Source organism: Phaseolus vulgaris, chromosome 11, assembly GCF_000499845.2.
Source record: "Phaseolus vulgaris cultivar G19833 chromosome 11, P. vulgaris v2.0, whole genome shotgun sequence".
Classification (NCBI taxonomy): Eukaryota; Viridiplantae; Streptophyta; class Magnoliopsida; order Fabales; family Fabaceae; genus Phaseolus; species Phaseolus vulgaris.
In genome coordinates, this window is record NC_023749.2 from 35,036,555 (window position 1) to 35,108,643 (window position 72,089).

Sequence of the window (72,089 nt, forward strand, 5' to 3'; positions counted from 1 at the left end):
AAGAACTCAACACCCTCCTTTCCCACAATATGTCTCAAGTATCGTGCTTTCGTCCCCCCTCCCAACCCTCTTATATTGAGGTTGACTATAATCACGGTCCCACTTTTTTCTTACCCGCCTTGGACTTTTTGTTAACTTCATTGTCCCTTACCTCCAAACGGTCCAGTTCTCCGACCACACCCTCCTCATCCCCTGAGCATTGCATTCCCAAGTTTTGGCCCAAATCCCAGATTCTAACAGATTCAACAGCTTGCTATTCTAACTTAATCTGACTATTACATTGATTGATATCATTAGTCGATTTCGCAAAAGAGCAGCGACTTAACCTGGATGAAGAACTTACCCCATGGAGGGACCCAATACTGCCATTGGTTCTCCATTTTGGCTGGGCAATTCGCTCACCGTGATCCCGCGAGGTTTTTCTCACCATCAGTCTACGAAATTCCAGCGAGGTTTTGCTTGCCGCTTCTATGTGGGTTAAAACCTTACTCCCATTAATTGTCCCCACTACGCACCTGTCCCGTCGTCGGTTTGTGCTTACACTGGGTTGGGGGTCAAAACTTCCTGACGATGAGTCATGTCCCTCGCTGTATTCTCCATTCACAAATACTTAAAAGGAGATTGCATTACAATACAGTTAAGCATAAACACATAATTACGCATATGTAGCTTATTTACACCCACTCCGCCTAACCTACTTTTAGAGAAATTCACTTTTATAGCAATGAATGACCTTCAACAAGAGAATGCACATGCAAGGCAGAGGGTGGATGCAGCCTAAAGGGCAAAAGAAGTATTTCTAAGGAAGTGGAGGAATCTTGACTATGTGTGGAAGAAGCATTAAATGCATATGAGCCTCCAATATAAGAATAAAGAGATGTAATTGTGGAGGTTAGCCTAGAAATTGTGACATAAATAATAATTTCTTTTTAATTTATTGAATTCCTTGTATAATGAAGATCTTGAATCTTGAAAGAATATTTATATTAATTAACAATGTTCTTGAGTAAAAAAAATAAAAACAAATAATGTTACCTTTATTAAAGAATTTATTTGTACATTTTAACAGATCATCAATGTTCATTAACTTCAACTCATTCAAGTCATTTTTTTTTGCTTTGACAAGATTTGTTTCAACTGTAATTATGCTCAAGAGGTTCATAAGTTTGAAAAAAAAGGATTCCAAGAGATGATTATTAGTTATGAATGATCTTTTTACAAAATGTATAATGTGGATAATGTATAATTTGTGGGGAAAAAAAAACTTTGTTGGTTGAGGATTGGTGGATTAAGGTTGATTGTACACATTTTTTAATTACTCTATTTATGGTGTTCCCAGAAAAATAGATATGAATATTGTTTCTCTTCACTTGATATATGAAATGTGGAATTTAATAATTGAAAATGCGAGAAGTGTCATATACAACATAAGAAAAGACATTCCATCCTTTTATGAGATAGTAAACTCAACATTAACTGATCATTGGACCAATAGTAGTGCATCTCTTCATTATCTCATTCTTTAAATCCAATGCAATATAATATATTTTTAAATTAATTTATGATTATATTTTATTGTGAATTTTTTTGTTTATAATAAACTTATAATATTAATTAATTTATATGTACATATTTTTAATGTTATATATATTATAGTTGGGAATAGATAAGTGAAGACTCACAAAGACCTCCTGTTATATAAAAAAAAGGAACTTAGTTATGAAATGAAGAAATTTTTTAGTAGGTACTTTGATGGATGTAAGAAAACAAGTAAACGCAGAGTCTGCAAACTTTTCAGATGGAAGGGGAGATTTTGTCGATGTTGACTTTTTAAGGAATAGTGGTAAGATAGATGCAAAATTATGGTGAATTGTTCATTGAAATTATGCACCAACACTTCATAAGATAGTTCTTAAGTTAATTGGATAACTACCTTCTTCTTGTGAAAGAAATTGAAGTACATACTATTTATGAATTCTTTAAAATGAAATAAGATTATACCTCAAGGATATTTTATTTGTCCATATCAATTTTCATCTTCGGTCTTTGCAAAGTATAATGAAGAAAAAAACTAAACTATGAGATATTACAAAAACCAATGACGTCAATGAGATTTTTTGTGTTTAGGGTTTAGCCTAATCTTTGTTGTACTCTTATTCATATCGGTGTTGGTGCTTTACATGTCATATCTACCAGCTCTATGGTTACCTAGTGACTCAAACCTTTGATAGTCCACTATTTCCTCTTCCTCTCCAGGAACAACATCGCTGCCAATAAATTATTCACCCCTCAATCATATTTTTATTTAATCTTATCTCCTCAATTACTTTGATGTTATATACCATGTTTTTTTTTTATCATTAAAGATATTAATTGAACCCTGCACAAAAGTAAAAGTAGTTGTACATAATATTATTTAATTTTGTAGCACCTACATCCCAACACTCCTAGCATATGCCTTTTGTGCCTACTTATCTACTCAAAATGACTTTCATAGTTGCTTCTTTAATGGATATTTGAGTCTTTCCCTTATTACTATAAAGTACAATATGTAATTATCTTGAAATTTGAAATTACGTAGATACACTTACATTTGATACAAATCTTGTTCCCTGAAACATACATGTTCTTACATGATGACATAATCTTTTACTTTTGGTGCTCTCGATCTTTAGTTTTTCATCCTCAATCCTAAGTATCAATCTTGGGTCCTCAATCTTCGTACGGTACTTATAATTATAATTGTACTTTAACACTCTAATTATAATTGTACTTTAACACTCAAGTCTAATATAAAGAATATAAAGTGGAAGGTTAAAGATTCATTATCTTCTACCACCTTAGAATAACATTAGGCCCTACCCATATAGGATGACTAGAATAGCCTCAGGTATCTTCTTAACGTTTTAGGATTTATTTATTGTGCAATACTAGCTAATCACATGATTAGATTCTAACCTTGATTAAGTGTTAAATTGAGATGGTGTCGAGTTGACGATTTTAGGATCTCGAATACTCGGACAATGCCCTAGGCTCGAGTGCAGACAACGAGTCTTTGAAAGAAAAATCTACTTCTTTGTGTTGTCGACATGTAGTCAGCCCCGTGTGATATAATGGCCCCACAAGCCCGAGTAGGTATAGTCTGTGAAAGGTCTAGAACATTTTACATTATTAGGGGGGATATGAATAGTCTAGCGATTAAGATCGTTAGTGATGAAACGATCTAATGGTTGAGAACGGTTGTGATGTTTCAATGTCCTTCCTTTTGTGTCTATAAATTCCATGGTTTGTGGGTTCAATGCTTTACCCTATCTGTTTCCCTTTTTTCCATAGTATATCAATTGAAGATACTTTTGAGAGGTAAACCATGTCTTCCTTCTCCTTTGACATTAGTCTCTTTTCGGTTGAGTCGACGGGTGTTGGCAGGGGTGCTAAACTATTTTATGGATTTATCGAGTTCAAATTCTATTGACTTCAGAAACACAAGCAAGTCGTCTTGGGTTAGTCATGGGTTAGGCGTTAGGTTAAATGTGGGGAGATAGAATCTTCGCGAGCGAATCCAGTATTTGTGGCCAAGGTCGAGGAGACGGGTGAGAACCATGCCCGTGTAGCAAACTAGCAATGGATGGATGGTTATGTCCGCGAGTACTTCTCTAAGTACCAGTGGTCATCCATGCTTTAGTCATTTGCTACCAATGTGAATATAGTAGACGATAATGTGATGGACGGTATCATTTCCTTGCATAATTGTAGGACTTATGATATTTTTTTTCATAGAGAAGAGGTTTTTCCGAGGATTTTTTTTTTCCATCTTTAATAACAGATGTACATGTTCGATTTCCATTCGATGATTTTACAACGTGGGTGTTATGATTTTTAAACGTTGTGCCAACTCAATTATATCTGAATAGTTAAGCATCATCGCAAGTATTATTCTCGTCGTTGAGTCTCAGGCCCACCCTAAGTTTTCCTACACTTTTATAGTACTAGGCCTAAAGACCGTAAGGTGATTGTCTCTTATCACCTAGTCATGGACGTGCCTTTTGAGCCATTTCACCTCTTCATATAAAAATTTCATGGGAGGGTTTTTTATGGTCGTTGTTACGTTGAAAATAGAAGGAAGCACAACACAAGAAGACAAAGCTAAGGAAAGAACTAACTAAGATAAGGATAAAACTATAATATTATTCTATGTCCTTTTTCCAACCATGAAGGTCTATAAGAGGCAGTTATACTCATGTAACAAAAAACATAAAACATAACAAAAACATATTCTTCCTACACTAAAATGACAACTCATTGTTTTTAGATATAATCTCTAAATCTGATGGGTTTTACTCTGCTTCTAATGGGCCTAGGTTGTCTATCAATTGCCTCTTCCTCGAAGAAAACCTTGTCCTCAAGGTTGAGACTTGGAATTGCCAAAGTTGTTGGGATCTCTTGGGCCGTGAGAGGGAATGGGGGTTGTGTGGTATAATGGGTTGGATGAGTTACAATTTGCTGATTTGGGTTGGGGTTTGAGGTATTAGTTGGAATCACTCTTTTGGATTGGAATGAAGTGGAAATGTTGGGCTTTGGTGTAGTGGGCTTGGTACCATGCGAGTCTAGGACTGTTGGGTCAGCGAAAGAGTTATGTGTGTGGCTTACAACTGGCTGGGAATTTGAAAGAGCATGGTGCGAAGAGTGGTTTACAGCAGGAGCGTCATTAGAAGTTGGAGTGTCATGTGTTGCTGCTGGATGGGACGTTGAAAGGAGTGGTTTTGGTGCGTGGGTTACAACTGGTTGTGAGCTTTGGGAAGTGTAGGGTCACGTGCAAAAGAGGGTGGTGACAGCTTAAGTGGAGCGTGGACCGTAGATGGTTGCCACGTGTCTGCAGATGCAGCTTTTATGGGTGCTTTAGTTGGGTTTGTGTTTAATGAGTTAGGAGGAATGTTGGAAGTCTCAGAAAGTGAAGTATAGTTTGGGAAGAGAGTTGGGAGGTCGTGGGTTGGTACTGGTGGGTTCGATGGTTCGAGAGGGAATTGGAAATGCGACGGTGGAGTTGGGTCGTGATAAGGTTTTAGAAGGGAGAAGTGGAAGACTGGATGGATACGTGATGGCGGGGGAAGGAAAAGTTCATATGCAACTTCACCGATGCGGCGTTTAATGGGATAGGGACCAAAGAATCTTTGTCCAAGCTTATTATGAGTCTTGGACGAGAGTGATGTTTGGCGGTAAGCTTGCCGTCGGAGAAGTACCCAGTCGTTTTCCCTGAAATTGTAATCAAGTATTGATCTGTTTGTTGATTCTGTTGATCAAGAGTGATCAAGGACTTTGAAGAATCCAAATCCAAGTGTTTGATGCAAGGCTGAAGTTGCTGTTGTATTTGGGGTGGGATCTGGGTAGTTTAAAAGTGTAATCCACTCTTTGTTGAATCTAAAGCTAATGTGTTTTAAAACCTTTTTGAATTTAAGCGTTTTTCAAACTAAGTGAAAAACAACCTGTTGTTTTGTCGAAACAACCGATTGTTTTACTCTTAGGTGTTTTTGAAAAGGTTGAAAACTGTTTTGGTTGGTCGACTTGTTGTCAAACCAAACCAATCGGTTGTTTCGTGGTTTCAACCGATTGTTTCTTTGAAAATCCTAACAAAATTTTGTTTTGGTGGTTGAATGTGCTTTAAATGATTTCCAACTGAATACGCTCCTTCATTAAATGCTTTGACCAATCTTTGAAAAGTATAAAAGGTTTGTTTATGTTTTAAAACAAACAAGTGAAACAGATTTGAGTTTTTCAGTTGTGAGAAAGATTGCTTTCAAGTTTTGAACATTCACATCAAGCTTTGGGTTTTCTCAAGAAAGAGTGGAATAAGATTGCATCTGTATTGATTTCAGATTGTTCTGTAAACAAGTGTAATTCTTTCTGAATCTTCTGTATTTTCTGGTGTTGTTGCCAATGAGTGTTGTGTGTTCTTGAGGTGGTCAAGATCAATACTCTTGGTGTGTGTTGTGCCAAAGTGAGTGTGTTTCTTGAAGGGTTCAAGGTCACTACTTTTGTGGTTTGTGAGTAATCTGTTTTGATTGCTTAGTGGATTACCCAGTGACTTCTGGGGACTGGATGTAGCTCTTAGTTTAAGAGTGAACCAGTATAAATTGTTGTGTATTTCTTTCTTTTCTTAAACTCTTTTAAATTCAGTTGTTATTGCTTTACTAGTATAAACAACTGATTGTTTTTCTGGTGTTTTGTTGTTTTGTGCTTAAATTCTTGGCTAACTGAAATTTTGATCTGGATTCACTCTAAGGATTTGGTTCAAGCTGAAAATTTTTTCAAAAACCCTCTTAAACAATTCACCCCCCTCACGTTTAAGGCCATATATTCTAACAGATTCTGCCATTCTTTGTTGTGTTGTTTTTAGCGTGGCTTTTAACTGGTGCAGCATTCGCGCACGATCCTGTAGTGTGGTATCTAGTGTTGGTTCTACGGCAATTCCTGGAACGTAATCGGGAATGGAAGGAGGCGATCGTCCATATAGATCCTGGAAGGGTGTAGTTTTGATGGCCGAGTGGTATGAGGAGTTGTACCAAAACTCCGCAAGGTGGAGATAGCGATACCATGTTCGGGGATTTTCGCTGGTAAAGCACCTAAGGTAAGCTTCTAAACATCGATTTATAACTTCGGTTTGACCGTCAGTTTGGGGGTGATACGTTGTACTGAACTTTAATTTTGTGCCTTGCAGATGAAACAACTCCTTCTAAAAACGGCTTTGGAACACTGGATCACGGTCTGAAATGAAGGATTTAGGGACTCCATGTAACCTGCAAATTTCAATAGAAAAACGGTTAGCTAAATGGGTGGCTGTGAAGGAGGTGGGAAGGGCGATGAAGTGGGCTGATTTGGAGAGCCTGTCACAAACAAACCAGATGATCGTGTGCCCAAAAGATGAAGGTAGGTGCGTGATGAAATTTGTAGTTAGTTCTTCCCACAACTAGGTTGGTATGGGTATGGGTTGGCGTAGATCAAAAGGTTTCTGATGTAATGATTTGTTTTGCTGGCAGGGCAGGCATTCCTTGATATACCTTTTGGTGTTGCGGTACATACCAGGCCAGAAAAAGAAGGCCGCGAGCCTGGCCATGGTGGCCTTGATGCCTGAGTGGCCGACGGTGGGAGAGGCATGGAACTCATGGAGTATGGCTGAACGGATTTTCTTGATGGAAGGAACGTACAATCATTGACCATGGTATAGAAGGTCGTGGTGAAAACTGTAATTGGTGTCAGGTAATGAAATTAATCTGTGAACCTCTTCTTCTCCCCTTTTCATCTTGTAATAATCTTGTAATTCCTTGAACATGTTCGGAATCAGCGAAAATATGGCAAAGAGAAGAGATTGGGGTGTTCGGGACAAGAAATCTGTAGCTTGATTTTGGCGGCCTGGGTGGTATCAGAATTGTATCCAAGCAACTTGGTAGCCCACTTTTGTTGTTCCGGTTGTTAGAATATATGGCCTTAAACAAGAGGGGGAGGGGGGTGAATTGTTTATAAGAGGTTGAAAACTTTTTCAGGTTTAATGAAATTATGTGTATAAATCCAGAACAGGAATCAAGTTAGCCAAAAACACAAACAATTACACAACAATACATAGAAAAACAATGGGTTGTTTATTCGAAACAATCGGTTGTTTATATCAGTTGAAATTTAAATCAGCTTAAAACAAAATTTAAAGGAGTTCAGAGAAAGTGAGAATCACACAAACAGTTTATACTGGTTCACTCTTAAACCAATAGCTACATCCAGTTCCCAGAAACCACTGGGTAATCCACTAAGCAATCAAACTAGATTACAAAACATACAACACCAAAGTAGTGACCTTGAACCCTTCAAGAAACACACTATCTTTGGCAAACCACCCCAAGAGTATTGATCTTGAACACCTCAAGAACACACAATACTCCTTGGCAACACAACACCAGAAATACAGAAGGTTTAGAAAGGATTACACTTGATCACAGTACAAACTGAAAAGAATCACTTGAAAATCCAAAGCTTGATGTGAATCTTGAAAACTTAAGATCAAATCTGTCAAATGAATTTCTCAAAACTGTTTCTTACCCATTTGAAAACATAAACAAACTATTTATATTTTCCAAAGATTGGTGAAAGCATTTAATGAAGGAGCGTATTCAGTTAGAAATCATTTAAAACAGATTCACCAAACAAAACTGAATTCTGTTAGGATTTTCAAGAAACAATCGGTTAAAATCACAAAACAACTGATTGTTTTGGTTTGATAGTTAAGTCAACCAAATCAAACAGCTTTCAACCTTTTTCAAAACTCCTAAGAGTAAAACAACTGGTTGATTTGACAAAACAACATGTTGTTTTTCACTTAGTTGGAAAAACACTTAATTTCAAAAGTGTTTTAGTTCACATTAGTTTTAGATTCAACAAAGGAGTGAATCACACTTTAATCTACCCAGATCCCATCCAAACACATCAACAACACCAACTTTTCATCAAACACCTTGGATTTGGATTCTTCAAAGCACTTGATCACTCTTGATCAACACCGGTGTATGGCTTGCATTGGTGAGTAACCCCTTTAAACTTTGTTGGTCTGTTATTACTGTGAAATGTGTACCTATGAGATAATGACGCCACTTTTTGATTGCTTTTGTTATAGCTAGCATTTCCTTGACATATACTGTGCTAGCTTGAATTTTTGGGCAAAGTTTCTTGTTGAAGAAAGCAATTTGGTGACCTTCTTGGGAAAGCACAACTCCAATTGCTATGTTGGAAGCGTCGGTCTCTACCACGAATGGTATGGCGAAATTTGGAAGACTCAACACCGGAGCTGTAGTTAGGATATTTTTCAATTTTGTAAAGGCTTCCTCTACATTTGTATTCCGTGTAAATGTTGATGATTTGAGTAACTCTGTGAGTGGCGAGGCAAGAGTGGCATAACCGCGGATGAACTTCTGATAAAATCCCGTAGTACCCAGAAACGCACATAGGGTAGTAAAGGATGTAGGTTTAGGCAAAAGTATGATAACCTTGATTTTATCCGGATCTGGAGCCACTGTGCCATCTTCCAAAAGATGGCCAAGGTATGAGACTCTGCTTGTGGCAAACACACATTTTGATTCCTTAACAAAGAATTTATGAGTGACTAATAATTGAATGATCAATGTGAGGTGGTGAATGTGTTCTTGCATGAAGTTACTGTAAATGAAAATGTCATAAAAAAAAACTAGGACAATGTGTCGTAGATGGGGCCTGAGTAAATCATTCATAGCTGCCTGGAAGGTAGATGGTGCATTAGCAAGGCCGAAAGGCATCACTAAGAACTCGTAATGGCCATCAAATGTTCTAAAAGTGGTCTTGTGGCAATCTGTAGGATTAACTCGAATCTGGTGGTAACCTGAACGTAGGTCAAGTTTGGTGTAGACCTTGGCAGTTGTCAATTCATCCAACAATTCATCAATAGTTGGGATAGGAAAACGGTCTTCAACAGTAATGGCATTTAGTCCTCTATAATTCACACAAAAACGCCAAGTGCCATCTTTCTTTTTTATGAGGATAACCGGGATGAAAAAGGGCTTGTGCCGGGGCGGATAATGTCTTCGTTGAGCATTTCGTGAATGAGGGAGGTCATGGTGTGCTTGTGAGCATGTGGGTAGCGGTAGGGTTTAATGTTAACTGGGGCAGAGTGTGGAATAAGGGGAATGTGATGATTGTGGGGCCTGTGTGGAGGTAGTCCATGGGGAGAAGAGAAAACTAAACTCTATGTTTGTAAAAGATGGGATATAACTGGGGGGTGGATAATCTGTGAGGGATGGATGGTGATCGCAGTGGGTCAATAGTGAAGAGATGTAGAGAAGAAATGGCATCTATGTGTAACATGTGGCAAAGATGAGTGAAGGAAGCTTGACTGCGTAGCAGATTTGTGGTGCTGTGTAGTGTAATGGGTAGCCCATTGTGGGTAAAAGATAGTTGCGGCTTAGAAAAATCAGCCATTAAGGGGCCCAAAGAACGCAACCAGTCCATTCCCAAGACAACATCAGCCCCTTCGATAGGTAAGAGGTAAAAGGAAATGGGAAAAATGTAGGTATGTATAGAAAAGGGGACATCTGGGCAAAAAGTGGAACACTGAATTTTGTTGCCATTAAACCATAACCGATAAAGGTGTGATAGGAACGATGCAAAGTTGAAGGTGAAGGGCGAAACGGGGTTGAATAATGTTATGGGAACTTCCGGTATCTATGAGAATGGTAATAGGAAGATGGGTAATATAGCCATCAAAGGTAAAAGTGTGGGTTGAGGGAGCTCCACATAAGGCTTGTAAGGAAAGGTGAATGTGTGTAGGTGTATCTGTGGGTTGGTCATTGAAGGTGGTAGGATAGTCTTCCATGGTGTTTTCTTCAGGAAAATCGTCACTTAGTAAAAGAAGAAAACGATGTGTGGTGCACTTATGCCCTGGAATTTTTTTTTCATCACGGTTATAACACAAACCAGCGATTTTACGCTCCTGAAGTTGGGTTGATGTGACTTTTTTGATAGGTATGGAAGGGGTTGCATGGGTTGTTGTAGTGGGAGACGGAGAGGAACGTGGTGAGGGTAATAAATGATTGGATGGTTGGGGTAAGGTATGGGAAAAATGGAAAGACCGTTTAGAATCCTGGATTTTAGATTCTAAAAGCTTGGTTAGGCCCATGGCCTGGGTGATGGAAATGGGTTGCAAAACTGCTATTTCTCTTTGAATTTCCGGGAGTAGGCCAGATATAAAATAGTTAAGTATCATCTCCGGATGTAAGCCCATTACTCTGTTGCGAATTTTCTCAAACAATTTTTTATATTTTGCAGCTGTGGAGGTTTAGCACAGCTTAAACAACTTGGCCTGATGATTTTCATATGTTGAAGGCCCAAAGCGAAGTTCTAGGGCGCGACTAAAAGAAATCCAGTCAGTAAGTTGATGATTTTGGTACATCCATTTAAACCAACTGAGTGCATCACCTCTCATGTAGAAGGCAATCATATTCCAAGGAATATTATAAAATTGAAAAAATTGGTCAGCTTGGAATAACCAATCTAAAGGGTCAGTGCCATCAAAGAAAGATAGTTGTATTTTTTGTGGTCGTATAGGAGAAAAAGAAGGGGGGGGGGGATGGTTGTAGTTGTCGTAGTAGCGTAGGTTGTGTGGTTGCTGGTCCCAATCGGTTGTGGAATAGAAGAAGTGGCATCCATGGAAAATTGGTGGAAAGGGGAAGTAGGGTTCGTATGGGGTGGGAGTGTGGTGGTTTGTGAGGACAAGGGGGGGAAAACTGGTGAGGGTATTAGTGAGGATATCCTGTTTGGATTCTCAGACAGATTGTCGGGACTCCAGATCTCTTTGGAGAGCGAATTGGTTTGCTTGTGTGGTGTGTAGTTCATCTTGAAGGTTGGATAGTTTGTTAAGGATGGCTTGGAGGGCTTCCTCCATATCCTTGGTTGATTTGGGAGGCATGTAGGGAGCTTAATGAAAGCACCAAAATGTTACATTGAAAATAGAAGAAAGCATAACACAAGGAGAAAAGCTAAGGAAAGAACTAATTAAGATAAGGATAAAACTATAATATTATTTTCTGCCTTTTTTCCAACCATGAAGGCCATTATAAGAGACAAATGTACCTCATGTAACATAAAGCATAACAGAAATATATTATTCCTACACTAAAATGACAGCTCATTGTTTCTAGATGTAATCTCTAAATCTGATGGATTTTACTCTACTTCTAATAGGCTTAGGCTGTCTATATTAGTCGTAGTCAAGAAGGATGGTCGCTCATACTTCTATGGTGACACTCCCCAAATCCCTATTGGACTAATAATTTGGCACGATACAATGTGGCCTAGGTTGTTGATGACCGAGGAGGATTTGGAAATTATGTCCGCGTTAAACCATCTCAACATAAATCCTACTCGACAACTCCTCAAGGCATATTTTTTCCCTCACCGACTTCTCGATGTCGATGGTATGCTTCTCTTTGTCTCGGTATTTGTTTAAGTTTGATGTTTGTTTACTTGTGTTTTGTGCATATACAATGGTGTCCGCAATTCTGCAAGGTGGCAAGAACTATTTTAAGGAGCTGAGATTGAGGTGACAGGCCGAGGCGGCTAAGAAAGAGAAGGGCAAGTAGGCTGCCTAGTTCTACAAAAAAAATTTTGATGAGAGAAATTTTGATGTTGAGAAGAACTTGTACTAAGGAAACCACATTTCAGTGGAAGAGAATTCGGTTGCCAAGGAGTTACCATTAGCAACACCTAATCTGAATCGGATCTATCATCATCTTGTGCCAAATGTGCTTCATCATCTTTCTTGCCTTTTATGCTAACATTATTTCCCTATCAATACTCATAACAATAGTGTTTGAATTTATCTGTAACACTGCACCCTCCTTTAATTAGAGTTCTTTCTACCTTTCCCTCTAAACTAATTTCCCCTCTAGAAACAAAATTTTCTTTCTGCTTATTACCATTACCATCATAAGAATGATTTTGAGAAGTAAAACCATTTGAATATCTACTTCTAGCTCGACATCTACCTCCTTTTAATCTTCCTTAAATGTAGTCTTTGGTTCTTTTGTAACATTCTTGGAAAGTTCTTCAAACCCAATTTTCACAACCTCATCAACTTCTTGAAAACCAAGAATAGCATCCATTTTAATACATCAATCATCATAATGTAAGAATATTATGTGGCACCTCACGATTATTTATCTTATTAATTGATCAATTACCATAATTATCCTATTATATTATTGGTAATTACTTGATGGACGTAATTACTATTACCATAAATAATTAGGGTTTCCCCTTGGGTGTATTATCAATAGAGATTACCATACAACTAAAGAGACACTCTCATATTCTAACATCACACGGTTGAAACTCATTCCCTAAAGGGATTTTCGAGCCTCTCATCTCTTTATCTCTCTGCTCACATAATTCCATTCTAAGCGATACACCCTAAAGGGGAACCCGATCAAGATCATGTCTTCGTCCCTCAGCCATGCGATCACGGGTTTACCAAGCATTATCTAATCATTATTCTCGTTTCATTATATGATTGAGGAATCCTAATCCAACATGTGGTATCAGAGCGTTTATGTTGCTTAATCGATTCTTCTTTCGTTTTCCCTAAATTTGGAAGAAACGAGGATTTTGATTCAACCTATTGATTTTCAATGTTTTTATTTTGGTATATTATTGAACCACTTATTTTCGAAAATCTACCTTGATATCATAAAATAAATTTTAATTTTTTCGAGATCCATAATTATTTTAATATGAATGTTATGTGTTCTTCATAATTTTCGTGAGTATTCCCTTATTTCGAATGGAATTAATTTTGATTCTATGTTCATCATCATTATTTGTTGTTCATATGAATTTTCGAAAATTAGGAATAAAGAATTTTCGGAAATTAATTATTCCCTTAATTAGGAAATTTCGAAAATAATAATTTTCTTTAATTCAAATTTTCGAAATACAATTGATTCCCTTAATTAGGAATGAATTTGATTTGATTGTGTTTTCCTAAAAAAATAAATAAAAATTGATATCTTAGTCTCCAAGTTTTTCCTTATTTAGGATAGTATATTCTTGCCATATTAATTTTCGGGTATTATTATTATTATTACTATTTTCGAAAATAGCAGTCATGTCAAACTTGGAAACATATCAATCTAATTAAAATTTTGAAGACCAAATCTAAAATCAAATCCTTAATATTCCGCTACTCACCTTATCGGGTTTACGAGTAACATATTTACGCGTTTCCTTTTATTTATCGAATTAAATATGGTAAATCTCATGATACCGTAATTATGTTTAAAAAAAATATATACTTATTTTGTTAAACTCTTAAAAAATATATATATTAAGTTTGACAAAATTAAAATTAAAATTTTTGCTTAAACTTAATAACAGAAGTCTCCCTTCTGTCCACCGATGATGGGTTATGTCTTGTTATTTGAGTCTAATTAAGCACTTTCACTTACTTGTGAGTACACTTAATTATTAAATATTCACATGACATTTGCCTAAAAACACAATTATTTCTATTCTGTCCAACGATGTTTGATGCACTTGTGTTTTGCAAACTTAATATGTGCATAAGCTTAAATGTTCACTTATGTCCAAATATGATGTGTCACATTCTTATTGCACATACCTTACTTATAATTGTTCATTATGCTTAAATAATTGGTAATTAACCAAAGTGAAAGCTGATTGTTTACATAGAACCTAATCTAGTCTGTTATTTTGATGTTATAATAGATTTTATCACAACTTCATTATCATAATGGTTCTTATTTATGCCTGCTTTAGATCTAAGTTTCCCTATGTTACTCTAACTTTTTCCTTAGCCTAAGTATCTTAATTCGTCATCTAACCAACCCCTAATATGGGAATTGAGACCTTGACTGGTGAAAACCAGTGAAGGTTTCCAAGTCCACTTCATTATGACTTCTCTTCCTTCTGCGTTTGAAGCCTTCAAAGTTAACTATAATACTCAGAAGGCCAAATGGTTCATGAGTGAGTTGATTGCTATGACTGTTTAAGAAGAAGAGCACCTGAAGCTGGAGAAACCAGATGTTGCTTACCTCGTGGCTGCTGAATCGAAGAAGCGGAAGGGCAAATTCCATAAAAAAAAAGGAATCTAATAAGGTCCCTAAAACTGATGCAAGTGCACCCTCCAGCTCTAACAAATCCACTAGCAAGTCCTACTGCAAGTTCTGCCGCAAGGTAGGACATAAGCAGTCTGAGTGCTCAAGCTTTAAGGAGTGGCTGACTAAGAAAGGTAATCATCTAAATATGATAATTGAGTCCTTTAATTTAAATGTTCCAACTAATACTTGGTGGTTTGACTCTGGTTCTATGGTTCATGTGACCAATTCAATCCAGGGATTCCTTACAATCTGAAAGTTGGAAAGAAACCAAAGAACACTTAAGATGCGGAATGGACAAGAATTATTTGTCGAAGATGTGGGAACCTTAGAATTACTTATGAAAACTGGAAAATGTATTAAACTTTATGATACTTTATATATTCTCGAGATTACTCGGAATCTTGTATCAGGACCAAAGTTAGACATTGATGGTTTTTATGTTTCCCATGGTCATGGCAAACTTACTATTTCTTTAAATTCTCAATTGTTTGGTACTAGTTTTCTGGATAACAGTCTCTATAAGTTAGAACTAGATGATAGCTTCTCCAAATCTTTGTTATCATATAATATTAATGAGAACTTAACAAAGACCAAGAGAAAACGAGACTTAGAAACTTCATCCATGTTGTGGCATCAACGTTTAGGCCACATTTCACGAGATCACTTATCTCGACTTGTGAAGGATGAAGTCTTACCATCTCTCGATTTCACTGATTTTGGAACATGTGTCAAATGCCTCAAAGGCAAAATGACATCCACGACTAAGAAAGGTGCCACTAGGAGTTCAAAATTATTAGAACTTATTCATACTGACATTAGTGGCCCTTACAACATCGTTGGAATAACAAGACATAATTCATTTATCACTTTTATAGATGATTATTCTCGTTACATGTACTTGTATCTCATTAAGGAAAAATCTGAATCACTTACAACTTTTAAAGATTATAAAACTGAAGTTGAAAAACAACTTGATCTTCAAATAAAAGTTGTGCAATCAGATAGAGGAGGTGAATACTATGGTAGACATACTGATTTGGGACAAGCCCCTGGTCCATTTTATGAGTTTTGTAAAAGCTAGGGGATTGTGAACCAATACACCATGCCCGATACTCCTCAACAAAACGGTGTTGCTGAAAGGAGAAACAAGACCCTAATGAACATGGTGCGTAGTATGTTAGCCAACTCCAATTTGCCCTTATTCCTCTGGACCGAGGCATTAAAAGCAGCAGTTCATATACTCAATAGAGTTCCTTCCAAATCTGTCCCTAAAACTCCTTATGAACTTTGGACTGGAAGGAAACCGAGTCTTAAATATATGAAAGTATGGGGCTGCTTTGTGGAAGCTAAAGTTTATAACCCTTTCTTAAAGAAGCTTGACATGAAAACAATAACTTGTCACTTCATCGGGTATCCCGATCACTCAAAGGGTTATAGATTTTATTGTCTTTCCCACGTCACCCGCATTGTAGAAACCAAGCATGCTCATTTCCTAGAGGATTTCAAGATCAGTGGGAGCAGTGACAATCCTTACCTGGATTTACTAGAAGTAGAAGAGGCGAGGGGGAGATCTACATCGACTACTAATTTGCCTCTGATCACTCCTCTTGTACCCACTCCGCGCGTCACTGCACCACCTACTCCACGCTCAAAACCTGATGCTACTCTGAATCCATCCGAGAATGAAAGCACCCTGAACGACAAACATCAGTACAATGCAGAACCCGCTAATCAGCTCAGGAGGTCATCTAGAACTAAAACTGCTACTAATTTTGATGATTATGTAACCTACCTGACTGAAGCAGAAATGGATGCCGAAAGGTATACTGATCCTACCTCTTACAATGAAGCCATTACTAGTGATCAGTCTTCTGAATGGAATAATGCCATGCTCGATGGGCTTGACTCCATGAAGAAAAATAATGTTTGGGATCTAGTAGAATTACCCGACGGAGTAAAACCCGTAGGATCTAAATGGGTGTTCAAAACCAAGCTAGATTAGAATGGAAACATTGAACGCTTCAAAACAAGATTGGTTGCAAAAGGGTTCACTCAGAAAGAGGGAATTGATTATCAAGAGACCTTTTCACCTGTCTCTCGAAAAGATTCCTTAAGGATCGTAATGGCCCTCGTAGCTCACTTTGATCTAGAGCTACATCAGATGGACGTCAAGACCGCTTTCATTAACGATGACTTGTATGAAGACGTGTACATACAACAACCAGAAGGTTTTAAACCTGAAGGTCAAGAACACCTAGTCTGCAAGCTAAAGAAATCCATTTACGGGCTGAAGCAAACCTCACGGCAGTAGTACATAAAGTTTGATGAAGTTATGAAGAAACAAGGTTTCCTTAAGAATCAAGTGGATCAATGCACCTACCTCAAGATGAGTGGGAGCAACTTTACTATACTTGTCCTTTACGTAGATGACATTCTATTGACAAGTAATAGTATAGACATGTTGCATGAGTCAAAGTGCATACTTTTGCATAATTTTTACATGAAGGATCTCGGAGAGGCCGCTTATGTTATTGGCATCGAAATATACCGAGATAGAGCTAAGGGGATTTTGGGATTATCCCAAAGGGCCTACCTTGACCGTGTCCTCACTCGTTATAACATGCAACATTGCTCTCCTTCTGTGGCTCCAGTAATTAAGGGAGATGTTTTCGGTTCTTTTCAATGTCCGAAAACAGAGGCTGAAAAAGAGCAAATGGCGATGATACCTTATGCATCTGTAGTTGGAAGCATTATGTATGCTCAAGTCTGTACTCGTCCGGATATCGCGTACATTGCTGGAATGCTAGGCCGGTATCAATCTAATCCTGGTCTAGATCACTGGAAAGAAGCTAAGAAAGTACTTCGATATCTACAAGGCACAAAAGACTATAAGTTGACCTATAGGAGAAGTGACAATTTAGAAGTGGTGGGTTATTCTGACTCTGATTTTGCAAAATGCAAAGATGACAAGAAATCCACTTTTGGGTATATCTTTATGTTAGCAAGCGGGCCTATCTCATGGAAGAGTCATAAGCAGCAATTAACAACAACCTCAACAATGATGGCAGAATATGTTGCAGTGTACAATGCAACTTGTCATGGAATGTTGTTGCGAAATCTTATCGCTGGACTCAAAGTCATTAACTCCATTTCCAGGCCATTGAAGCTTTATTGTGATAACTCAGCTGTCGTTAGTTTTTCGAACAATAACAGTTCGAGTGGCGCTGGATTATATCTTGATACAAAGTACTTGTTCGTACGTGAGCGAGTTGAGGAAAATAAGCTTTGTGTTGAGTATATTAGAAATATGCTTGCGGATCCGATGACTAAAGGTCTCCCACCTAAAGTATTCGAAGAACATGTTTCGAAGATGGGATTATCTAAAGACCTTATTTTGCATTATTTGTACTTACTTATGTTTAATAAAATTTCCTCATTTACCTTGATTTGTGTGTCCTTAAATATGTTTATGCATGCCTAAATATACATAGACACTAACTGTACAAATCAAAGTCTAAAGGGCTTACTTATCAATTGATCCTAAAATTTACTTAAGTTTTAAATTTGTATTGTAGTATGATTAATGGGGGTCTTGAGTTGAATATTGATTCAAAGACTGTATTTCTCTGCTACAATTACAGTTTAGGACTAAAATGAGTATTAAAATCTGGCCAGACTTATCTAATGCTCATAATAAATAATTCTTTGGCCAATCACGATTATTTATCTTATTAATTGATCAATTACCATAATTATCCTATTATATTATTGGTAATTACTTGATGGACGTAATTACTATTACCATAAATAATGATTGAGGAATCTTAATCCAACACATAACTCTTCCCATCAAATATAGAAAGATTTCAAAATATTATACCCACAACAATCATGGAAACATACCCATAATAATGCTTCATACTTCCATAATAGTGCTCTCGCCCTCACACACCTTTAGAGTCCCTTTACAACACAAGTTTTGAATATCAATTTGTTAAGACTTAAGAGAACACACAACATTCAAAGAAATTGAGAAACAAAAGAACTTTCTCATAACGCTGAATGAATACAAAGATAAAAGTATTTATAGGAATGAAAATAAAAAATAATAATTGTAACTTTCTATAATTGAAACCTAAATTTGATTTATGGTAGAATAAATATCTCCATTATTAATTCAATTTATTCTCTAAGAAGACATCAATTGAAGGAGCGAGAGACTTTAATAAAAACATGTACTAAAAGGAATTGTTACCATGTAGTTTATAAAAATAATCAATATAATTATCATTAATATAAAAAGTTCATATTTTTTTTTATCTTATCTGAATCTATATTTTGATTGATATAAATATCTATCTTAAACTTATAGAAAATGTAAAATAATTTATATAAAAAAAATATTTTCTCTAAAGTAGTAGAAATAGAATAATCCAAATGGTAATATATTTTTCAAAAATATAATAATATTATTTAAAGAAATTATATTTATATATTAAATATGATTCTATTAATTAAATGGATACAAAAATCTACATCTATTTAAAAAATGTTATCATATTTTTTATTTTGAATTATTTAAAAATCAATGTAATTTTAGTTGGAATGTCATACTTTTTATACTAATAATAACATGGTATATGTTTGGATTCACATGTATTTTCAAGTGAAAAAAAATGAATTTCTTATAAACTTAAGTTAGTTTATATATAAATTTATAAATAAAATTTTAAAAAGTTAAATAATGAAGTTAATAAATATTTTATATATAAACTAATTTTAGTTTATAAACCTTTTGCGGATACTGAAAAAAATCTCTGAAAAAAATCTCTAATAGTTAAATCAATTTTGAGTGTAGTTTAGTGTAACTAATGATTATAAATGTGTACATTACATGATGTGAGTCAAACTCATAAGAACAAGTTGAATCTTTTTATTTTTGAATATATATTAGTGCGAATTTTTTAGTTACACTCCAAGAAAAACATGAAATAGAAACCAATTTTAGACAAAAAAATAATTAGTTATTATGATAACTAAATTAGAGACGATTTTAGACACTAAAAAAAATTGGTTTCTAAATTAGTTTATATCATTGTTAAGTAGTTTCTAAATTAGTATTTAATTAGCAACTAAGGTTTTAACTACCAATTATTTAGATTCTAAATTTGGTAACAAAAACATTGGTTGTTGATCCTGCCTGTTGACTGGAACGCTGGAAACTGCCTCGTCAAAGGATCGACGTGCGCACCGCTTCTCACCTCCGTTCCTCTTCGGGATCTATCTCAAGAACCTGCAAAGAAACAGCACGGCGCCGCTGCGGCCGATCGCACTCCAATGCTCAAGTCAGAGTGACGGTATCACCAAAAACTAAGAGAACTGGAACCGTGCAAATCCTCTCTCACAGCTAACTCTATCACTCGCAAGCGTAAAGTGTATGAACTGAACGTGCGTACCTCAGAAAGTTTGTTAAGAACTCTTATATACCTGGTGGCTTTCTCTCTCCTGGCAGTTACAGACTCGGACACGTGGCTCGCATCCAACTGTACACGTGCCATCATCTGGAGGCTCCCTGACTTGGCGCTGCTTCTACTCTCATTTTGGCTAAGTTACTTATGCATGGTACTGCCCAGTGCATAGCTAACTTAGGAGTGCGATCTCTACTGGAACTGGCGAGTTAGGGGCCTTCATACACCTTCCCTGTGGTCTCGCCGGCCGCCTTCATAATCTGCTTCTCCTTCATCTTCGGCGATGTGCTTGCTCTGGCGATCTCCAATGACTAGGTCGCCTGGGTCTACATCTGGCGACTTCATCTTTAACCTGGCGATCGCCTATTCTGGTAAACTGGAAATCGGAACACGCCAACTTAACAACTGGCGACTACACGTGCCCCCCGACTTCCTTCCCTTATGCCAACCTGGCGCCTTGTCAACACGCCTACACTGTAGCAGGATGCCATGCCATCACACCCGACCACCAGGGCGGTACAGTTGCTAATTAGATAATAATTTAGAAACCATTTAACAGAAACTAATTTAGAAACCAAAACTTTTTTTAGTCTCTAAAATATCTATAATTTAGTCATTATATCAACTAATTATTTTTTGTCTTTAAAATTGGTTTCTATTTCATAATTTTCTTAGTCTTAATTCTATAATATTTTATCTAATTTGTCTCTAATTCTCCTTTTAATCTTGTGTTTAATTGAGATTTATTAGTGATCGAAGTTCAAATGTTACAAAAATGATTATCCATTATAATAGAAAGAATTTTTTATTTTTTTTTGTTATTTAACGACATACAAACATTAAGTTGTGATTTTGAAGCTTTGTTTAGGTACTGAAGAGTGAGTTTTAGCTTTATTGAAAAGAAGAAGGAAGAAGAAAAGGTTGGCAAAGACTTGAAAAATGGAGATCGTAGTCCCCACCCACCTGCCACCACAAAAGGGACAAGTCTGTATACCTTCTACTTTTATTGTATTAATTTATCATAGATTCCTTATAAATGTTCTAGTCTCCCTTGTTCTTCACCTATTGTTGTTGGATAGGTTATGTTGGTGATCTGTGACACCTGTTACCACCATATTCTGTTTTATTTTATTTATTTAATATAACGTACCATTCCTTCTAACACTCACAACCCAACTTGCATGCAACCGACATAATAGACTCCTGTTTAACTAATCTTCATCTTTACAATATTATATAAAAGTTTAGTTAAGTTTCAATTTCTTAATAAATTTAAATGTTCTTAACCGAATTTTTATTATTAAATTTTACAAAGTACTAATAATTTATTTTAATAAAGAAATATAAACAATTTTTTTAATTCTGAGTATACTATAGATAATTTTATATTGTTATATTTCTCTCATTTATAGAAATAAGGTTTAACAGTTTTTGTATTATTATGATAAATTTATAAATTTTATTACAGTATTTTTAATTGTTAGCGAGCCATGTTCTTAGCCACCTTTGGTTCTCCACCTTCCATCTCCACCTGTCACCTGCAACTTTCCTTATTAACACCACGCCACACTTTCTCTCTCCATTCTCTCTTTCGCTCTCTCTCTTCATTGCTTCCTTTTTCTCCGCAACACTTCCCTCCTTATTCAACCAATCCCCTCCTTTGCCACGCCACCGCTGATTACCACGCGATGGCGCCGCGTCTCTGGGCCTGCTTCGGCGGCAAGGGCTCCCGCGGCGGCGAAGCCATCGCGGAGCGCCGAGTCACCACGGCGGACTTCGGTTCGGAATCGAGTCGCGGCGGCGGGGGCCAGGGGGCAGTGGTGGTGGAGATGTTCTCGTCGCAGGGGTGCGCGACGTCGCCGGAGGCGGAACTGGTGCTGTCGCGGCTAGGAAGGGGGGACTTCGAGCTGGAGGTGCCGGTGGTGGTGCTGACCTTCCACGTGGACTATTGGGACTACGTGGGCTGGAAGGACCCCTTTGGGTCGAGCCAGTGGACCGTTCGCCAGAAGGCCTATGTTGAGGCCCTTGGGCTTGACACCATCTTCACTCCCCAGGTTGTGATCCAGGGCAAGTCCCAATGTGTTGGAAATGACGAGAATGCCCTTATTGAAACCATCACCAATGCTCCTAGATTCCCTGCTCCTACCTTCCGGGTTAGATATTTTTTGTTTTCAATTATCATTTTGCGTTTGCTTGCCTTTCTGGTGTTTGCTTCATTTCCTCCTTCTGTCAAATCCACAAAAATTTTGTTTTCTTCCATTTCTATTTCTTACAAAACTTTATTTAACTTTGTAAAGTAAATTGATTCAAACAATTTTCATTTTAAAAGCTTATTTGTGGAATAAAGATAGGTTGAAATCTATAATAAGATTCTCTGATATATATATATATACACACATATGATTTTTATTTACAATGTCATATGAATGTAAAATTTTGTATATAGAATTATGTAGGGAGTTTTAAGAAAAATATGATTCAATTTGATTTGTCTTTTTATATTATGCATACTGAATTCTAAGATTTGGTTTTGATTTATTGGAAAAGAATATATGAAGTTAAAATAAAAAGTAACTCTTTCCTGTTAAGACTAGGAGAAACTTATTTATAACTACTTATAAGAGAAGAAAAAATAACTTAGAAAAAATTGAAAATCAATTTATTCATGAACCTTTACAATGAAGTTTTTTATACAATTTTCTTTACATTTTTATTTTTAACATATTCGTAGTTTTAGTTTATGGAAAAATATTTTTTTTTTCTTTTTTTATCATACAAGGTTTTTGGAGAAATCTTTCCAAATTCTTTAAATTTGTTTATATATTTATCTTTTATCAAAAAAATTGTCTTCTGATAAAGAGAAGTTGATTTTAATATTTGAGATAATTTCAATATATTAATCCTTTTTATGTTAAAATTACTTTGAGTGATTATTTAATCTTAATGTAATGTGATTCGTAGATTTTGTAAAGAATAAAATTTTAAAGGCGTTATTCTCAAGTGTTTTTTTTTAATATTTGTTTCATTAATTGTAGTTTTACACATTCGCGTATCTTTTGTTACGTGAATTATTGAAGTAAAAATGATGTCTTTGGTTGGAAAATGTCTTCAAAACACCTAATGAACTTAGCTAAGTTTTGTAAGTTTTAATTTCAGCAATACCTGTCATATATTGAGAGTAACTAATCCATAAATCAGTAGACACGAGTAATTAAAAAGTTTGGAGTATTTATGACCAAATTTGTATTAACTAATTGTCTCTCAGTCAGTGTGTTAAAATCTAAAAAAAATATTTTTGGAAGAATGTGATTACTCATAATTGAATATTTTTTAACTGAAGCTAAGGAAGGGAAAAAAACTGTTATATATTTGGGACAATCAATTGTTTTTCTAATGTAGGTGTCTATGCTTTACACCTTTATCTAGTTTTTGTTTTGGTGAGACCATTATTACAGGCAAAAAAACATTTAGATTTTTTTGTTGTTGTAAGTAATTGATTTAATGTATACAACCCCTAATTATATCTTATTTTCACTTCAAAATATCAGTTCCAAACACATTTATTTGTTAAACCTCAATTCTGCCAATTTCAATTCCGTTAAATCCACTCTGGATGCACACACCAAATCTATGCAATTAGGTACCAGAAGTTATTAAACTGATATTAAATTTTGCATTTTTTTCTTAAAAAAAGGAACATATTTTCCAAGGAAAATGAGAAATGAACATATCTTAAAAGCCACAACATCACTTCTGACAAAAAGGTAAACTACAAAACTCTTCAAGATAGATCCAAAACCGAAGTTGTCATGTTCTTTTCAATACCATCATCCCACCTAACGCCAAGTGGGAGGTCACTTGCTCACCTAACGCAAATTAAGATGTTATCATGTTCTTTTCATCACCTTCATATTTAGTAGGTGTTGGATCAAAGGCATCCTTTGAAACTATCAGAGTCACTAACTATTTCACACGCAACTAAAAATCACTCAGCAACAACAATGTGAAATTCTAGCCTCTAAGATGCACACATTTGTTTTTTTCTAGCCATGGCATTGAGTGATGAGGGATGTCACACATGCCAACCAGTCAAGTAAAAGTCATGTCTGATTGTCAATTATGAAAAGTTATAGTTTATGGTCATGCACTTGTGGTGTAAAACTATTTTACACTATCATTGCATGGTCTTTTTTCTCAAAAATATTATTTGTGTGCATGCATGTATATGTATGCAAGAAGTTTTGTTTATCTGTTTTCATTGTTTTGAAGCAAAACTGTCTTTCTATCAGGCAACTTTCACCAAGCCTGCACCAGATTCATTGCAAGTGTCTCTAACAGGAGCATTGAGGACTAAGGTGGATAGCAGTGGCGCCAATGTCATGGTAGCATTATATGAAAGTGGTTTGGTCACTGACTGTCCAAGAGGGGAGAACAAAGGACGTGTTCTATCCAACGACTATGTTGTCAGAAAACTCGAAAAACTCTGCACTGTCAAAGACATCTCTGCCAAGAAAACAGTATCTGGAACAGTTAATTTTCCCTTGTGGCAAGGATTCAACAGCAGCAAATGTGGTTTGGCTGTCTTTGTTCAGAACAGCTCTCACCAGATTTTTGGTTCACAAAGTTTTCAACTGCCGGAAGATATATGATTTTTTATTTTAGTTTTATTTGTGATGCATGCTGTTATCACATTCCAATTACATTGGTGTTTGTTAGGCTATGTGTACAGATTGTGTTATGATTTAGGACAATGTTGTTTTCTTTTTCTTTTATCACAAATTTTTGCTATGTAATTTGGCCTTCCTTACTATTGACTAGATGAAGAGAGAAGTTTAAATTTGGGGCTTGAACAATTCTATTGATTGGATTTTGAAACTTGCACTATCATCGAATCCCTTCTCTTGTATTTAAGTGTTGTTAAGTTTTATCTTGTCCTCGTAGCAACTTTTCGTAGTGATTCTTTTCTACCTCTTCCATCCACATATTCGGTTTTTTTTTTCTCATATACATCTTTCTTGGCAGTTTTGCTTGGCAGTTTCTCAAGATAAATAGGAGTATTACCATTCACAATACATTGTAGAATGCTAAATTTTTTTATACATAGTTGAATTAACCCTAATATTCCTTTTTATTTGATAGTTGTCATTTTTGCTGTCAAAATAAAATAATTCTAGCGGATACTTGTTTAACACTAGATAGATAAAAACATAGAAGTGGTTAGATGACTCCAAGTCATCTCCTAACGAATCCAATAGTAAAATCATTAAATCAATGTTTATAATTGTTTTGTTCAGGCTACGAATTGGAAACCTGTCGAATACTTACTTTCTCTCTTTACTCTCCTTACCTTACTTTTTCTCTCTCTTCACCTTAGGAAAAAGTTATCCATCTCAGTCCTCCTCCTTTTCTTTTTATCCTCTTGCTTTGGCGACCTATTCTCGTCTTACCCCCACGTCCCCTTATCTTTTGCCTGTCTTATTCTCCTCTATTCCACGATTAGTCTCACCCCTAATGCCCCTTTTTGTCGGGGAAGAGGGGGATGTACCGTTTTGCTCGGACACATTAGCATGACACGTTAGATTAAATGTTCTCTTTGACTGTCTTTTTCCCCTAACTTACAGTTCAATCAGCTGACTGACTGGTTTAACCTACCCGGACATCACACAGTCCCCTAGCCTCTAGTCGAGTCGAGCTAGGCAAAGAGGCTATTGCACGTCTGACGGGTTGACCTGTATCAAGACGAGTTGCATGCTCCCAGCATGATCTTTTCTTATACAACTCAGGTTCCCAAGTCACCAAGCAATAAATGCTTTGGCAGACATGTCCCGCGAGGGTTGGTTCATTCGAAAAATCGTTTCTGCTTCTCAAATGGGGCATAATCCTTCCGAAAAAACATTTATTTTGCTTAGGACCGCTCGTTTGTGTTCTCAGTGCTTCACACGTGTCGATCACTTGATGACTTCTGATTTGATCGTTTCGACTTCCCTTCGAAGTTTTATCAAACTTCATTATTTTCCTTTCACTCACACTTATGTTGCCTCACTTCCCTCTCACTCACACTTTCATTGCCTCGCTTGCGCCACTCTGGGTTTTAGGTACCGTTTCACTCTTTTATCCACCATGAATCCCTTTCTAGCCACCATTTCTTAGGTACGTTCTCACCGTTGTCGCCTTTATATATCCCTGTTTAACAATGGTGGTTCTATTGTTTTTCTATGCCTGTTTTCACTGAATAAATTTCTTTCCTAGGTAGCTTGTTTTAGCTTGCTTGTTCTTTCTTTGAATATGGATTATGCTGATGCCTATCCCTAGGCAGAGAAAGATTTGCTTGAGGAAACCTCTATTTATATTTCTCATGAGAAGATTAGGAACCTCCGTAAGTCGTGTTGTCTAAGTAAAATTGACGAGAATTTGGTTAGGGTCATCGCTTGTGGGCCCGATGAGCCAATTTGTAAGGATGAGTCTTGTGACTCTTCCGGACCGTTCTGCTTGTTTTACGATACCGTGTTTATAAAGTTACGTCTTTTCCTTCCTTTAACTATTTTTGAGAAAGAGATTTAACCGAGCTAAACATCTCTTCGGCCTAACTGCACCCGAACAGTTGGACTTTTATCCGAGCTTTTGTCATTCTTTGCTCCCAGTTGGAATATTTCTGACTTTAAACATCTTTTTTTGTTTTTTCAAATTCAAAAGCTCCAACAAAAAGTCGTGGTCTTCCCTCAATAGTTGTGGGAGAAGAAGTTTGCTTTCCTTATTTCAATCTTCGTACAAGAATCTCAAAGAACACTTTGTAAATCTCCGACCTTCACCTAAAAGTCCAACTATCTTGGATTCCTTATATTGGTCTCACAAATCCCATTTTCAAAGTGCTCACCATCTTAACCAACTCGATCCGATGGAGCGAGGTTTTGTGAGTTTTTGGAAAATATACAAGTTATTTTCAACACCTCCACCATCTTGAAGCGGGAATACCCACCCCCAAATGCTAAAATCTTACATCGGTATATTTTAAACCTTCCACAAAATTTTATTACACTTCTTCCTTGCGTATTGTTTTAACAGTTCTTCTTTTTCTTGTAGATAAAATGTTGTCCTCTTTCATGAAGGCTGAGTTAACCGACCGGGTGAAACGCATGCACGCTGCTAAAGTCGCCTTAGTGGTTAACCCCGCCAATCTTGGGGTTGTCCTGGTCCTCTCTCAACATTCATGCTCAAACGGTCAGGGTCCCGAGGTGGAAATTATCGAGGTCGCTCAGCCGAGTGTTGCTGATCGTGAGAAGGGGAAAGCTAGTTTCTGGGATGCGGGTTTCGATATGTCGACCTACAATAAGACTCAATACCTATTAGAGGAAGATGTCTCGAGGTTAAAAAATTCAAAGGTGAGTTTTCTTTGCAAGGATGTCGAAAGCTTGCTTGGCCGAGCCACTGCTTTGGTGTGCTTGGCTAACGTCAAGGCTAAGGAAGACGCACTAGAAGAAGAAAGAAGACTTCGCCAGTTGGCCGACCTTCAGAAGGAAGTCGAACGATTGTAGGCGAAAGTTGTCGAAATGGATCGCCTCCGTTCCGAGGTGGAGCAACTAAGCCTGGAGAATTCGGAATTGAAACTCGAGTACACCATATGAAGGAAGAAAACAAAGAGAGTAGAAAGAAACTAAGTCAACAAGAGAGTAACATCGAGCTCTTGAAAGATGATGTGGCCAACTCGTTTATAGCCGGTTTCGAAGCAGCTTTAGAGTAGGTGGCTATCGTCCACCCTACCACAAATTTATCTTTGATAGACTCGTGTAAGACTATGGTGGATGGAAAATTAACATGAACATTTTGAGAATTGCTTATGCTGCTTTTCCTAAGGTCTTTGATTTATATTTATCTTTTCTGAAAAACACTATATGTTTCGTGTATGTCCTGACTAAACTATTTCTTTATAGCTATCCATCTATGATTGTTCTCTACGAGGTCGTAAGTGATTTGAAGACATCTTCTGAATGTGAAAAAACCTTTCCTCTTGCCTCCGCGAATCAATCATGAATATATCTTATTCGTAGTAAAAATGAAACAACGAATGTTTTTGTTCGTAGGAGCGTATTCACCGAATGACTAACTTGATTAGAGCATTTTAAAAAACTTTCCCTTCTACCCTTTGAATCAATCATGAATGTACATACCTGAGCAACTTCATTCACAGTAAACTTGGGTGACGAGTGTTTAGTTGAAACATCGAATCACCAGTTTGGTCTGATCATGGGGTTCGACGAATGGTTTTTACTTGTCAAAACCGTTGAAACGTTGAATCACCAGTTCATTCCAGTTCATTCCGATCATGGAGTCCGACGAATGGTTTTTACTTGTCGAAATCGTAGAAACATTGAATCACCAAAAACAGCTTTAAAAGAAAAGGAGTGCGACCTCGTTAAAAACTCCTATTCAGGGAAAAAAGAGTATCACCTACCTGTTTATTCCTCAAAGCAAACTGAAAATTGGTCCGTACACAACATACTACTAAACTAGTAAACTACACACAAACAAAAACAAGTGTCAAGCAAGAAAAAACATAATTCAACCGAAATAGAATTTAAGGCATGTTGCGTTTCATGTTCGAGGAATTGGTTTAGGGTTTAGGGTCCTCCATCCAAAGTCTCTAGTCGGTATACTTCATTGCCAAGTGCTTGTACTATTCGGTACGAGCCCGTCCACTTAGGGAGGGGCCTTTCTTAAGACCAAGTCGGCTACTTTGAAATGTCGGGGGTTGACCTTAGACTTGTAGCTTTTCTCTACTCTCCTTTTTAGTGCCTAAGAGTTTATTTGCGCATTGTCTCAGATTTTGTCTAACAAATCCAAGTTTACCTATTTTTCTTCATTGAACTCTTTGGCCAAGAAATTGAGTACGCTATGTGATTTCTCCAGTATCTCCACTAGAATCATTGCGTTCGTTCCATATACAAGACTAAAAAGAGTTTCTCCTGTCGTTGATTGAGAGGTGGTGTGATATGACCATAAGATTCTTGAAATTTCGTCGAGCCACCCTCCTTTAGCCTTCTCTAGTCTTTTTTAACCCGCATAGCAACACTCTATTAGCCGACTCAGCTTGTCCATTGGTTTATGGATTTTCAACGGACGTAAAGATTTGTTTGATTCCTAATTTGACGTATAACTCCTTCAATTTCCTGCTGGCGAACTGGGTCCCATTATCTGATATGATTTGCTTGGGAGTGCTGAAATGGCACACCATGTTCTTCCAAACAAAACTACGAACCTTTTGGGCTGATATGACTGCGACAAGTTCCGCTTCAATCCACTTTGTGAAGTACTCTATGCTGAAGATCAGATAATTTACACTACTAGAGGGAACGACCCGGGGAGAGAATCCGCAAAGACTTGTCCTTTCAATGGTCCACGTGTTTCATAGGAAATATCGAACTCCGATAATTCATAGCCCACTTGACCATGCGCCCTGCCACGTCCGACTTTTGAAGTACTTGCTTGATGGGGAGATCGATCATGACTATGATAGTGAAGCTTTGAAAGCAATGTTGTAATCGTCGTGCAGTGAAGACAACAACTAAGGAGGCCTTTTCTATGCTTTGATATCTCAACTCAATCCCGTACAACACCCTTGCTAACGAAGTATATGGGTTGCTAACCTTTTCCGTCATCTTAGACTAGTATCGAGGTTATAGCTTGGTCTGTGATGGAGAAGTATAGCCGGAGCGACGTCTTTCCTGAAGGTTTTCTTAACACTAGGGGGTTAGCCAAGTATTCCTTGAGCTTGGAGAAGGATTTTCACACTCGGTGGTCCAGGCGAACTTGCTATTTTTCTGGAGGCACTGGAAAATGGGTACCCTCGTTTGCCACTGACCGAAAGGAAACATGATAAGGTCACAATCCTTCCAATCCGTCGTTGTACCTCTTTCATGTTGGTCGGGCTCCTCATGTTAATTATTGTTGCGCACTTGTCGGGTTGGCTTCAATGCCTCTTTCAGTTAACAAGAAACCCAGGAATTTTATTGCCATACTCCAAAGACACACTTTTCGGGATTTAACTTCAACTTGTGTTTCCCAATTGTCTCAAATAGCTCTTCCAGATCGCCGAGGTGAATCTCGGGTTGTTCTAAGGTCACCACCATGTCGTCCACGTAAGCTTGTACATTTCATCCCAACATGGGATTCAGTATCCTGTCCATAAGTTGCTAGTATGTAGCTTCTACATTCTTTAACCGGAACATCATGACTTTATAACAATAATTATCGGTGTCTGTCATAAACGTAGTTTTCTTCTCGTCCCTCGGGTGCATGCTGATCCGATTGTACCCTGAAAAAGCATCCATAAAGCTTAACAGTCTGCACCTCAATGCACTATCTACCAGGGAATCAATACTCGACAATGGGTACCAGTCTTTCAAACAGGAGTTATTAAGGTCGGTGAAATCCACACACATCCTCCACTTTCTGCTCAAATTTTTCACCATCACCACATTTGCCAACCACTCGGGGTATTAAATTTTCCTTATGTGGTCGGCCTTCAACAGTTTCCGGGTCTCCTCTTTAATGGCTTGTTGTTTCTCTTCATTGTGTCTACGACGTTATTGTGTAACTGGCTTTGCACCGATTTCAAGGTTAAGGTGATGACACAGGAAGTCGGGGTTGATGCCGGGCATATCGGCTGCTGACCATGCGAAAGCACCCAAATTCTTCTGCAAAACTTCTTTCAATTTGTCTTTTATTTCTTCATGCAAAGTGACTCCCACTTTGAAAGTCTTTCCGTTTATCTAGATTACTTTTATATCTCCCATCGGTTCGGGGCGTCTTTCGTAATTAGCTTCCGTTCTAGGTCCCTTGTACAAGTTTTGATTGCATACATCCCGCGCCGACATTTGAGGTTGTTCTCATAGCATTTTCGGGCCATTTACGAACCATCGCCCGAGAGATGGCCAGAGTGGAAGTATGTCCCATACGTGGCTAAAAGCAGTTCAGTAAAAGAACTCTCCAACAGATATGAGCAAGATGAGCCCAAGTTCGACATGACGTTGAAATCACTCTTGAATAAAGAAAACGTGGTGAAAAGGCTTCAATTTCCGCAAAAGACTGATCGGATATTGGGGGCAAAAAGGGAAGCGTGGTGTGAATTTCATCAAGCCCGTGGCCATGACATAAAGAGGTGCCTAACCCTAAAGTTTAAGCTCACCAAGTTAGTCAAGGAAGGTTTTTTGGGGAAGTATCTCTGAGGCTTAGACGTCAATCGAAAGGGCAATGGTCAGCTAGAAGAGCACGATCATGAAACTCCGGTGCTTGGGGATCTCAACACTATAGCTGGCGGTTTCTCCAGCGGAGGGACCTCTTCATCGGCTCGAAAGCAGTATTCGAGGTCCGTATTATCCCTACATACTCAATTGTTTTTTGGTATTAATACTTGTATTGGTAAATTTCATCGTTCTCTTCCTGTTAGTTGGAAGTTTCCTTCTCTAGGATGGGTTAAAATTAACACTAATGAGACTGCTAGGGGATATCCTAGTCTTACTACTTGTGGAGGTATTTTTCGTGGGAGTATGGGAGAGTTTATTGGTTCTTTCTCTGTGTTTCTTGAAGTTCAGACTACTATGGTTGTAGAGTTTATGGAGTTATACATGTTTTGGAGGAAACTCAAAAGACGAGACTTAATAATGTATGGCTTGAATGTGATTATGCCTTGGTTTGTGTTGCGTTTACTGTTAGGACTAATGTTCCGTGGATGCTTCGTAATCGATGGAATACTTGTCTTAATTACTACGGGAAAATTAGGTTTAGGGTTACTCATATTTTTCGTGAAGGGAATGCATGTGCTGATAAGTTGGCTAATTTAGTTTTTATTCATAGAGAATCATTTCATTGGTATAATAGGCTTCCATCTAATTATTTCTTAGAATTCTTTATAAATAAGTATAATCTACCTATGTATCATTTTTTTAACATATGGGTTTTGGTCTAGTTCCCCCATATTCTTTTGTGTGTATTTTCTTTCTTTTTTCTCTTTTAATAATACTTTTTCATGTGATGGTAGATGATTGTTGTTACTTGAGGTGTCTGATGACTTTTTACGGCAAGTGCACCGCTTTGTCAGAAGTAATAATTGTCCCTAAGGACGGATATCGATCCCACAAGGAACAGTGAATTATTAAGTACAATAATCGCTAAATATAGAACAAAACAATTAAAAGTGTATTGAAAGTGGTTGTGTTGGCAATGATCAATAAGAAAACAGACAAAGAATTAGTTGTTTCAATTGGAAAAATAGGGATTAGGTTTCATCTCTCTCACTCTCATGTATTTTGATTAGCATGTCAATATTAAGTTCTTTGATTGAAATTGATGCCCGTATAAAAATCATCTATATCGATTCCTCGCATATAAAATCCTTAAGAATGTCCCCTAACTATCGATCCCTCGCATAATTATAAGAACAACTTAGAACGAAGCTCAGACGTTTAATAGCAATTAACATTTCAAGTCTATTCCTAGCACTCAAATATATTAAGTATTGTTGTTTAGGTCCGAACCCTAAAAATACCTCCCGGTCAGATTTAAGATTCTCAATTTGTCACGGAAAATTAAAAGTAAAACAATAATACCAATAATCAATCAGGAACTGAATATTAATATATAAAATATCACCTCAATACATAAGAGTTTGAGCAGATTACTCCCAATCCCAAAGGGTAGAATTAGCCACGCATACTTCTATCACCTTCCATTCTCCCAATTGGGTTACAATTCACTCTATGGTGTTTTCCTCTCAATCTGGCACACTAAGGTTGAGCCTCTAGCCCTCTATTTATCCTAGTTTTCTAGGGTTAGATTGTTTCCTATGTCGCGCTAATGGGCTAAATGATAAAACATAAAAAAGGCTCAATCTTTCTTTGCATCTTTTTCCATTCTGGGACCTTCTATCTTTATCTTTTTAGCTCAAATCATTCATCTTTAATCCAAATCTCCAATCTTCCTTAGAAATCTGCAATTAACACCAAATTTGGGAATAAAATACTTTTATTCAAATAAAGATCATAAAAAATGTAAAAAGGTATAAATTCATAAATTAGGGATTATTTTATATGTAAATTAGCAATAAATCCTCATAAGTGCCTATATTTTAATATGAAATATTACTGAAATTAGACACTTATCACTCTCCCCAACTTAAAATCTTGCTTGTCCTCAAGCAAAGTAAATGAATATATTTGAATTTAAATATCAAACAGCTTAATTCACTAAACAACAAATCAAATTAGAAACTTATGATGCTTCCAATTTCAAATATAAAAAATTATAGACACAATCAATTTCCAGGATAAAATCAAAACAAATAAATGAAAATTCATCAAGGAATATCTTCTCATATGCTCACGGGTAAGTGTTTCTCTCTATTTTCACTGAATCATAACAAATCACAGTTGCTTTTCATTTCATCTTCAAATCACAAACATATTAGAAACATGAATCTTAAGGTCTTTTACAGGGTTGTAATGAGGCTGGGCTTCCAAAAAATATTGGTTTTTCTTAGATAACAAAATGCACATCTTAAAGAAGAAGAACATACCTACAATTCAATTATAGAGAACATATATGTTATCTAATTACCACTTTCTTCCAATGTCACCTTTTTCCTCATTTTCTTTCTTTTCATGAAATTTTTTTCTATCTTTCTTTTTTTTTTATTTCTTTTTCTTCTTCTGTTTTTGTTTTTTTTTTCAATAATAGGAAAAGATTCTTCCTCTTTTCAACTTTTTGAACTTTCAAAATCAGAACCAACCATTCCCTTTTCTATATGTATTGCATCTATGTTCTCCTTCCTTAGACATGCTAAAGGGTAGAAAATTATATCAATAAAGGTTAAGGTGCAATATTAACAAAAAATTTCTTAGCCCAAAGGGGATATAAAAAAATTGGAATTCTAATATAAAGGTTGGCTTTTTGGCCCTGGCTCCTAATTAACACAAACAAATGCCTCAATCATCTTCATGATCTTTTATGATGCAACAAAAATAAAAATTAAGCAACCACAACTGTCAATTCATTAGTAAAACTCTCAAAACTGTTTAAGGTTCACACGCTCACTTGGTTTAAATGGTCTCATTCCCTTTTGTCTTGTCATTATTTGTCCTAATCAATCATCCTGTTAAATTTTCATGTATCATAATTTTAACTACATTTGAATAGGGATTCAATCATATTTTCTTTTCTAACCTGTGTCTAATTCATCTCACTGTTTAATATCTAAACACAAATTCTTTTTTCCACAATTCGAAATTAATATTCTAGTTCTTTTTTATTTGAGAAAAATAAACTAGAAAGCAAACAAATTAAAACTGAAAATTTATTCAAGAAAGATAATTCAAAACCTAAAACTAACAAACTAACAAAAACAACAAATTTATTCAAAACACAAAATAAGCAATTAAAACAAACTAAAAAAATAAACAAATAAAAAAAACAAAATAACCGAAAAATAAAATAAAATAAATAAAAACTAAACAGAAAATAAAATTTAAATAATTGAAAAGAAAAGAGAATTAGAGAGATAGAACCATATTTTTTCTCAATCCTCTCTTCTTAAAAAGTCATCCAGCTTTTTGTTAAAAATTTTATCTATAGTCTTGCTTCATTTGCTGGATCTGCCCCCTTGACTAATAGAACCTGTCCTCAGGTCAAAATACATAACCTGCAAAATGATTAGGAGGCATACAGGATTTTTTTTTTATTATTATTATTATTTACTTTTTTTTTTATATATATATATATATATATAAAATCAGCAAAGGTAATAAAACAACATAAAACTAAAATGTGGACTGGGTTGCCTCCCAGTAAGTGCTCTTTTAACGTCATATAGCTTGACGCCTATGTCTTTATGGGTCATCTAAAAGGATTACCATAGTGAGTGTTTCCTGTTCATTACCCAAGTAAGGCTTTACCCTCTGACCATTTACAACCCAACTTCTGTGTGATTTTGGTTCTTCTAACTCTATTGCTCCATACGGCTTTACCTCTTTCACAACATAAGGACCTGACCATTTAGATTTTAACTTTCCAGGAAAAAGTTTTAATCTAGAGTTGAATAAAAGCACAGATTGCCCAAGGTAAAAATTTCTTTCCACAATCTTCTTGTCATGATATTTCTTTGTGCGTTCCTTATAAAGCTTTGAGGAACTATATGCGTTTAACCTCATCTCTTCAAGTTCATGGATTTGCAGTTTTCTCTTTTCCCCAGCCGCTTTAGCATCTAAATTTAGTGTTTTTAATACCCAATATGCTTTATGCTCTAATTCCACCGGAAGATGACAAGCTTTCCCATAAATCAGCTGAAATGGGGAAAGGCCAGTAGGAGTTTTAAATGCCGTTCTATACGCCCACAGAGCTTCATCAAGTTTGATTGACCAATCTTTCCTTGATGCAACCACTGTTTTCTCTAATATTTTCTTGATTTCTCTGTTAGAAACTTCTGCTTGCCCATTTGTCTGTGGGTGGTAGGCTGATGCTACTTTATGACTAATCCCATAATGCTCTAATACTTTCTTCAATTGGATATTACAAAAATGAGACCCACCGTCACTTATCAATACTCTTGGAGTGCCAAATCTGCAAAAAATATTCCTTTTAAGAAATTTGATGACTGTCTTGGAATCTGCATGTTGTGCTGGAATTGCTTCCACCCATCTAGAAACATACTCAACTGCCACTAGTATATATTCATTTGAAAAAGAAGATGGCAAAGGCCCTATAAAATCAATGCCCCAACAATCAAAGACTTCAATTTCTTGAATATTTTGTAATGGCATCTCATGTCTTCTAGAAATGCTTCCTGTCCTTTGACACCTATCACATCTTTGTACTAATGCATGTGTATCTTTAAACAACGAAGGCCAGAAAAAACCTGATTGAAGAATTTTTGCAGTTGTCTTTTCCCCATTAAAATGTCCTCCATATGCTGAATTATGGCATTGCCATATAATTTTATTGGCTTCATCTGAAGAAACACATCTTCTCAGCAAATTATCTGCACCCATTTTAAACAAATGAGGATCATCTCACACATAATGATTGGCATCCTTAAAAAATTTTCTTTTTTGATGCCAGTCCAAATTCTCCGAGATTGTTCCAGTAGCTTTAAAATTGGCCATGTCTGCAAACCATGGCCTCTTTTTGATTATCAGTAGCTTCTCATCTGGAAATTCAGCAAGAACCTCCGGCTCTAATGTGGTTACGTCATCATTTGCTAGTCTTGATAAATGATCTGCTACATTGTTCTCACATCCTTTCTTATCTTTGATCTCCAAATCAAATTCCTGCAACAAAAGTATCCATCATATAAGTCTTGGCTTAGAATCTGCTTTATTCAATAAATATTTTATTGCAGCATGATCAGTGAAAAAAATGACTTTAGAACCTATCAAATAAAATCGAAATTTCTCAAGTGCATACACTATAGCTAGTAGTTCTTTTTCTGTTGTGGTGTAATTACTTTGAGTTTCATTCAAAACTTTACTTGCATAGTGTATTACTTGAAAAATTCTTTCTTTCCTTTGTCCTAAAACTGCTCCTATTGCATAATCACTAGCATCACACATTATCTCAAAATTAAGTTTCCAATCAGGAACAGTTATGATAGGTGCAAAAATGAGTTTTTCTTTCAAGATATTAAAAGCAGTTAAACAATTATCATCAAATTTAAAAGGAGTATCCTTATTGAGAAGGTTGCATAGGGGCTTTGAAATCTTGGAGATATCTTTAATAAATCTTCTGTAAAATCCAGCATGCCCTAGAAAACTTCTGATTCCTTTGATGTTGACTGGTGGAGGTAACTTCTCAATGACTTCAACTTTTGCTTTATCTACCTCCAGCCCTTTATGAGAAATTTTATGGCCTAAGACAATTCCTTCAGTGACCATGAAATGACATTTCTCCCAATTTAGCACAAGATTTGTCTCCACACATCGCTTCAGTACGAGATCAAGATTAGCTAAACAATCATCAAAAGAAGATCCAAACAGAGAAAAGTCATCCATAAAAACTTCAATGCATTTCTCAATCATATCTGCGAAAATAGCAAACATACACCTTTGGAAAGTTGCTGGCGCATTACATAAACCAAATGACATTTTTCGATAAGCAAAAACGCCAAATGGGCAAGTAAATGCTGTCTTCTCTTGATCTTCTGGATTAACCACAATTTGATTATATCCTGAATAACCATCCAAAAAACAATAATATTCTTTACCTGCCAATCTTTCTAATATTTGATCCATAAAAGGTAATGGATAATGATCTTTCCGCGTAGCTTGATTCAGTTTCCTATAATCAATGCACATCCTCCATCCTGTAACAGTTCTTGTAGGAATTAATTCATTTTTTTCGTTATAAATAACTGTCATACCTCCTTTCTTAGGTACCACCTGTACCAGACTAACCCACGCACTGTCTGAAATGGGATAAATCATTCCTGCTTCTAAAAGCTTTTGTACCTCCTTTCTAACAACCTTGGTGGTTGAGCCACAGGTTTGAAATCTTGCTCCATGTGAATTTTATGCATGCAATATGCTGGGCTTATACCTTTCAAGTCAGCAAATGTCCATCCTATAGCTTCTTTATTTGCCATCAACACTTTTATCAACTTTTGTTGTTCCTCTTTGGATAAATGGTTGCTTATGATAACTGGCTTCTCCCCATTTTCTTCAAGAAAAACATATTTCAAATGAGTTGGCAACTGTTTCAACTCTATTTTCTGAGGGGTGTTGGCTTTGTTCAGTTCTAATTCATCAAAAATCCTTTGTTGAACTTCTTTTGTCTTTCCCAGCTCTAACAAACATTCCTTGACTTCCTTCTCCCCACAGTCCTCACAATTTTCATTATCATTTAAGACTGCTTTCATCAATGAATCATCTATAAATATTTCTCTGTGATTTTCCAAATACAGTTCATCCAATGCATCCATCCTAAAACAATCATTCTGATCAATCGGATGTTTCATTGCTTCAAATACATCAAAGCTAACTTCTTCATCCTGCACTCGAACCTTCAACTTTCCTTCATCCACATCAATCATAATTTTTGCAGTCTTCATAAATGGGCGTCCAAGAATAAGAGGTACTTCAACATCTTCCTCTATGTCCATGATCACAAAATCAACTGGGAAGTAAAATTTGTCTACCTTCACCAAAAGATCCTCTACTATCCCATGTGGATATTTTATTGATTTGTCAGCTAATTGCAGTGTCATCCTTGTAGGCAGAATTTCAACATCCCCGATTTTCTTCAACATAGATAGTGGCATCAGATTTATGCTTGCCCCAAGATCTAGTAATGCTTTGGCCACTGTAAAATTTCCTATTGTGACTGGCAAAGTAAAACTCCCAGGATCTTTAGATTTTTGTGGCAATGATTTTTGAATAATGGCACTACATCCTGCTTCTAGCTCCACAATTCCTTGTTCTTTTAATCTTCTCTTCTTGGTCAACAAATCCTTCATAAATTTGGCATAAGTAGGCATTTGTTCCAAAGCTTCAGTGAACGGAATACTTATCTCTAGTTGTTTTAGAATTTCACAGAATCTGATAAACGGTCCTTCTATATTCTTTCTGGAGGGAGCATGTGGATAAGGTAAATCTACAATTGGAACACTTTTTTTTTCATTCTCTTTTTCCTTTTTTTTCTTTTCTTCCTGTACCCTCTCATTTTTTTCTTTCACTTCTCCCTCTTCACTCTTGTTTTTTTCTTCCTCTTCTTTTTTTTCTTCCCTATCAATTTTTCTTTCTTCACTCTCTATGTCTCTTTCCTTACTTTGTAGATTATCACCAATCCCCTTTCCTACAACTACTCCACTTCTTGTAGTGATTGACTTACATTTCTCCCTGAGTTCCCTCAAATCTTGTGTAAGTTGCTTAATTTGTGTCTCAAAATTCTCAACGTTCTTCTGCACAACCAACATGGTGTGTGTAAATTTTTTTGTAGAATCTTCCATTTTGCTCATTCTCTCTTGGGACACATGATCTAATAGTTGGAGTTGTTGAAAAGTTCCTTGCTTTCCTTGATCTTCCATGTAAAACGATTTTTCTTCAAAAGAAATATTATGGTAAGCACATTGCTCACTGGAATGCTCACCTCCACATAGTTTGCACCTTAATTCTTGATTCTGCCTTTGAATAACATGTAATTGTTGAGGCAATTTCGCCATTTGTGTGGTTAACTGCTCAACCTGTTGTGTCAAAATTTGATTTTGAGCCAATAATGTATTTTCAATCCATCCTTTCTTCCGAGTACTTCGTCCATCATACTGGTCTTGAGAATCTGTTGATGCCAATCCATTAATAATCCTCGTTGCTTGTTCGGCATCAAGAGTCATCATTGTGCCACCAGCTGCGGCATCTAAGAGCATCTTCATATCAAATTTGAGACCATTAATGAATATGCTCAGTTGAGCAATGTCTTCAAACCCATGATTTGGGCATTTTCTCAATATCATCTTAAATCTTTTCCATGTCTCACAAAAAGACTCCTCTGCTCCTTGTCTGAACATAGAGATTTCAGACTTAGCTTTAATGTAGCGAGAGATTGGAAAAAATCTTTGCAGAAATTTTTCTTCTACATCCTTCTAGCTCGTGAGCTCTGATTTGGAAGTGAACTAAGCCAATCCTTAGCTTTTCCTGCCAATGAAAAAGGAAACAAGCGCATACAAACATTATCAACATCATCTGATTCAAAGCCCATTACTCCCACCAATTCATAAAATGTATTCAAATGTGAATATGGATCTTCATGCTCCATTGCTGTGAATTGATGGGCACTGATAAGAGTAAGAAAATTGAGATTTATTTCCAAGGCCTTAGCGGTAGCAGGTATTGCGATACTAGAATAATGTCGTGGTCCTTGGTATATGATATAATCTCCAAGTGTCTTCTTGGCTTGTTCTTCTGCCATTTTGCTTCCTAAAATATTAGTGGGAAAGAAGAAAAAAAAAGAGAGTATATTTTAATTTTAATTTTTTTTTAATTTTATTTTTAATTTTTTTTAATTTTTTATTTTTAAAAAATAAACAGAAATTTAAATTGCTAACTAAAATAAAATAACTTCCTAAACTATAAATTAAAACATAAAATAAAACACTAAAATGACACTAAGAAAATAAAACAAAGATATTCAGAAAAAAATAAAAATAAAAATAAAATATAACAAAAATAGAAATAAAAATATATAAATAAAATAAAAACTAAAATAGAATAGAAGAAAACAATGAAGACGAAAAATAACTAAAATCAAGAAATAAAAACAGAATAAACTAAATACTAGAAATAAAAACAAAATAGAATAAAACAGATAAAACAAAACGTAAACAACTAACTAACTTATTTTAAAGATACTACGTAAACTAACGTAAAAATAAAAGCTAAAACTAGTAATAGATAAATAATTAAAACAAATAAATAAAAACTACCTAAACCTAAATAAAACTACGTAACTAAACCTAAAAAAACTAAAATAAAATAAAATCAAAACAAAAATCAAACTAAATCTGAAAATGAATAGAAATAACTAAAATCAAAATAAGAATTAAAATAATAACAGCAAATCAGCAAACTAAAATAAAATCAAATAAAATAAAAAAGAATCTGTAAAAAAAAAAAAAAATTAAAACAAATCAAAACAATTAAAATATTCACAATATTTAGGAAATTATACTCAACAAATCAAAACCTGTCCCCGGCAACGGCGCCAAAAACTTGATGACTTTTTACGGCAAGTGCACCGCTTTGTCAGAAGTAATAATTGTCCCTAAGGACGGATATCGATCCCACAAGGAACAGTGAATTATCAAGTACAATAATCGTTAAATATAGAACAAAACAATTAAAAGTGTATTGAAAGTGGTTGTGTTGGCAATGATCAATAAGAAAAGAAACAAAGAATTAGTTGTTTCAATTGGAAAAATAGGGATTAGGTTTCATCTCTCTCACTCTCATGTATTTTGATTAGCATGTCAATATTAAGTTCTTTGATTGAAATTGATGCCCGTATAAAAATCATCTATATCGATTCCTCGCATATAAAATCCTTAAGAATGTCCCCTAACTATCGATCCCTCGCATAATTATAAGAACAACTTAGAACGAAGCTCAGACGTTTAATAGCAATTAACATTTCAAGTCTATTCCTAGCACTCAAATATGTTAAGTATTGTTGTTTAGGTCCGATCCCTAAAAATACCTCCCGGTCAGATTTAAGATTCTCAATTTGTCACGGAAAATTAAAAGTAAAACAACAATACCAATAATCAATCAAGAACTGAATATTAATATATAAAATATCACCTCAATACATAAGAGTTTGAGCAGATTACTCCCAATCCCAAAGGGTAGAATTAGTCACGCATACTTCTATCACCTTCCATTCTCCCAATTGGGTTACAATTCACTCTATGGTGTTTTCCTCTCAATCTGGCACACTAAGGTTGAGCCTCTAGCCCTCTATTTATCTCTAGGGTTAGGTTGTTTCCTATGTCGCGCTAATGGGCTAAATGATAAAACATAAAAAAGGCTCAATCTTTCTTTGCATCTTTTTCCATTCTGGGACCTTCTATCTTTATCTTTTTAGCTCAAATCATTCATCTTTAATCCAAATCTCCAATCTTCCTTAGAAATCTGCAATTAACACCAAATTTGGGAATAAAATACTTTTATTCAAATAAAGATCATAAAAAATGTAAAAAGGTATAAATTCATAAATTAGGGATTATTTTATATGTAAATTAGCAATAAATCCTCATAAGTGCCTATATTTTAATATGAAATATTACTGAAATTAGACACTTATCAGTGTCAACCTAGCTGAGATGTCACGTTGCATAGTGATGCCTAACATGAAAGCTTTTATTTAAAAAAGAGAGTTGAGATAGTTGTGCAAAAAATATAAAAGAGATTAAAGCAGCAAACAAACAAACAGTTGATCCCCAAGTTCGTCTACCATTAAATTCTTCACAAGTTTTCTAAAGATTAATCCTTTCTTAATCTTCCAACAGAGCTAAATCAGATTGAACATGCGTTAATCTGATTCAACTGAAACTCACTAGTAAAACATGCGTCAACTAGTTTAATCAGTTTCTACTTTGTTCATTGTGTATACTTCATGAGAATGCTTATCCCCTCTGTTGAATCATGCGCCCAAGAAATTAATTTGAAAGATGTGAACTAATTAAGAAACCAAAGTTTAAAATAAGGAAGACTCTCAATCATGTGTGTTAGAATGTATGACTTTAAACTAGAGGGGGGTGAATGGTTTAAAGAGGGTTTTCGCCAAATTTTTAAGATAGAATGAAATTCTTTGCTAAAAACCATATTAGGAATTCAGTTAGCCAAGAACAAAGCACAAAACAGTAAAGCACCAGAAAAACAATCAGTTGTTTCGCAGAAACAATCGATTGTTTATACCAGTAAAAATAACAACAACTGAAATTAAAGAGTTTAAGGAAGAGAGAGATGCATAAACAATTTATACTGGTTCACTCTTAAACCAAGAGCTACATCCAGTTTCCCAGAAACCACTGGGGAATCCACTAGGTAATCAAAACCAGATTACATACACACACCACCAAAGAAGTGACCTTGATCCCCTCAAGAAACACACTTGCTTTGACTCAGCACACACATACCAAGAATGTTGATCTTGACAACCTCAAGAGCACACAACCCTTCTTGGCTTTACAACACCTGAATGTACACAATATCTAGAACAAATTACACTGTTACATAATCAACTGGAATCAATACAGAGTAATCCTATTCCACTTCTCTCTTGAATAACCAAAGCTCAAAGTGAAAAACTTAAATGTTTGAAAGCTCATTGAAAACTCAAATATGTTTTTCTTTCAAGTTGTTTGTTATAAAAAATTAACAAACTATTTATATTATTCAAATCTTGGTCAAAGCATTTAAAGTAGGAGCGTATTCGGTTATGAAATCAATTAAAGCTCACTCAGCTACCAAAAATGATTATGTTAGAGTTTTCAAACAAACAATCGATTGAAAGAGCGAATCAATCAGTTGCTTTGGTTTGACAACAAGTCAACCATCCAAAATAGTTTTTAAACTCTTTCAAAAACACCTAAGTATAAAACAATCGGTTGTTTCGATAAAACAATAGGTTGTTTTTCACTTAGTTTGAAAAACACTTTAAACTTAAAAGATTTGAAAACACTTAAGCTTCAGATTCAACAAAGAGTGGATTACAAAGATAAACTACCCCATATCCTACTCTAAAACACAGCAGCAACTTCAAGCAACTCCAGCCTTCCATCAAATGCTAGGATTTGGATTCTTTCAAAGCTTGAACACACTTGATTCAACAATGTGTTCATGTACAACCTCTTACAAAAACCAGTTTTCGAGGAGATTAGAATATTAAAACAACTGCTATAGAGAATTAAAAAATGAAACTTTTATTGATCAAAACCTCAAAAACTCAATGGGAAATTACAAAGGAATCAATCAAAAAGGTTTAGTCATCCATGCGGAGGCAAAACAAAAGAATTACAAAAAATAAAAGAAAGTAAGAAAACGCTATGAAGCTCCCTTTTCTCTTTGAGATTTGTCTTTTATAGGTTTTTCTTCTCCAAGGATCTTGGTAAAATATTCTGGTTTCAACTTTCCTGAATTCTTGTATTTTGCAGAATATTTGCTTACAATTCTGTTTCTGAGATATTGTAGATTTTATTTTTATATTCTTCTCCTCAGATTTTGTTTTCTATTTTGATTCAAAGAAACAACTTGAACATTTGCATATTTGACCCATTTGTAAAGATAGACACTTCCTTCAAACTAATCTAAAAAACAAAAAATTAACACAAAAAATAGTTAAGGCCTGAATAAATTCAATTATATGAATCTGAATTAAAACAATAGATTTATTTACTATTATATTATAGTCCAATAATTTATGATTAAAGTTATTGAATACGAATAAATATATGCTCATTATTATTATATTTTTATTACTAATAAAAACATATAAGTAGAGAAAAATATTAATTATTTTACAAACTAAGTTTGTGAAATTAAATTGTTTTAAATACATTTTCTGACAAATACATATCTGATTTTTTGAAATTAAATTAGATTTAAACATAATTTCTGATAATTACATTTCGGAAGACCTGTATTATGAAAACTATCTAACCTATTTATTTCATTTGTATTATTATTGTCTATTTTTCGTCATAAAATTATAATAGACTTAGGTAAAAACAAAATTAAATAGTCAATTGGATCCAATATATCACACATCACAAATCAAACAAAAAAAAATATTATCTAAAGAAATTTGAAGACCATAGTTGATTTTGTAACCTCTACAAGAAGCCATTGCTGCATAGCAAATGTTTCATTCCACATGTTTCTTGGTTATTATATACTTGTATGATGGATTTCACCTAGTTAAATAGTCACAAGGTACTCTCCAACATTTTTATTATGATGCTTTTACTTAGTTTTAGTCTTCTTTAATGTTAATTAAATAGAATTTTAAGGTGATGGGATTAATTTAAATAATTAACAAATTGACTAAATGAGGACAATTATCATAAAAACATAATTAATTATAAGCAGAATTGCTCAAAAACAAAATTGGAATTAGTTTTAAAAATAAAATTAAAAAAAATTGCTTATCCGGGGAATCGAACCCCGGTCAGTACCGTGGGAGGGTACTATGATACCACTACACCAGATGCGCTTGGTTGATAAGGAAACTATCGATTTCAAGTTATTTCAAACACAAAAGAACTGTAAATATGATAAAAAGAATTATATAAACAATGAGTTTGATTTACAATTAGAAAACAAGATTGATTTTCCTTTGTTTTGTTACTGATTTTATCACTTTATTTTCATCATTCTTATTACCTTAAAATTAATCAGGTTTCATGTTTTTTATGTAAGTAATCATGGAACACATTTTACATCTTTAATAAGTTAAACGAATGATTACAAATCGTGTCACCATAAAAAAAATTGATCATTATTTCACAATAACAATAGTGATCCAAATTTGACAGATAAAAGGCTATATTTTTTTTAAAGATAAATAAGCAAATACATTTTAATAAAAAAAATAAGAGACCACAAATTATATTTTAGTCGTCGTCTAATAATAAATTGCAACAAAAGGGTAAAATATTTTATTTTAAAATTAAGTATTATCATCATCCTCTAAAAAATTTAGGCTAAATTAAGATTTTAGTTTTTTAAATTTTTTTATTCATGAATTTTGTTCTCGCATGGCCGATCTTGGTTGGACTTGGAAACGAGCTCCAAGCTGAAGCGACTTTGCTAGGGTGTTGAACCGAGCTGATGACGCTTTGTAACGAAAGGGACTTCACCTGTTGATCACACTCCGACGATCAAGTCACTAAGAGCATTCAAACTATAAATTCGTATCAGTCTAGGGTTCAAAAAAGCTTACCGTTATTCGGGGTCTAAAACCCCTTTTATAAACATTCTTTCAACGATTTTCATCAACCTTCAACAATAAGAATATAATCTCAACAAGAATATAATTTCAACCATAAGAATATTCTGTTAACGTGCACCTTTATTTTCGGGTGCAATGCCACATCATTCCTAACAACTTTTATTTGAATTTAAAAGATATAAACATTTTTACTAATTAAGCTACTCCTTCTGTTATTTTTACTTTAATTATCTTTTTCCTATAGACTAACGAACATATGGGCCTACCTCGTAATGTGTAATTGGGTCTATACTTGCCCCAAGACGAGTTGGGTATTTCGCACATAACCTATCCAACCGAGCTTACTACGCTTAAGTGCTTGGGTTGAGGACCCGAGCACGTCCGACCAGGTCTTCTTGAGAGTTTTGTTCTCTAGGAACATGAACAAGATCGAACGCAGAGAAAGCCCCTCTTAAGAACCTCACATACCCGAGGTATGAGGCTAGCTACGGGTCCTTGGCTTGATACTCGCCTATGACTTGCCCGGTTACGAGCAGTGAGTCATTTTTCACCAACAAGCGTTGAGCTCCCAATTCCTTTGCCAGCAACATTCCTCCTATCAAGCCCTCATACTCAGCTTGATTGTTGCTCTCCTTGAATGCAAACTTGAGGGCTTGTTCGATTAAGAGCCCATTATGACTCCAGCTCCGCTCCCTCGTTAGTTGGAGGACCCATCAACCGAAAGGACCCATTGGAAATTGTTAGGATCGGGCTGGGATTCCTTGGATGAAAGCTCTACCATAAAGTCTGCGTATACTTGGCCTTTAATTGGCCTTCGTGGTTCATACTAAATGTCGAACTCAGACAACTCAACCACCCAATGGACCATCCGAACTAAAATATCAGGCTTTTGGAGGACCTTGCGGATGGGCAGGTCGATCACTACAACCACAGTGAAGCTTTGAAAATAATGTCGTAGTCGTCGAGCTGTGAACACCACAACTAGAGCAGCTTTCTTGATAGCTTGATATCGAGTCTCTAATCCCTACAACACCTTGCTTACGAAATAGATTGGCTTCTGGATCTTCTTTCGATCTTGCAAAATGACCGAGTTGATAGCCCGATCTATTATAAAAAAAATAGAGACGTTTCAGGATTCCCAGGATTGGTTTACCGAGAACGGGGGGACTAGATAGGTATTCCTTTAACTTGGCGAATGCTTCTTCGCATTATTCGGGTTTCTCATCTTTATAATCGTTGTGAATTTGTGAGGGTTTACCTCTATACCTCTTTTGGTTAGCAGGAATCCAAGAAATTTCCTTGCTTCTACTCCAAACACGCATTTATCAAGATTAAGCTTTAAATTGTACGTTGCTATATTGGCTAATAATTCTTCTAGGTCGGCAACATGCTGGCCTTCCCTTTCCGACGTGACGACCATGTCATCCACATATGCTTGAACGTTGCGTCCGAGCTTAGGTGAAAGGATCCGGTCCATGAGCCTTTGATAGGTCACCTCAGTGTTTTTCAGGCTAAAGGCATGATATTGTAGCAATAACTAGCAACCTCAACCATGAAAGTTGTCTTGCTCTTGTCCCTCGGATGAATACGAATTTGATTATACCTCGAAAATGCATCTAGAAAACATAACAAACGTCATCCTAAGGCGTTGTCTATTAAGGAGTTTATGCTCGGTAGAGGGTAAGAATCCTTGGGACAAACCTTATTTAACTCGGTGAAGTCAACACACATCTTTCATTTCCCATTTGTCTTCTTCACCAATACGACATTCGCCAACCACTTGGGATATTGGATCTCCCGTATGTGGCCAACAACGAAAAGTTTATGAGTTTCTTCTTGGATGACGAGGCATTTTTCTTCATTGAATTTCCTTCGTCTCTGGACCACGGGCTTGATCTTTTCATCCATGGTAAGTCGGTGGCATAAAAAACCTGGATCTATTCCAGGCATGTTCGTATGCTTGATTGCAGAAGGAGATGATGAGTCATGTAGCTCAAGTGATGTAAGCTCATGTGCTTCTCTAAATGCTGAAAATTATAGTAAATTGCTTGAAGCTTTTCAAGAAACACATGAAGAAGCTAACCGATTGGTTCTTTCAAACAACCGATTAAAAGGGCTTAACAACTGGCTTGAAAAGAGAGTTAAGGGACTTGAAGAAGAGCTGGAAAAATCAAAAAGTGATTTTGAAAATCTGGAAACTCATTGCAAAAACTCTTCTTGCAAGTGTGACACTCTCATTTGTGAAAATTGTGAAAATCTTGAAAAGAAAGTACATTATCTTGTTAGTACTGTGGATAAGTTTTCAAAAGGAAAATCCAACTTTGAGAATGTCTTGGCATCTCAAAACTGTGTTTTTGGAAGAGCTGGATTAGGTTTTAATCCACAAAACAAGCAAGATAATTTTTCAAAACAGCCAGTAAAACAACCGAATGGACCCACATTTGTAAAGGGACCAAACCTTGTTGCTTGAATTCATGTTTATGCAGGGAATCTAGAAGAACATGAGGCTCTGAGTCATCTGATCAGGTTCTTGGAAGGAAAAGATTAACATTGGAGCTGAATCAATGTTATGTACCAGTCCAAGTTTCTCAATAGTCAAAAGAGGCTTCTTGATCACAAACAAATGATTCATTGAAGGAACTTCATAAAAGAATAAGATCTTCCTTAACTCTGTCTTTAATTTTTTTAAATTCAAATTCATGCTTACATATCTCTTGTTAAATGTTCAATTACATCTACATTGAATCCTATCTGCTCATTCTTAAAAATTCAAAATCTGTTTTACTTCTGCAAAAAAACAACCGATTGTTTCCTCTCTGACAACACTGTGAAATAATGAATTTAATTCTTTTTTAAAGTTTTGTCTGTTGCAGATCTCAATTATGAAAGAATCCTGAGTCAATAAAGCTGTGTTGAAAGCCTGATCATGTTCTGGAGGAAGTTACAACATGTCATAAAGGAATTGTTCCGGCCGGTTGACCTGGGTACGTCTTTGTGCGCAGCCTTGCTCGTCAGCTAAGGACACCTTCCCTCTGGCAATCTGTGAACACCTGCAAAGAAGGACAAATGGGCGCCCTAGCGGCCGTTTGCACTCCAACGCTCAAGTCAGCTAGCAAGAAACACCAAAACTCTGCACCTCCGTATCGGAACACCGTGGATGGTGCTCTGAAGGTGGTAAAAAGAACTGTGTATTGTGTATATTTTCTCCCTCTGGCAAACAACCTTTCTCTAGTCCCTTGTGCTTAGCCTCAAGACTCGAGTAAGCAACTAGAGTGTATTCTGGGAAAATTTGCCAAAAGTTCGAACCTCGTTTCTAACATCCAAGGTTCTATTTAAACGCCTCTAGCATTTAAAGCGTCTTAAAGCGCATTTAATTATGAAACGTTCCGCGCCTTTAAGACGTTTAAACCGCCTGAAGCATTTAAAGTACCTTAAAACGCTCGAAACGTAAACTTTAATTACCTTTAAATAGCTTTAATTACCTTATACCTGACAAATGGATGTTGCTGTTCTGACTTGGCCGTTATTACACGTGGAGGGCCTCACCACCGTGACCCAACTTGGGGGTATTTCGTCGTGTGAGTCCTTCTTCCTTGGAGTGCATCTGGCGCAAGGGGTGACTTTTTGGGTGTCAACTCATGCCCCCAAACCTCTAGTCACTCGCTTTGAGAGCGTATCTACCTTCCTCTCGTACCCTGCACCTAGTTACCCTTGGGCGTGACCCTCTCATGAGTCGTATCTATCCCAAGGGCCTCTCTGGGGTGACATGGGCACTTCGCGAGTCAGATTACTCTCCACTGGCGCTAGTACTATGGCCTTGAAGCCACCCTTCTCTTCACTTTATCATTGTTTCTGCACTTGGCGGGCCCGAAGCCTCCGTGGCGTCACTCCCTCCGTGGTCTTTCCTACCCCCGGGTATCGGGGAGTGACACTTCCGGTGGCTTGTTTGGCGACGCCGTATCTTGTTAGCCATGTTAAGGCGACGCCCTTCTTTGGCGACGCCTTGTCCTAGCGACGCCTTGTGTAATTATTCTGTTGACTTCCTTTCTTTGACCCCTTCGCATGGTCTCACCACATGTTGATCTTGGCCCCGACGTTGACTTTTGACTTTGGTCAACGCCCAGGAGCGGGACGGTACACAAGCCCCCCAGTCTTGAGCTGATGACTTGTCTTCAGCGAAAAGACTAAGGCCTCGCCCACGCCATCCACGTGGCATCCTGAGGACGTGCCATTCTTGCTGATGCGACACTCCTCAAACCATTGACGTGACATTCCCGGGCAGTTGAAATGTTCTTAATGGCTGATGGGACATCCTCTGAAACGGGAAAAGTGACGCTTTTTGGGCCATGCTTAATCGCTCGCCACGTGGCCCATCACGCGGTCATCATCAAAAGTCCCTTGCGCTCCCAGTGAGCGCCTAATCCTACGACACGTGGCATCATCGAACGGTCACCATCTATTGCCCCTCGCGCTCCTCGTAACGTTTAAGTTACCCAAACTCCGCGCTCGAAACCACTGTTTCATCCACTCTCTTCGCATTCTCGCACTGTTCATCTTCTTCGAGCTCTCTCTCTGCAATCTCTGTTCTCCCCTTCGCGTTTCCACTCCTCCCCTACTTCGACACTCAAAGGTACGGTTTTTCTGCCCTTGCTGACTCTCCTTCTTCATTGCATTGCTATAATGTATGCATGAACTGCCTGGGGCTATTTACTTTCTTGTGTTCTGTGCTGTTCGTGTGTTTCTTTGTTTCCCCTCGTTCTTCTTTTCCTCGCGTGGGTAGGGTTTGCCTAGGGTTTCTCCTTTTTCCCCCTTTTTCTTCTTCAACAACCCCCTTTCGCTGAACCCTTTCTTTTTTATTCACTCTTCAGCTTGTGACCTGATGGCGCGAGACAAAGCTACTACCGATCCTCTGCCCCCCAGGTCCCCCTACAAAGAGGAGTATCGATGGGCCTCCGATGACCTCCTCGTGGAGTGCTCCACATTGAACTCCGTCACAGATGTAGAGGCCCACAGGGGTGACCCCACGGTCTATAATTTCAACGCCTTCCACAAAACTCATGATTCCCACGTCTTAGTATGTCGCGTGAAGCCTGGGGAACCTGTTTGTGTGGACGCAAGGTCTACCGGGGGAAGCCCCTTCTGCTTCATTTACCAAATGGTATTCAAACGAGTGGGCCTGCGTCTCCCTTTTACTCCCTTCGAATGGGAGTTGCTCACCGAAATCAACACCGCCCCTGCCCAGCTTCATCCCAACAGCTGGGCGTTCGTGAGGGGTTTTCAAATCCTTTGTGGATATCTGGGCATCCCCTCCTCCGTGGATGTCTTTCTTCACTTTTTTGAGGTAAAGAAACAGGGCAAAAGCCTGTGTATGAGCTTTTCTGGCGTCGCCGGGCGCATCATCCTTTCTCTCTTCCAGAATTCCTTCAAGGGGTGGAAGGGGAAGTTCTTCAAGGTGCGTGCTACCAAATTCGATCCCACTGCACTGGAGGGCTTCCCTTTGTACTGGTCGGAAAGGCCCATATCGACTAAAGCCCTGGCCTTGGATGATCTCGCTCCCGCTGACCGGGAGGTGTGCAACGCTTTGGCTGGGCTTGGGGTGGTCTTTGATACCGCCAAGCTCATTGTCAACGAGTTCAACGCCCACGGTCTCTCTACCTATTTTGGTACTTGCTTTTGATTTTCCCCACTAGAACTTGCTGGTACTCTGCTTGGTTTTATTTGAATGTGATTGCATTGTGTGAACCACTGGGATCACATGACCTTACGCTGCATTGCTTGATTGCTGCTCCCGTTCTGCCTTATCTAAATTAGTCTTTGCTATGATTTTCGCAGGTTCGGTGATGGGTTCTTCAAGGCGCCTTACACTTGCCAAGTTCCTGAAGAAGGCAAAATTCGCCAAAGGAGGTGGGGATTCCGTCGCTCTTGATGTACCGCCCACCACTCCTTCAGCTTCCGTCGCCTCCCTACTGACTCCGCCATCTTCTCCGCAAACCTGTCAAACTCCTACCTCCCCTCCTCCCATTGCTGCGGTCCCCCTGGCCGCCGCATCAACACATGCTCCAGCACGCCTAGACAAAGGAAAAAGGGTGTTGGAGATAAACTCCGACAGTGAAGACTCAGGTAGTCCCTTGGTCTTCAAGAAGAGGAAACCTGCGAGGGTTCCCACCCTGCCAGCCACATCTCCCGGTGGCAGGAACTCTCTAAGGGATGACCCTCCCAGCGCTACGTCACCATCGCCCTAAGCAGTCCAAGAGGAACAAGATGAAGGGGCTGAGTCGGTTCCCCCGCCACTAACCCTGTCTGAAGTGGCGGCGGCTTCAGGCTCTGTTCCCCCCACGCCGGCTCCCGCTCCCTCCTCCCGCGAACTACTGCTTCCCCCCCTGTCTATAGGTAGTTGGCACAGGGGTTCAATGAAGGGATGTCGCCAGAAAACCCTCATAGGGGAGGAGGCATGCCCTACTATATGGGGGCGTTCTTGGCGGTAACCCTCGATTGGCGCTCCCAGGCCCAAAGTGCTGCCAAAGGAAAGGAGATCCTCCGAAAACTGAAGCAAGAGGTGGGGGCGCTAAAACAGGAGAAACAAACTTGGGAGCTCAGGGAGGAGGCTCACCAAGCTTTGCTGAAACTGGCTCAGGAGGGTAAGGAGGGAGTTGAGTCATACGCGCATGAAATTGAGCAAGCGTATGTTGACATGCTAGCCCTCCTTACCTCCCAGCAAATTCAAAATATTGGTCTTCAAGAGGCGGCTCGTGCCTCCGAAAAGCAGCAGGGAAAGCTTGAAGAACTGGATGCTGCTTGGAGGAAGAAGCTGGCTGAAAGAGAGGACGCCTTGGGGGTGAAGGTCGAAGCCTTGGACCTTCTCCAAGCTGAAGCCAATAAGCTCCAGGTGGAGAAGGAGTCCTTGGACAAACAGCTGGCGTCCAAGGACTCTAGGATCGCCGAGCTGGAGAGGGAGGTCCAAGAGCTTACCGGGGAGATGGTGGGCGTATTTGACGAGGGCTTCCAAGAGGCTCTAGTTCAGGCGTCTTGTGAGAACCCGGGAATCAATGTTTCAAACTGCGATCCCACCCACCATGTCGTCGACGGAAAAGTTGTGCCTCTCGAATTGGATGACTGAACCGCCAACTCTCAGCTGCCACCTTTACTTTTTGTGCTCTTTTCTTCGTTCTTGATAACCTTTGATAACCTTGTAAATATTTTGAACCATTTGCACTTTGTTGGAACAATAGGTTTTGTATAACGATTGCATACTTCCGAGGCGTTGAGCGCTGTTTGGCTGATATCTTCACCTTTGTTCTTCATTTTTGTATGCTTCAATTGCTTTACCTGTACTTTTACCTGTTCCTTTCGCTGTGTTAGGCGATCCTGTACATGCGGCGCCTCACTTCTAACGTGCACCTCAAAACCTGTTCCGCCTTCGTATCTATGAGGCCTCTGCCTCGTGAAGGCGTTGGCCACTCTGCCATTACTGCAAACGCAAAAGTCGAGACCTGCTCTGGGTCTAAACACTTGGGACAAGGTCGCACTTCAGTGCCCACGCCCATGGAGAGGCCTGTCTAACAGCGCCGTATCGTCCACGGAGTGTCCTAAATACCAAGGCGATCTGTCCCTTAATTCTTGATGCTTGGCGCCCACGCCTAAGGAGAGGCCTGCTACAGCAGCGCCGTATCATCCTCAGGGTGTCTAGAAACGCCAAGCACCGGGAAGGCTCGAAGCCCCCCATGGGGTCGCTCCCTCCATGGTCTTTCCTTCCCATGGGTATCGGGGATCAACACTGCCGGTGACTCACTTGACTTCTGGCGATCTCGTCTCCCTCCACAGTTTTTCCTACCTGTGGGTATCGGGGATCGACACTGCCGGTGGCTCACTTGGCTTCTGGCGATCTCGTCTCCCTCCACAATCTTTCCTACCTGTGGGTATCGGGGAGGCGACGCCGCTGGTGCCTTATACTGGCGACGCCTTCAGTGTCTTGGCGGTACCTGGTGTGGTCAACCTGTTGACTTTGGCTTTGGCATTGACTTTGACTTTGACTCTGGTCGACGCCCGGGGGCGTGACACTTGCCGTGGCGGAAAGCTTAAGGTCTCGCCTGCACCATCCACGTGGCATTTCCCATATGGCTGATGGGATGTTCCCTTGTTTGATTTGATCTTGACATTTTCTGAGCTTTTGACAAGATGCTCCCATCTTCGACGGCGTGTCGTACCCTTGGGCCTTCTGTCGACGCGACATTTTCTGAATGTTAACCAGTGACGCCAGGGTCATCCTCCCATCCCCTGACACGTGGCTCGATCGCACGGTGCTCCCCTTTGCGTCGTTTCACGCTCCAACTGTAATATTTGGGTCTTCGAAATTTTGCACCTGCGCTCATCATCTCTGCGTTTACGCACCCTCCTTGCACCGCTCCTCTTCCTCACAAAGAGTTCCTCCTGTGTTCTTTCTAGTTGGCGTTTTTCTTCTGCACTTCGAACACGTCGTTCTCCTTCGACCTACCTTACTCCTTCACTGATACTTTGTACCGACATGTCTACCCATCCTCCTCCCCCTAGGGTCAACCCCAAGGACATTTATGCATGGGCCTTGCGCGAGCTCCTCGACGAGTGCTCCAGCTTACTTTCTACCGGGGCCATAAGGGAACACATGGGGAATCTGTGCTCCTACGATCATCGTGCCTTCGCGAAGAGGCATGATGACGATATCACCGTGCTCCCTTGCACCTTAGGGGAGCCGGTGTGCGGAGACGAACGGGCCAATGATGGGGTCCCCTTCTTCTACTTCTACCAGGTGGTCTTTAAGAGCATCGGCGTGCGCCTGCCCTTCTCCAGGTTTGAGAGGGAACTACTGACAGAGATTAACGCTGCTCCGGCCCAGTTGTATCCTAACAGTTGGGCTTTCGTCAAAGCCTTCGACATACTCTTTGGCTTTCTGAAGTCCTTTAACCTTCTCGCCGCTGTTTGAACTCTTCCCGATCGCCAAGAACTCTTGGTAACATTAGCTTTTCCTAGCCTCATGCTTTGGCAATTGTTTCTTTGCATGGGGGCAGAGACGCCTTTTGGGATCTCTCTTTACCCTCCTGGACTTCAGAACAAAGACCGGCTGACTAAGCGTTCTCTTCGAACCTACCTTAGCCACCTTCCAAACTTCTTCCACCCTCTGCGCCATACCTGAACTCGTTCGAGACGAGAAGAATTTTATCTTGCCTAAGCTCGCATGTAAGCGAGAAGGTCTTTAACTCGCCTGAACTCGCTCATCGGCGAGAAGGTCTTTATCTGGTGCCTCAACTTGCCCAGGGTGTACATCTCCTCCCCCCTGGATGCACTGAGGACCTTTCCTCTTTCTCGCCTGCGCTCGCTCGACGGCGAGGAGGTCTTTAACTTGCCTGAACTTGCTCATCGGCGAGAAGGTCTTTATCTGGTGCCTCAACTTGCCCAGGGTGTACATCTCCCCCCCCCCTGGATGCACTGAGGACTTTTCCTCTTTCTCGCCTGCGCTCGCTCGACGGCGAGGAGGTCTTTAACTTGCCTGAACTCGCTCGACGGCGAGAAGGACTTTATCTGGTGCCTCAACTTGCCCAGGGTGTACATCTCCTCCCCCCTGGATGCACTGAGGACCTTTCTCTTTCTCGCCTGCGCTCGCTCGACGGCGAGGAGGTCTTTAACTTGCCTCAAAACGCGCGAGGGCGTCGAGGTCTTTCATCTGGTGCCTCCGATCGCCAAAAGACGATGAGGACTTTAAACTTTTAACTGGTGCCTCCAATCGCCGAAAAACGATGAGGACTTAAAACTTTGACTGAAAACATGCGATATATCTTTTCTTGCCTTAAATCACTTACAAGTGACAAGGTCTTTCTTCAAAACTTTTGGAAAACAGCAAACATGCAACCAGAAAACGCCTTATACTTCGAAAACTCTTCTTTTATTGGGTGGCCTCATTAAAAACCCTCCTTAGGGAAAAAAGAGTGCCCCCTTGAAACTGTTTTAACAGAGACATTGTAATATAACCTTTGTGTTTGTCTTTACTTACAAAGCTCTTAACTATAGTACAACTTCAGGTGTGTGGCGTTCCAGGTGCGAGGGATCGCCCCTCCTTCCAGCGTCTCTAAGCGGTAGGCCCCGTTCTCGAGCGCCTCAGTTATTCTGAACGGTCCAGTCCACTTGGGTGACAGCTTATTCTCCATCTCGTACTGGTGGGCCTTCCTCATCACCAAGTCGCCTTCTCTAAACTGCCTTGGCATCACCTTTGAGTTGTATCTTCGTTCAACCCTTCTCTTCACCGCTTCAGCCTTCAACCTCGCCTTTTCCCTGACCTCATCCAGTAGATCCAGGTTCAGCCTTCTTTCTTCATTCGAGTCTTCCTCTACAAAGTTCTGGAACCTCGGCGAGCTCTCCTGGATCTCCACCGGAATCATGGCATCACACCCATAGACCAAGCTGAACGGGGTCTCATGGGTTCCTGACTGCTCGGTGGTGTGGTACGCCCAGACTATACGGGGCACCTCCTCGGCCCAACTTCCCTTGGCTTTCTCAAGCCTTCTCAACAACACCCGATTAGCTGACTCCACCTGGCCATTTGTCTGAGGGTGCTCGACGGATGCAAACACTTGTTGAATTCCCACCCCTTCGCAAAGCTTCTTCAACAGGTGGCTTGCAAACTGCGTCCCATTATCTGACACCAGGCGTTTAGGCACTCCAAACCGGCACACGATGTTCTTCCATACAAAACCTTCGATCTTGTGTGCGGTGATCTGGGCCACTGGTTCTGCTTCAATCCACTTGGTGAAATACTCAATCGCCACCACCAAGTACTTCATCTGCCTGATCGCCAGCGGGAAAGGTCCCAGGATGTCGATTCCCCAAGTATGAAACGGCCAAGGGCTATAGATCGACTTCAACTCCTCGGGAGGCGCCTTATGCCAATCGGCGTGCTGCTGGCATTGTTTACAACACTGGGCATATTTCTTGCAATCTTCTCTCATGGATGGCCAGTAGTAGCCTGCACGGAGAGTCCTCGCGGCCAGAGCTCGACCCCCGACGTGGCTTCCGCATATACCCTCGTGGAGCTCTGCCATGATCCTCGTGCACTTCTCGCCGTGTACGCATTCCAGGAGTGGGCGAGTGAACCCAAACCTGTACAGATCGCCATCAATCAACGTATACTTGCTGGAATTTTTCTTTACCTTCCTAGCTTCTGTCGGATCCAGCGGGAGGAGGCCGTCTGCCAGGCACCGCTTGTACTGTGTTATCCAAGTGTCTGGCTCATGGGTGGCGCAGACCTGCATCACACTCACCTTCTCTCCTCGACATGCTCTAACTCTCGGCGATCTCAGAGTTTCTTGCGTCAAGGACTTATGGCTTCTCGCTGCTCTCTCCGTCGACTTGCTTATTTGAAGGACCAGGTGATCTGCTACAAATGCCCTTGGCGTCTTCAGAGTTTCTTGAATCACCGTCCTCTGCCTACCCCCCTTGCCTGAGCTGGCGAGCTTAGCAAGCAAGTCAGCTCGGGCATTCTGCTCTCGGGGCACATGTACTACTTCAAATGAGGCAAAGGAACTCTTCAATTCCTGCACATACGCCAAGTAAGCCGCCATTTGTGGATCTTTAGCCTGGAACTCGCCTGTTACTTGCCCTGTGACTAGCAGCGAGTCACTCTTAGCCATCAGCACCCTAGCTCCCATTTCCTTGGCCAGCAAAATTCCGGCGATCAGCGCCTCATACTCTGCTTGATTGTTGCTGGCTTTGAAGGCGAACCTCAGAGATTGTTCGATCAGCACGCCGTTGGGTCCTTCCAATATGACTCCAGCGCCGCTGCCCTGCTGGTTCGACGATCCATCCACCGAAAGCACCCAACGGAAATCGTCCCCTTCAACCCGCGTCGCCTCTAATGAGAGCTCAACCACGAAATCTGCAAAGATTTGCCCTTTGATCGGGCCTCGGGGCTCGTACTTAATATCAAACTCCGACAACTCTACCGCCCACTTCACCATCCTTCCCGCAACGTCGGGTTTCTTCAAGACCTTCTGGATGGGCAGGTCAGTCATCACCAGTATTGTGAAACTGTGGAAGTAGTGGCGCAACCTCCTCGCCGAAAACACCACAGCCAGCGCAGCCTTCTCCAGGGCCTGATATCTCGTTTCTGGGCCCTGCAACACCTTGCTCACAAAATAAATAGGCTTCTGAGCCTGATCTTGATCCTGGGCGAGCACCGCACTCACCGCCCTCTCAGTCACAGCAAAATACAACCTGAGAGGGATTCCCGCCAGCGGTTTGCACAGAACCGGCGGGCTCGCCAGATACTCTTTCAGTTTGACGAAAGCTTCCTCGCATTCTTTCGTCCAAGCAAACTTATTATTGCGCCGCAGACATTGAAAATAGGGATGCCCCTTTTCTCCGCTAGCTGACACGAAGCGAGATAGGGCTGCCATCCGACCTGTTAGCTGCTGGACTTCTTTCACTGTAGCCGGGCTCCTCATCGCCAAGATGGCGGCACACTTGTCTGGGTTGGCTTCTATTCCTCTTTCAGTCAAGAGGAAACCCAAAAACTTTCCAGCCTCCACGCCGAAAATGCATTTCTCCGGATTGAGCTTTAACTTGAACTTGGCAATCGTCGTGAACAATTCTTCCAAGTCTGCAACGTGCTTGCTTTTCTCCTGCGAGGTCACGACCATGTCATCGACGTAGGCTTGCTCGTTCCTTCCCAGCATCGGTGCAAGTACTCGATCCATCAGCCTCTGGTACGTGGCCCCCGCGTTCTTCAGCCCAAACGGCATCACCTTATAGCAATAACATGATCTCTCCGTCATGAAGGCTGTCTTCTCTTCATCCATGGGATGCATCTTGATCTGATTATAGCCTGAGAAGGCATCCAGGAAACTCAGCAACTTGCACCCTGCAGCACTATCAACCAGGGCATCAATGCTTGGTAAAGGATACGAATCCTTCGGGCAAGCTTTGTTCAGGTCGGTGAAATCGACGCACATGCGCCATTTCCCGTTACTCTTCTTCACCAGCACGACATTTGCCAACCATTCAGGGTACTGGACTTCCCTGATGTGGCCTGCAGCGAGGAGTTTCTGTGTTTCGTCCCTGATCGCCTGCCTCCTCTCCTCGTTGAACTTTCTTCTCCTTTGTCGCACCGGTCTCACCATGTTGTCCATCGCCAGATGATGGCACAAGAAGTCGGGATCAATCCCGGGCATGTCCGAAGCGGACCATGCAAACGCGTCCAGATGCCGCTCAATCACCTTGGCGATATGGTCCTGGAGATCGACCTCCAGAGATCTTCCGAGCTTGAAGATTTTTCCTCCGATCTCCTTTTCGAGCCACTGCTCGACAGGTTTAGGCCTGGATTCTCTGGCGATCACCGCCCTGGCGATTCCCTGTTCCCTTGCTTCCTCGGGGCGATTCCGCGCCTCTTCCTCCTCCAGGCCAGCATTCCTCTCCCCTAGCTCAGCGTCTACCATCTCTACATCCCTTCCGGCGGCTTCCTCTGTTACCAGCGGTCTGGGCTTCACACCGGGAGGCGGGGTGGTTGTTACATAACTCACTGATCTTTTGTTTTTCAGGCTATTCTCATAGCACCTTTTCGCTTCTTTCTGATCAGACTTGATCGTGATCACCACCCCTTCCATGGACGGCAACTTTACCTTCATGTGCCGAGTTGACGGAATGGCGCCTATCCTGTTAAGCGTGGGCCTTCCCAACAGGATATTATACGCTGAGGGGGCGTTTACGATGAGGTACTTGATTTTCTCCGTCCTCGACCCAGCCTCATCTGTAAACGTGGTTCTCAGCTCAATGTACCCCCTGACTTCTACCTGGTCACCAGCGAACCCATATAAGCACCCTCCATAGGGCCTTAGCTGGTCAAGGGGCAACTCCAGCTGCGTGAAAGTCGGCCAGAACATCACGTCTGCCGAGCTTCCTTGGTCCACCAGAACTCTGTGGACCTTCCTTCCCGCTGTAACCAATGAAATAACTATGGGATCGTTGTCATGAGGCACAACGTCCCGAAGATCCTGCTTTGTGAACGTAATGTCCACTTCCGGCGAGTGATCTTCAAACATGTCCACTGTCATCACCGATCGCGCATACTTTTTCCTCTGCGACGCGGTGCATCCACCACCTGAGAAACCCCCTGCAATGGTGTGGATCTTCCCGTGGATAGGCATCTCGTGTTGCTGGGCTTCTCCACCTGCTGGCTGGGAACTCGACGCTCCCCCCGTCCTCCTGTCCAGCAGATAGTCATTTAGGAACCCACTCTTAACCAGATCGTCGAGCTGGTATCCTAAAGACAAACACGAGTCCAAAGTGTGGCCAAAACACTGGTGGAACTCACACCAGGCGTCCGGCTTTGACCCCAGCACCTTGTCGCCCACCTTCTCAGGCGCTTTCAACCTAGCAGAGATATTAGGAATGGCGATTAGATCCGCTAATCCCATGACAAATTTGTGCTTAGGCGGGCGATTGTATTCCCGGCGTGCTGGTTGCTGGCGTGCTTGGCTTCTTCCCTTGTTTCTCCTGTCGTAAGGATGGCGAGTCCTTTGGTCCTTTCTGGCCGCCGCCGCCGTTTCCAGTACCCTCTGCGGCTGGATCCTGGTCTGGGCGCGTGGCCTGGCGGGAGCCACGCTGCCTCTTTTCTCGGCGACTTCACTCTCGTCGGCGATGTGAGCCACCGCAAGTCGCCTGACTTCAGCAAATGTCGCGGGGTGAGCCCTGATCAAGGCCTCGCAGAATGGTCCTGGCTGCACGCCCTTCTTGAATGCATAGACCAGCATTTCCTCATCCTTGGCCGGCGATCTGACCATCTGCGCCCCAAAGCGATTCAGGTAGTCTCTGAGGGACTCTCCCTGGTACTGCCTTATATCAAACAGATCATAAGACACCCTGGGCGGTGCCTTATTCACGATGTACTGCTCAACAAAGATCTTCGAGAACTGTTGAAAATTGGTTATGTGGCCGTTAGGCAGGCTCACAAACCACTCCATCGCCGTTCCCTGGAGCGTACTCACGAACATCTTGCAGTAGACGGCGTCTGACCCTCCCGACAGCATCATCTGCGTATGGAACGTGGTCAGATGAGCCTCTGGATCCTCCACGCCGGTAAAGACAGCCTTAACCGGAACCACGCTCGTGGGAATTGGCGTGTCGGTAATCGCCTGAACGAAAGGCATTGGGAAAACACGGGGTGGCGTCGACGGCGCCACCTCTTCAACAGAAGAACGTCCTTGTTGCTCCTGAAGAGCTCGACACAGCTCCTCAGTCACCTTGCTGAGCTCCTCGTTCCTGGCGCGAGAGGCGACCAGGTCCTCATGTATCCTCGCCTGCTCTACGCGCGAGGCTTCCACAGTTGCCTGCAACGAGCGCATCATCTCTGCCATCTGCGCCATGGTCATGGCGGCGTCGCCTTCAGCAGCGACAGGCGCCACGGGACTGGAACGATTGCTTCTCATTTTTCTCATTAACTTCAGCGAAACACAGGAATGCAGCGAACAACACTTCAACCACGATCGAATCAGCGATCAATCGGAGAAAACAGTGCGAAACTGTGCAAGAAAACTCAAGAACACCGTACGCCTCCAAAGAAAACCACAACTTCGCCAGAAACCATCGCTTCTCCGCGAACAACCAAACAAGCGAAAGAACTCGAACTTCCACCGGACAGACCACGTGCAAACAGCAGGAAAACTCACTCCACCGATCGAAAAGCCAAACGAACGGTACAAAACGCAAACTCACCAAACGAAACTCAAACAGACAGCGGACGATGGTTGCACCAGCACACAACCACGCAGAAAACTTCGAAAACCTCCAAGAACTCACGCTGTGGATGGGAGCAAGCTTTACACGGCCCCACGGTGGGCGCCTGATGATCCTTCACTTCTTTGAGGTGAAGAGGCGAAGGAACAACCTTTGGGTGACCCTCAGCAATGTTCCCGGCAGGGTCCTCCTAACTCCCTTTCAAAACTCCTTCACGGGGTGGAAGGGTAGATTTTTTAAAGTTTGCTGTTCTGATCTCGTGCCTTCTGCCCTGGATGGTTTTCCACTGTACTGGGTGAGGGAGACAAGGGCCTTGAAGTCCAAACCTTGAACGACCAGGTGGCTTGCCGGATCCTGGATGAGGCGGGGGGCTTTGGCGCTGCCGCTTTGATTAGTTTGGAGTACAACGCCGAAGCCTTGGAGAAATATATATGTATGAGAGATTACCTTAAAACCTCCCGTTCTTCATCTTTACTAGATCTTTGCATGACCTATCATGTGGTGCCTTCACCATGCTTGTTTTCTTTGGTGCAGGTTCGAAGATAAACCGGCAACAGAGGTCGCAGCTTGCCCAGGCGCTGAGGACCGAGAACGGGGCTTCGTCCTCCCCCCATCCAGACTCCGGAGGCCACTGAAAGGTGGTCTGTTTGCACTTTTCATACGAGCATAGGGCATGTACATGTTTGCCTCACTTGTCTCATTCATCTTTATCTCAAACTTTATCTGTAACCTTAACTCTCGCGCCATATTTTGGTTCTTGTAAACGCCGCTCCTTTATTTCTGCGCACTCTCGTCTACATTCGCTTCCTCTGGCATGCTGTGCGCGTTCCCTCCGTTGTGTGTGGGAGGGTTTATTTTACCTGTACCGAGTGTCCACGCTTAAGGGGAGACCTGCTCTGGGTGTCCTTTGCGTGTCTGACACCAGGGATTCCCATATGGCGATGCCTACGTTTGGCGGTGTTCCCTCCATGGCGGCGTCTTACTTAGGCGATGACTGTGTTTGGCGATGCGCCTTCTTGGCGACGCCTACGCTCGACGACGCCCCCTTCTTGGTGACGCGTACGTTTGGCGACGCCTGACATCACTTCACGTCTTTGTCTTTTATCTCTTTACCCCTTGATCTTACACTTCGCGTGGGAAGAAGGGAAAACTTGAGGCAAAGATTTTCTTGAACTTCTTTTTACTTGGGTGACCTCGTTAAAAAACCCCCGAGAGGGAAAAAGAGTGTCCCCTATGATAATATTGTTACATTGTCGTTTACTTACATAATTCAACTAAAATAAAACTTCAAATTGGCCGCATTCCAGCTGCGCGGAATGGGACCCCCTTCCAAAGTCTCTAGGTTGTACGAACCATTTCCCTTAGCCTCGGTGATTCTGAAGGGTCCGGTCCATTTGGGAGACAATTTTTTCTCTAGCTCATATGGGTGAGCCTTCCTCATAACTAAGTCGCCAACCTGGAAATGCCGTGGCTTCACCTTGGAGCTATATTGTCGCTCTACTCTTCTCTTCACTGCCTCGACCTTTATTCTTGCTTCTTCCCTGGCTTCGTCCAGTAAGTCCAGATTCACCCGCCTCTCCTCGTTGGACTCTTCAGCCACAAAATTCTGGTAACGTGGCGAGCTTTCGTGAATCTCAACTGGGATCATCGCATCTGACCCATATACTAGGCTGAAAGGCGTCTCCATGGTAGAAGATTGGGGCGTGGTGTGGTATGCCCATACGATCCTTGGCACTTCTTCCGCCCATGCCGCTTTAGCTTTTTCTAGCCTTCTCTTTAGTCCTCTCAGCAAGACTCTATTCGCTGACTCTACTTGCCCATTAGTCTGGGGGTGTTCGACTGATGCGAACACTTGCTTGATGCCTACCTCTGCGCACAGGTTTCTCAACTATTGGCTTGCGAACTGGGTGCCATTGTCTGATACCAGCCGCCTAGGCACGCCAAAACGACACACAATGTTCTTCCAAACAAAGTGTTGCACCTTGTGCGCAGTAATCTGGGCCACGGGCTCCTCATGGCGATGATGGCCGCGCACTTGTCTGGGTTTGCCTCAATTCCTCTTTCCGTGAGCATGAAGCCTAAAAACTTCCCTGCCTCGACCCCAAAGACACATTTCTCAGGGTTCAGTTTGAGGCGGTATTTTGAAATGGTGGCAAACAACTCTTCCAGGTCAGTTGTATGTCGCCTTCGATCGCGCGAAGTCACCACCATGTCGCCAACGTAGGCTTGCACATTCCTTCCCAACATGGGCGCCAGGACCTTGTCCATTAGCCTCTGATAGGTGGCGCCCACATTCTTTAATCCAAACGGCATTACTTTGTAGCAGTAGCTACATGTCTCGGTCATGAACGCTGTTTTACTTTCATCTCTCGGGTGCATCTTGATCTGATTATACCCCGAAAAAGTGTCCAAGATACTTAGCATTTCGCAGCCTGAGGCACTATCCACCAGGGCATCGATGCTGGGTAGTGGATACGAGTCCTTGGGGCATGCCTTGTTCAGGTTCGTGAAGTCTACACACATCCTACACTTCCCATTTGCTTTTTTCACTAGGACGACGTTGGCCAGCCACTCGGGGTATTGGATTTCCCGTATGTGTCCGGCGCTCAACAGCTTCTGCGTCTCTTCCCTTATCACAAGCCGCCTCTCTTCATTAAACTTTCTCCTTCTTTGTCGCACGGGACGGACCGTGCCATCCATGCTAAGGTGGTGGCATAGAAAGTCAGGGTCGATGCCTGGCATCCATGTCTGAGGCGGACCATGCGAAAGCATCTAAATGGCGTGAAATCACCTCCACCACCTCATCCTGTTCTTCTTGGCTCAACAAACGCCCCAACTTGAATGTTTTGCCGCCAATCTGCCTCTCCACCGCGTTGGTCGTCGGCTGATCCCTGCTATCTTCCTTAAGGGGCGTCGCCCGGTAGTGCTTTCCAGGCGTCGCCTTTTCTACGGGCGATGTGTCGTCCAGCGGCGTCGCCTCGTTCAAGGGTTCTACCTCCATCGTCGTGTCTGCACTTGGCGGACGCTCGAACACCATGAACACGCCCCTCTTCGTTTTCGGACTATTCTCATAACATTTCCGCGCTTCTTCCTGATCTGACTTGATGAAGATCACTATGCCGCTGAGATCCGACAGCTTCATCTTCATGTGGCGCGTGGAGGCTACTGCGTTCAGCCTGTTCAACGCCGGTCTGCCCAGCAAGATGTTGTAGGCTGAATTGGCATTTACGACTAAATACCTAATGTTTTCGGTACGTGAGGCCGCTCCATCCGAGAATGTCGTCCTCAATTCCAGGTAGCCTCGTACTTCCACCTGGTTGTCAGCGAACCCATATAAGCACCCTGTGTAGGGTCTCAAAAGGTCAGGAGACAACCGCAACTTGTTGAATGTCGACCAGAACATAACATCTGCGGAGCTTCCTTGGTCGACTAGGACCCTGTGCACCTTTCTGCCGGCCGTGACAACCGAAATGACCACAAGGTCATTGTCGTGCGGCACAACATCCTGTAGATCCGCCCTCGTGAACACGAGGTCTGACTCCCACGGGTTACCTGAGATTCTTCCTTCAATTGAATTGACCCCCTCGCATATTTCTTCCGTTGGGAGGCAGTGGGTTCTCCCCCGAAAAAGCCACCAGCAATGGTGTGGACTTCGCCAAGGACAGGCATCTCGTGCGCTTGTTCTTCCACTGGTGCTGGCAGGGTCGCGGTCGTTGCGGGCTCTACGATGTAATCCTTCAAAAACCCGCTTCTCACCAACTCATCTAGCTGGTATCCCAGCGACAGGCAGTTGTTGATGTGATGATCGAAATCTTCATGGAACTCACACCAAGAGTCCTTGCGAGGCCCTAACACCTTGTTGGTCTTTGCCGGTCGCCTCAACCTTTCAGCTATATTGGGCACGGCAATCAGATCCTTCAATTCCACCACAAAGTCGTACCTCGTTGGCCTGGCCCTTTCCCTGGCCGGGCGATTTCCTCCTGCTGGACCCCTGGGCTGGGGTTTTCTGGTCTCATAGGGGCGTCTCCCCTCTGGCTTCTTTCTCCCCGTCGTGGTCTCGTTGACCCTGACGGGTTGAGCCCGCGTCTGCGCTATCGGGCGTGAGGGTACGACGCTGGTGCGCTTCTCACACACCTCTCCCTCAGAGGCGATATGCTCCACCGCACGACGCCTTATTTCAGCGAAGGTCCTGGGGCGATTGCGAATGATGGATTCGCAAAAAGGTCCGGGACACACGCCCTTTCTGAATTTGTACACTATCATGGGCTCTTCCGTAGTACCAACCTTTACTACTTGGGCCCCAAAACGGTTGATGTACTCCTTCAAGGTCTCTCCTCGATATTGTTTCACATCAAACAGGTCATACGAAACTGGCGGCAGGGCCCTGTTCGCTAAGTATTGCTCCCTAAACAACTGAGACAGCTGTTGGAAGGAAGTGATATGGCCGTTTGGAAGGCTGATGAACCAATCCATGGCCATCCCCATCAAGGTGCTCATAAAGAGCTTGCACCTCATGGCATCGGAGCCGCCTACTAGCACCATCTGTGTGTGAAATGCAGTGAGGTGCGCCTCAGGATCCTCCATCCCAATGAAGATCACCTTGGGTCCTGCGAACATGTTGGGGATCACTGCTTCCAGAATCTTCTGCGAGAAGGGTGTGGAAAACTCCCTTGGTGGGGTGAGAAGCTCGGTCTCATTTTGGTCACGTTGCCCTTGGTTATCACCCAAACCACGACGCAACTCTTCATTGATACGATGGAGCTCATCGTTTCTCGCACGCAAGGCTGCGAGATCCGCCTGCATGAGTTCTTGTTCCACCCTTGATTCCGCCATCTCATCCTGCAGCCCCCGCATCATTTCCATGACCTGCTGCATGCACATTTCCTCACTCGCAGCGCATGCGGAACCTTGTCTCGTGGCCCTCATTCTCCACTGTTTCCTCTAAACTTCTCCTGACGTTATGGTAGCTCCGATAGAACTCCTGAAACTTGCGATGGGACTGATGTTTTAAATCGGCCCCACGGTGGGCGCCAAATGTTCCGGCCGGTTGACCTGGGTACGTCTTTGTGCGCAGCCTTGCTCGTCAGCTAAGGACACCTTCCCTCTGGCAATCTGTGAACACCTGCAAAGAAGGACAAATGGGCACCCTAGCGGCCGTTTGCACTCCGATGCTCAAGTCAGCTAGCAAGAAACACCAAAACTCTGCACCTCCGTATCGGAACACCGTGGATGGTGCTCTGAAGGTGGTAAAAAGAACTGTGTATTTTGTATATTTTCTCCCTCTGGCAAACAACCTTTCTCTAGTCCCTTGTGCGTAGCCTCAAGACTCGAGTAAGCAACTAGAGTGTATTCTGGGAAAATTTGCCAAAAGTTCGAACCTCGTTTCTAACATCCAAGGTTCTATTTAAACGCCTCTAGCATTTAAAGCGTCTTAAAGCGCATTTAATTATGAAACGTTCCGCGCCTTTAAGACGTTTAAACCGCCTGAAGCATTTAAAGTACCTTAACACGCTCGAAACGTAAACTTTAATTACCTTATACCTGACAAATGGATGTTGCTGTTCTGACTTGGCTGTTATTACACGTGGAGGGCCTCACCACCGTGACCCAACTTGGGGGTATTTCATTGTGTGAGTCCTCCTTCCTTGGAGTGCATCTGGTGTAAGGGGTGACTTTTTGGGTGTCAACTCATGCCCCCAAACCTCTAGTCACTCGCTTTGAGAGCGTATCTACCTTCCTCTCGTACCCTGCACCTGGTTACCCTTGGGCGTGACCCTCTCATGAGTCGTATCTATCCCAAGGGCCTCTCTGGGGTGACATGGGCACTTCGCGAGTCAGATTGCTCTCCACTGGCGCTAGTACTATGGCCTTGAAGCCACCCTTCTCTTCACTTTCTCATTGTTTCTGCACTTGGCGGGCCCGAAGCCTTCGTGGCGTCACTCCCTCCGTGGTCTTTCCTACCCCCGGGTATCGGGGAGCGACACTTCCGGTGGCTTGTTTGGCAACGCCGTATCTTGGCGGCACCTTGTCTAGGCGACGCCTTATCTCGGCGACGCCATGTTAAGGCGACGCCTTGTCCTGGCGACGCCTTGTGTAATTATTCTGTTGACTTCCTTTCATTGACCCCTTCGCATGGTCTCACCACATGTTGATCTTGGCCCCGACGTTGACTTTTGACTTTGGTCAACGCCCGGGAGTGGGACGGTACAGGAATATATTCCAAAAAGCTTGAAAATTTAAGAGCCTTTATGACTAGTCAAAGATCACATGAGATGACCATGTGATTTTCTGCTTTTTCTGACATTTTCTGTGTAGGTCTTGGTCAAGTCTTTTCTCTTTGATGACTGAAACCCACTCACATCAATTGAATGCAGTATGGTTCAGTTTCTCTTTAAATTCTGGTGCAGCTGTTCTCTCTCACAAGAACAATCAATTAAGCCATCTCTTGCAATATCTCTTGCTCTCTTTGTGTGAGTCTTCTTTGCCTCTTTTTCTGCTATCATGGAGTCCACTCCTCCTACATCAAAGAGGATCAAAACAAGAGTTGTGAGGTCTGGAGGGAGACTTGAGGGCTGGTTTTCAGGAGATAATGAACTCATTGAAAGGTATCGCTTTGAAACTAGAACAAATGTGATCAACAACCCCAAAGTTGTTTCCTTTAATTGGCTGAAAAGCCAAAAGCTAGACAATGTGAGGAAGATTCTCAAGGACCAGCTGCTAAGAAGGTTATTGGAGATGAAGGGAAACATATACCCTGATTTGATTCGGGTATTCTACACCAATCTCAAATTTGGAGGAAACAATTTTGTGTCTCATGTGAAGGGTGTTGACATGGAGATCACTCATGATGTGTGGACTGTTGTAGATGGCCTAAAATATGCTGGTCTAAGGATCAACAAGGGAAATCTTGGAGTAGTGGAGGATTTTAACAAAGTCCAATACTACAAGAGTTGCTTGAAGAATCAACAAGCCCAAGTGAAAACTTGTTCGGTTGGAGGCTTGAAGTTGGATGAAAGGGTGCTTGCTCTTATTGTAACTTGGATTCTTACTCCAAGGGGGAGTAACCATTCTGTCTTAACAGAAGAAGACCTTGTATACATCTACTGCATCATGAAGAAGATCAAGATCAACTGGATCCATATCATCAAAGAGCACATGCAAAAATCCATGAGGTTAAGTGACTACCACTATCTCTATGACGTTTTAATCTCTAAATTCTTGCTCTATTTTGAAGTGAATCTTGAAGATGAGACCTCTGAGTTGGTTAAGTCAACACAAGAAATGAACAATGGCTCTCTAAGCAAGATGGGATTCACCAAAATAAATGGAAAATGGGTGAGCAAAGATGGTGATCATGGTGCTTCATCAAGGGCTACAACTGCTGATTTTGATGAAGAAGTTCAAGCTGCTGACATTGATATTCACCATGAAGAACAACCTGCAACCAATTTTGGTGCTGGAACCAGTGCAGGAGATCAAGGGGATGAAATGCCTTCTATGTCTTCTTTTGAAAGATACATGGTGAATAGGCTTGATGGCTTTGTCGAGAATCAAAAAAATCTCCATGATCTGTGTGTAAGCAACTTCCAGAATATAGACAACATATTCAACAACATGGATACTCGGTTTATGACCTTGGATGAACAGATTGAAGCTGTTCAGAATCAGATCTTTGAACTTCAGTATGACAAGGATGATTAATGGAAAAACAATCAGTTGAATGCTCGACACAACCTATTGTTTTTGCCCTGTATCAGTTTAAGTGCTTTTGTTTTTCAATTTTGTATAATCTGGAACAATTGCCTTTTTTTTTCTCTTCTTATTGTCTATTTGTAAAGAAAAATAGGGGGATATTTTATGTTGTGTTGTCTTTTATTTTCTACAAACTCTGTTTTGTTTAAGTGAACTTTAATTCTGTTGTTTTCTGCTGATATGTTGGTATTCTAACTGCTGATATGTTGTTTTTCTTTTACTGTTCTAACCTTCTATCAGAGATATTGTGCTTTGCTTAAACTTTGTTTTGCAAGCTTTGAAGAATCCAAATCCTTTGAGTTTGATGGAAGGCTGGATGTGCTTGTTGTTGCTGAGGTGCTTTAGAATAGGATCTGGGGTAGATTATCTGTGTAAATCCACTCTTGATTGAATCCAAAGCTTAAGCATTTTCAAACCTTTTAAATTGAATGTGTTTTTCAAACTAAGTGAAAAACAACCGATTGTTTTACTCTTACGTGTTTTGAAAAAGGTAGAAAACTGTTTTTGGTGTTTGACTAGCTGTCAAACCAAAACAATCGATTGATTCGCACATTCAAACGATTGTTTGTTTTCAAATCATAACAGAAAACTATTTTGTGTGTTTACTGAGCTTTAAATGATTTTGTAACTGAATGCGCTCATGTTTTAAATGCTTTGACCATTATTTGAAAGCTATAAAGAGTTTGTTCATCTTTTGTAACAAACAAGAACTGAGATTTAATCATAGAAAAACATATTTGAGTTTTTCACTGATTTTGCTTCCAAGAGTTAAAAGATTGCTTTGAAGCTTGCTTTGATCAAGAGAGAGTGATATAGGAATTTCATTTGTATTGATTTCAGATCATTCTGTAACAAGTGTAATCCTTCTGTACTTTGTGTAAACTCTGGTTTGTGAGGCCGAGAAGTGTTGTGTGCTCTTGAGGTTGTCAAGATCAACATTCTTGGTGGTGTTTGTGCTGAGCCAAAGGAAGTGTGTTTCTTGAGGGGATCAAGGTCACTTCTTTGGTGATGTGTGTAAGTTGATGGAAGAGGGCCAAGCACAACCTCACAAGAAAGACAAGAGCCAAGACATGAGCATCCAAAGCCAAACCAAGAGCGTCTAGGGCAAAGGGAAGAGCGTCTAGGACCAATTACTAGGTCCATGGCCAAGAGAATCCATGAAGACTTGGAGCAAGCTACGGATGGAAGAAAGAGCTATTTGTATATGCTACATGAAGGCCCATCAAGAGTATCTTAGTATTAGTTGTGGTGTAAATAGCACAAACTTGATTCCATGAGGATTTGACCTAGAGTTGCTACGTTTCTAGAAGATTTCCTTAATCTAGGGTCGGCCATGTGCCATGAGTTCCTTGTGATGTCATTTGCATTTCATTTAGATTGCATTTGCTTATCATTAGGGTTAACCTTTATGGTCCTCCTTAACTTATAAAAGGGGGAGCCAACCTCATGTATTTTTTAAGATTGAATAGAGTATTGTTATGCTGCCAAATTTGTGCCATACACTACTCTTTGCCTAGCATCTAGGTTTTAATCTTCATTTCATCACCTTCAAAGGGGCTGGCCGAACCTCCCCAATTCCCCACTCTCATGCACCTTCTAGGCACCCATACTTCCTAGGAAGGCCTTGCTTCATCTCGTCCACAAGCTTCCGCAAGTTCATCACCAAAACACAAAGAAGAGCTCAAAGGAATGCCATCATTTGGTATCTAGAGCTATGGTTCTTCAAAGATGAGTATATCTTTGCATTTTTCTTTTTGAGTTCTGTACCGACCAGGTCATAAGGCATGATGACGTGTCTTGCACGTGCTCGGGTGGGGCGTGCTCAATGGAACGAGTAGGCCAGAAAAGATGAATGGCTCAGAAGTGGGCATAGTCACAGATCGCTAAACTGGCGTTCTCCGATCTCTAGTGTGCGTAATCGGTGGTCGCCAGAGTTACGTCGCAGTCGCCGTATGAGGGTGGTAGGAGAATGGATGATCAGAGATCGCCCGGGAATGCTAGGAGATCGGGTGGTTTACACGCCGCCACAAGGAGCACATCGCCGGATCTCCCAGCAAACTTAGTTAAAGCTGTTGAAGGCTCGGAAGGGTAATTTCAAGCGTGTAAGTTCAGTAAGACGATTGTGGCACCAGCATGGGGCATGAAGGTCGAGTGGGTTGGAGGGAACACCTTGCTCATCAGCGACAAGATTCCTAGAGTGGACATTTGTTGGTGGCAAGGTTTCCTCAGCTAGAACATGCATGGTGTAGCAGAAAGGAGGGTGGCATTCGCAATGAGCGATGTCATAGAGATGATGCACTTTGTTGCATCCGATACTCGCCTTGACGGGTGGTGTTTCACAGCGCATTATGTGCTAGGTTGCTCCTTGAGTTCAGGACTTAGCTGTGCGGCTGGTTACTGCGCAAGAATGACGTTCAAGTTGCCCCAATCCTAGATGATGACACGTGTAGGGTTGGGAGCAATGGAGAAATGACGCTCAAGTTGCCCTAGCTCAGATGACGACACGTGTAGGGCTGGGCGCTACCTGCTATCCCAGCCCAGATGGCGACACGTGCAGGGCTGGATGCGAGCCACGAGTCCAAAAGCATAACGGCCTGGAGAGAGAAGAAACCTAGCTATAAAGGTAACCTTAACAGAATCTGCAGAGGTATGTTTTTCATTACGGCTGATACTGCTAGGGTTGTGTGCCTATAGTACGGTCCTACAGAGCATATTCTCTCTTAGTTTTTGGGTGTTCTTGTCACTGACTTGAGCGTCGGAGCGCCACCGCCCGCAAAGGCGCCACTGTGTGTTTTTCAGGTTCTCAGAGAGGCTATCTGTGGAGTGGACTTGGAGGGCACGTGGTGTCAAGCTGGTGAGGAAGATTGTGACGAGGCAACGCTCTTGCGCTAAGTCAACCGGCAGGATCATCAGGCGCCCACCGTGGGGCCGTATAAAAGGTGATTCCCAACCATAG

General features: G+C 40.5%; 3 protein-coding genes, 1 non-coding gene and 1 pseudogene across 4 annotated transcripts in view; 2 read left to right on the forward strand and 3 right to left on the reverse strand.

Moving 5' to 3' along the window:
• LOC137806051 (uncharacterized) overlaps positions 1-369 on the reverse strand; it is a 1,120-nt gene extending 751 nt beyond the window's left edge. Inside the window, exons 1-2 of the mRNA XM_068605969.1 lie at positions 344-369; positions 115-233 (exon numbers count right to left, since the gene is read on the reverse strand). Coding sequence (XP_068462070.1) covers positions 115-233; positions 344-369 — 145 coding nt within the window. The remainder of the gene's footprint in view (positions 1-114; positions 234-343) is intronic.
• A 21,283-nt stretch (positions 370-21,652) lies between these two features.
• On the forward strand, positions 21,653-25,036 carry LOC137828063 (uncharacterized). The gene is made up of 2 exons (XM_068634485.1): positions 21,653-22,302; positions 24,439-25,036. Exons 1-2 carry the CDS (start codon positions 21,838-21,840, stop codon positions 24,796-24,798), a joined length of 825 nt encoding a protein of 274 aa, XP_068490586.1. The 5' UTR covers positions 21,653-21,837; the 3' UTR covers positions 24,799-25,036.
• A 12,586-nt stretch (positions 25,037-37,622) lies between these two features.
• On the reverse strand, positions 37,623-39,635 carry LOC137806096 (uncharacterized). Its single transcript, XM_068606047.1, has one exon. The coding sequence runs from the start codon at positions 39,633-39,635 to the stop codon at positions 37,623-37,625; it is 2,013 nt and encodes a 670-aa protein (XP_068462148.1).
• LOC137811598 (small nucleolar RNA R71) lies at positions 39,604-39,709 on the forward strand (annotated as a pseudogene).
• A 5,110-nt stretch (positions 39,710-44,819) lies between these two features.
• On the reverse strand, positions 44,820-44,890 carry TRNAG-CCC (transfer RNA glycine (anticodon CCC)). Its single transcript has one exon. It is a non-coding gene; the product is annotated as a tRNA-Gly (tRNA).
• Between the last annotated feature and the right edge of the window lie 27,199 nt (positions 44,891-72,089).

Bases quoted from the DNA above. Each gene is read 5' to 3' on its own strand.
- LOC137806096 (XM_068606047.1), bottom strand. From the start codon at position 39,635: ATGATATTGAGAAAATGCCCAAATCATGGGTTTGAAGACATTGCTCAA.
- LOC137828063 (XM_068634485.1), top strand. From the start codon at position 21,838: ATGGCGCCGCGTCTCTGGGCCTGCTTCGGCGGCAAGGGCTCCCGCGGC. The intron at 22,303-24,438 runs GTTAGATATTTT...TCTTTCTATCAG, and splicing joins TCCCTGCTCCTACCTTCCGG to GCAACTTTCACCAAGCCTGC.